This window comes from Trichomycterus rosablanca, chromosome 5 (genome assembly GCF_030014385.1).
Source record: "Trichomycterus rosablanca isolate fTriRos1 chromosome 5, fTriRos1.hap1, whole genome shotgun sequence".
In the NCBI taxonomy this organism is placed as follows: Eukaryota; Metazoa; Chordata; class Actinopteri; order Siluriformes; family Trichomycteridae; genus Trichomycterus; species Trichomycterus rosablanca.
This window is the reverse complement of record NC_085992.1, coordinates 10,101,141-10,157,178: the sequence shown is the minus strand read 5'-3', so window position 1 is coordinate 10,157,178 and position 56,038 is coordinate 10,101,141. Positions and strand designations below refer to the sequence as shown.

At 35.9% G+C, this 56,038-nt stretch overlaps 4 protein-coding genes across 4 annotated transcripts; 1 reads left to right on the top strand and 3 right to left on the bottom strand.

Annotated features, from left to right (window-relative positions):
* Positions 1-4,253: 4,253 nt before the first annotated feature.
* spef1 (sperm flagellar 1) lies at positions 4,254-11,798 on the bottom strand. The gene is made up of 7 exons (XM_062994857.1): positions 11,573-11,798; positions 10,538-10,649; positions 9,614-9,764; positions 9,477-9,519; positions 6,490-6,559; positions 6,277-6,373; positions 4,254-4,771 (listed from the first exon to the last, which is right to left on the bottom strand). The coding sequence occupies exons 1-7, from the start codon at positions 11,682-11,684 to the stop codon at positions 4,658-4,660; spliced, it is 699 nt and encodes a 232-aa protein (XP_062850927.1). The 5' UTR covers positions 11,685-11,798; the 3' UTR covers positions 4,254-4,657.
* A 2,691-nt stretch (positions 11,799-14,489) lies between these two features.
* On the bottom strand, positions 14,490-24,623 carry adam8a (ADAM metallopeptidase domain 8a). Its single transcript, XM_062995408.1, has 24 exons — positions 24,572-24,623; positions 23,779-23,885; positions 22,615-22,688; positions 22,440-22,518; positions 22,272-22,348; positions 21,411-21,594; positions 21,255-21,311; positions 21,105-21,173; positions 20,845-21,014; positions 20,381-20,462; positions 19,729-19,874; positions 19,453-19,630; positions 18,393-18,482; positions 17,931-18,126; positions 17,725-17,806; positions 17,467-17,635; positions 17,282-17,359; positions 16,524-16,608; positions 16,276-16,390; positions 15,982-16,165; positions 15,737-15,772; positions 15,127-15,198; positions 14,826-14,900; positions 14,490-14,737 (listed from the first exon to the last, which is right to left on the bottom strand). Exons 1-24 carry the CDS (start codon positions 24,621-24,623, stop codon positions 14,687-14,689), a joined length of 2,508 nt encoding a protein of 835 aa, XP_062851478.1. The 3' UTR covers positions 14,490-14,686.
* Positions 24,624-27,155: 2,532 nt separating this feature from the next.
* Positions 27,156-32,281, top strand: znf511 (zinc finger protein 511). The gene is made up of 6 exons (XM_062994856.1): positions 27,156-27,380; positions 28,707-28,780; positions 30,110-30,311; positions 31,376-31,500; positions 31,649-31,816; positions 31,911-32,281. Exons 1-6 carry the CDS (start codon positions 27,177-27,179, stop codon positions 31,978-31,980), a joined length of 843 nt encoding a protein of 280 aa, XP_062850926.1. The 5' UTR covers positions 27,156-27,176; the 3' UTR covers positions 31,981-32,281.
* A 1,091-nt stretch (positions 32,282-33,372) lies between these two features.
* On the bottom strand, positions 33,373-36,621 carry msx3 (muscle segment homeobox 3). Its single transcript, XM_062995648.1, has 2 exons — positions 36,173-36,621; positions 33,373-35,040 (listed from the first exon to the last, which is right to left on the bottom strand). The coding sequence occupies exons 1-2, from the start codon at positions 36,534-36,536 to the stop codon at positions 34,625-34,627; spliced, it is 780 nt and encodes a 259-aa protein (XP_062851718.1). The 5' UTR covers positions 36,537-36,621; the 3' UTR covers positions 33,373-34,624.
* Between the last annotated feature and the right edge of the window lie 19,417 nt (positions 36,622-56,038).

Here is a 56,038-nt window from a genome sequence, read left to right as displayed (position 1 = left end):
TCAGTTTTAAGTTTATTATTTCAGCATAATGAAGCATAATGAATCTCAATAATTTTATTAGTAACCAAACATTTCAAGATTCAAACTACTAGGGATCTTCAAAAAGTGTCCGCACTTTTATATTTTGTTGGAGACAGTGAGGGTGGGGAGAGTAGTAATTGGTCGTGTCTGAGAGACACTTATAGTCCGGATTTAGCACCATCTGTTTTCCACCTTTTTGGACACTCAAAGAAGCTTTAAGGGGAAGAAGATTTCCATGTGATGATGAAGCAGCAGTGCATCAGTGGCTAAGAGCTCAACCAAAAAATTTTTTGCTAATGGCATTAAAAAGTTGGTACAGTGCAGGGGAAAATGCATCGGAAAGTGACTGTGTAAAAAAGTGATGTAATTACTTTTTGAAATTCTTAATAAATAGCGTTAAAAAAAGTGTGCAACCCTTTTCGGAGGATTTCCCCCCTTTATTTCCTGATCTACTCATGAAAATCTGACACATTTGGCATTCCATCTGACAATGGAAAGAAAACACAGATTATATAAAGGCATTAATTAGCACCACAGGTATACCCACTTACTAATTAACCCTCTCAGTCCTCCCCCAATTCTGTCATTTGCTACCGCTCACGCTGAAACCACACCCCAACCTGCTATAGTGACCTTTTGTACAAAAGACATGAAATGGTCAATTTCACAAATGTGCTTAGCTGCTTTTCACTAGTGCCAAATCATACAAAATTCTAAAACGATGGTGGTAGCCTAGTGGGTAGAGCTTTAGGCTACAAATTGAAAGGTTAAGAGTTTGAATCCCAGCTCTGCCATGAAGCCACTGGTGGGCCCTTGAGCAAGGCCCTTAACCCTCTCGGCTTCAGGGGCACTGTACAATGGCTGACTCTGCGCTCTAATACCTGTATATGTACATATGACAAATAAAGGCATTCTATACTATGTAAGCAGTTGTAGCTTAGCAGTTAAGGTACTGGACTAGTAATTAAAAGGTCACTGGTTCAAGCTCCACCAATTTCAGGTTGCCACTGTTGGGCCCTTAATTCTTAATTGCTTAGACAGTATACTGCACTGTAAGTCACAGTACTGTGGATCGCTTTGGATAAAAGCATCTACTAAGTGCCATAAATGTAAAAAATATATATAAATTTTTACATATTCAATTTAACACTCAAAGAGATATGCTAAGTATGTGATTTGTAATAAAAACATTCTATTATATTTGTGTAAGTACATGAGAGCATGTAATGTAAGTAATTATGTAGGTAAAAATTAATTAAGTAAGTGTAATAGACCATAAAGAATGTTACTTCCCACCTTTGGTGATGTGTTTATCTTACCTAAATAGTACAAAAAGTAAAGGTTTAATGTAGGCATTAGAATGCTGAAACCGGTCCAGGGGATTTTACTTTTGTCAATGGTTTGTTTATTGCTTGCCAGGGAACTTATGACCCAGTGTTTGACATGCCACATACACAATCACATACTCATGTCTAGACTGTTGTTTCACCCCCCTACTGTGAAGTGGTTCCCTGTCTTCTGTATTTCTGGGTCTCATTAAGAGATGCTGGAAACATGGTGGGAAAGCTCATACTTGCTTTTATGTGGGAACTCATTTCACTTTTTCAGTCCGCAAATGGTTTCTGTTATCTTTAGTACTCTGTAGTTATTAATCTCTCAGGGTTTACTCATCCAATGCACAACAACGTTTCACTCGGCGTAGTCATCCATGTCTCACAATCTCTTAAAGGGCTGAGAGAAAAGATCTGCAGGTGACTGGAGGGGGATCAAAGCTTTTGAGGACTCATGTGCATCTGATTTAAAATTCATGTTCATTATATCCCTGCTTACCAAAAAATGTTGCTGATTATAATTCCATTCTATTACTCATATAGCTACCTCGCCTGCTCACACAATGTTCCTCTGCATGTTTTGAGTTGGTTTTGACTGATTCTAACACAAAACTAAATGGTATGGCTAAAACGCCTGTCCATTTCAGCTTGCGGAACTGTGAACATTGTTTTATCTTGACTAATACTTGGTTTGTATTTAGTCTCAAATTAGTCATAAGGAAATGGTGCCAGTATCCTATCCGGAGTTTTTACTAGATCCTGTGACTCTTAAACCATGAGCTTATTTAACAATCCCCCTCACAAATACAGCTACACAGGCATGATATATTAGTGCCAATTAACATATAGGAAAAGGTTAATAGTCCCAAACCTTTTATCAACTGGCACAGCAGTGGTTGAATGGAAGTAAATAAATTGCATTAGTCTTAATGTACGATAATACGATAATAATGCACTTATTCTCTATAAGTATGGGTATGAGTAACATAAAGAACTACTTTAAATTTCAGTTTTAATTAGTATGGAACCCTGCTTATAATAGATGTGAACTTTTTTTTTCCTGCAGACATCCTGTTTCTGGGGTTTGCTCTGTTAGGACTAAGGACTAAAGCATGCTTTATGCTGTGAGTCATGGCTCTTTCCCATATTCCCTAGCTCTAACCACCAACGAAGCCTCCATTATCACATACCGAAGACCCAACCACCAGCAAAGTCTGTGTTCCCACATTCCCAGCCTCAAGCAAATGTAATTCTAGAGACTGTTTAGTCCCCAGCATAGGGTTAGTCTAAACTTTTGTCCTCTTCTGACCTGCATTTATTGACGTTATGTCAGGATTTGGTATGGTTGTAATTCTATTTATTTATTCATTTAAAAAAAACTGATTTTATCCTGAGGTCTGAGGACCAGAGCTTGTTCAGAAAGTAGCCCCCCCATCTTCTAGGACAGCACAGAACTTAACTGCTGGAACATGGATTTGCATTTATTTAGTGCCTGGCTCCTTGCAGTCTGCATGCCTATTCATCTGAAAGTTGTTTAGTTAGGTTCAGGTTAGTATGTGGTCACTCAGCCGTGGACACCTAACAAAGCTTCTGTATATGAGTTACTCTACTAACTACTTAATTACATCAAGAGGCAGTTCAAAACTAGTAGTCAGTATTCCATTTGAGGACAGATTATTTTCTGTGCTAATGAAGGCTCAGCACTATGCAGCCATGTTTTTCATCTTTCACCTACTGCTTTGTGGCTGAACTGCTGCTGATCATTTAAAAGTTGCACACTCATGTTGTCTTCATCTTATATTAAAATTAGTTGCCAAAAAACGTGCCAAATTAGCAAAAATACAAGAAATACTTTTTAAAGCACTGTTTATACCCTAATTAGGAGAAATGATGTGGTTACACTTCTTCTGTTTCACAGAAATACCCTGCAGGTTATATCAGGCTCTAAGTTCTGCTTGTGTTATTTTATGTCAGCAAACTATATAAAGAATTTTGATCAGCCTTTTCTGAATGAAATCATCCTTATTTAGTCATTATTTTCAACATATACATCCTGTTCCTCTGTCTAAAATAGTTCTGTAAAGTTCATCATAAGTAAGCCTCCTGTAACTGTACACATTACACACATTTATTTATTTAAACTCATGCATGTCATTCTTAATGTTTTGAGTCTTGGCTACCAACCAGATTGGAAGTGAGTCCCAAGAACTTGTGAGTCTGCTGCCTGAGACTAAGGCATTAAACCACAACTGATGTGCAGCAGAAGTAAGTATGGCCTCCCACAAACCAAAAACAACAATAGTTTCATGCGGTAAAATTTAACTGCGGTAAGATTGAAACCAAGAAGATCAATGAGTATAAAGCTGAGGTCTGGGTTCTGTGCAGGCTTTTTCATACACTGACTTTGACAAGTACGAAGTGCTTTTGTATACCGTACATTGTCACCATACATTAAGCATCAAGTTTATATCTCATTAGGCTAAGAAGTCTAATTCAGAAGAAGAAAACAGCCCAATACTTTATTGTGTTTCATCAAAACTCAGATACAACCTTCAGACTACCAGATGTATAGTGTAATTTTTTTACTTTGGAAAATGTGTTTCCATTACTCCAGTGTCCAATGGTGATATGTTTCTTTCAAATGGAGCCTATGTTAGGTATTGCATATGGTATTCATACGATTTGTGTGCAGCAGCTTGGCTGTTAAAACTAATTGAAGAATCTCTGATTGGAATACTGTTGCTGCTCCTGAATTTTTCCAGTTCACAATTACCAGCAGTAACTTACAAAAGTGGCTTATGAGGTTTTTCTATGAGGACAAAAACATATTAATATTTTAAAGTGATATGTGTATTATTTTTGTATCATATTTTGTTATATGTTCAAAAACCACACTAAACATATTTACTGAAATTTTATGGACAAAAAAATCTGTTTTTTAACCATCAATCACAAAAAAGCATACAGTGCACATATCTTGTGAGAATTAGCAGGGTTATTGCTTATATTTTTATTTCCACTGTTTTTTTAAATATATTAAAATATAAATGAAAACTTGAGAGACTTATGATCCCAATAAGCAAGTCAATGCAATTAGGGTAAAATGTAATAGATAACTATTTGCATTTTAATACATTTAAATCATATTACAATCGACTGTCACTGTTATACACCAAGTAACTAAACTACAGAAAAATAATATTTTCTTTTAAAGCAATTTAGATATTATAAATAATGGGTTAGAAAAACCACTGCAGTCAAGCTGCTGTGTAGACTGCTGTGTAGCTGAATATTCCTGAGGCAACTCATGACACGTTGGTACGTGCTTTATACCTCTCCAAGTGCTTTGTCAGGTCCTCAATGCGCAGGTCCTTCAGATGCACAAGATGCTCCAGTCTGTTTACTTTTATCTGTAAGATCTATAAGCAAAGCAGAATAAAAAATTACAGAAAATTGAACATAAACCCTTATAATCTAATCGTAACATTTCTGCTGATATTTTATTATTTAAGGTGTCATACAAACAACACTTTGACAGCTGATATTCAGTTACAGCCTTTATAAATCCAAACTAAGGTTTATTTAATGATCAGATTTTTCTTTCTACAACTGTGCAAGAGCGAAAACACTTCTCACACCAGGCTCTATTACAAAACGCAACATGTTGGGCACTAAGTAGTGTGTTAAATTATTACTTCTGACTAATTAGTATACGGGTTTGTGATTTGAGACACTGCCAGTTGGAAGACTCTAAGCTCCAAGCAGGATGGTATTTTGACCTATTATCCACAATTACATAAAAATCACTAAACATAAGATACTTAAAATTAACTGGGTTTTTATAACACATTGCAGATGTGCAGTATTGGAAGGACTTAACATGTAACAGTTAAAATTAATACACATTGCAGGAAGGACATTGGAAGGACATGCACCAGGTATAAACGATGCAGAAAGTTAATTACTGGTTGACTCATGTAGACTAAAAGCATGTATCCTCAGTAAACAGATTACAGTTTGCAGTAATCTGATTATTCTGTGCATGCACACAATTGCCCATTGCTTCTAAAAGAAATAATCAGGACAGATATTCTTGGCTGGCTTACAGCATCTGCATCTATCTTATACTACCTGGCCTTCAGACCACTGAAAGAATATTACACTAAAGGTTTGACATAATTAAACATGATTTAACATAATCAATTTGAAATTTATCTTAAATGTCCAAAGGCATTGACATCAACATCAACATTGACATCAACATCGATATCAATAACAAGCAGACATCCAAACACCACATCCATTTGTTGCTCATTCAAAACCCATGGGAATTTGTTTGTATTGAACTCCCTTTGCTGCTGTAACAGCATTTTACCTAAAAAGCTTTCTACTGGATTGTTGAACAAGACTGATCTGCTTTCTTTCGGCATTTGTGGTGTCAGGCACTTGATGGATGACGTCAGGCTAACAGTTACAGTTGCAACAGCAAGAGGAAGTTTCTCAGAGCAAATAACACTGTGTTTCAGATTCCTGGTAACTTGCAAGTTCTTGTGCAACAGAAACATTTAACATCACTTAGTATTTCTTATTAAGTTTCAAAGCTAGTTAATAAGAATTGTATAAGAATTTCTTTTATATGCATATTTATTATGTGATTGTCTATACATGTTGAATGTGTACTAGCAGGACCTCACACACACATAGGTGCAGAAAACTGAAAGCAATCACACTAACTAAATACAAATCATAAATCGATTACAGAGCAGACATCCAGGCTCCAGATTCAGATTACTGATCAGAATATTGATCTGCCCTAATCAGATTATTTTAATGGACATTTCAGTAACCAGATTAATGTTCGAACTTGTGTTTATTAGTGTGCATGCTGTAATGTTGCAATGTTGTTATTTTATTAGCTTCTCACCTCCACAGTCTCTTGTAAAGACAGCAGAGCTTGCTCCTTCTCCTCCAATAGCAAACGGAAAGCTGGGTCTACATTCTCACCTGGTTTTATCAGAGGGCTGTGAACATTTTAAACAAAGGATTGTCACAAATGACAAAACCTTAACAGTCTATAATTATTTAAGAATATACTGTAAATATATTAGAAAAAACGACAAAATGCTGAAGGTCATACTTGGATTTCTGGATCTTTTTCATGGGCGCTGTTGGCTTGTGTGAGTTCTCACCAGTATTTTGATAATTTTCTGTAAAATACATGAAACTTTTTATTATACTGACTGGCATCCAGGTTTTTTTTTTAATTCTCTGCTATCTTAAAATTCCACATGCATTACCAGTGTAATGTGTGTGAATACAACAGGAGCATTTATATGCAGTAAGTCAGTAGAAAGGGAGGGATTTTAAGAAAAGAATGTTGATGTAAAGAAAAGGTTTATAAGTGCAGGTTCACCAGTAACAAAAACAGTACACTTATTCAATATTTAAAAGGCTAAAACTGACAGCATAGTTTGTCAAATGGACTTATCAAAGAAAATGAGTGATTACAAGTCAAAGAAGGAACACCTGGAATGGTGTGGTGTTGGGGCACAAACTCCCTGGCAGCACCATCTGAGTTTTGGTACAGTGTGTTACTGTTTGTGTATTATGTTCACCATTGTTAATAAATATCTCAATAAATGTCTCTGCAGTAATGTAAAAGATTCACAGCAAGTGATCTCAAACATCTGATTGCAGTTGTCAGCGCTAAGGATGGCACAACCATTTATTTAGGAGGGCAGTTATTTTTTCACATGGACAACACATTGTGAAAAAAGCTTCATTATATGTTTACTCATGTGGTCTTTATAATTTATTTAAATTAGTTGGAAACATAAACCTGAAACATTGAAATGCGACATTAGAAAAAAAAAACCAGAATAAAAAAGGAAGGGGGTGAACACTTTTTCACAGTAATGTACATAAATATCAAATTGCCTTTTATTGTCTCTCAGCTAAGTTTGGAACTAAATAATAGCCTTACTAAGCACTTCCTTTCTCTAGCCAGTTGGTTTATTTGCTGTTGGGAATTGCTATGCAGGCAAAGCTAATTTAATTAGCCTATTTGAACCCAATAACACAATGAGGTCAAACATACAAGCGGAAGGCAACAGAGAGCACAATACTGTAGTGCTACAGAGCCGCAGACTTTTATTTGGCACTCAGATGAGCTTTGTCATCAGTGGTGTTCAACCTTTACAAAGACCCACAGAAGAGGGACAATAACAAACTAATATAGTGCAACAGCTAGTAGCTGCCTTAGCATGATCATACTTATTATGATCTGATTATAATTATGTATTTGTTTCTAGCTAGAATGGGCATTAAGCCAGGTGCTGAGCCTGCATATAGTGATAAGGCCCATCTGGTGAAAGGAAGTGATATGAAAAGCTTTTTTCTACATAAAAGTAGGGAGTTGGCCTAATCTGACCTCACCAAGGAGGCCCCAGCTAAAAGCAGATAATGATAAGGTGGGGGAAACAGACAGCACAGATTGCTAGGTCTATTCCATGAAATGAAAAAAGTGAAACACCTATTTTGTGACAGTGATCACTACAACAAGACAATTGTCCAACCACTATTGTTTTATTTTATATAAACATCCATGTTAGTACAATGGGTTTGATAATACACAAGCCGAAAGTTCAGGGCACCACAAATCATCCTCAGACAGGAACACCACACACCTGTCCTCATAGGCTAATAATAAGGAAGGTAGAAAACATGCCAGCAGTAACTTAAAATAGTTGCAGGGGGACGTGATAACAGCAAAAACTACATTTACACAAAGAATAATAAGCATTTAGCAGCACCACAAAGTTGCATGTAGGATCTCAAGACACCCTCAGGAAAGTGAAGTATGAAGGTGGCAGAATCATAATATGGGTCTGTTTCTCTGAAAAACAAGCTTGAGTGTGACGGAAAAATTTGGATGTTATACTGAACATTCATGCTGAAGTACAGCATGCACCCCATAATACACTACATTACTCTTGATTTTATAAGTACTGCCTTCCTGAGAGTTTTATTTCCATCTCTTACTGGCTGTTTGGCTTATATCAAAGGCCTAATGCCAGATTGGAAACAGGACATACAGGTGTCAGACACAAGTCAAGTCTACAATCCCTTCAAAAACTATTGGCACTCAATTCATTACTGCATTCAATATCCAGTAAAACCTCCCTTTGTCAAAAATCTTTTCCTATAACATCTTATACAGGTAGAGATTACAGAGAGATTATCCAGAGTCTGAGGTAGATTAGCAAACTCTAGGTGCTTACGTTTGTGGTTAGATGACAGGAAAGACTTTCCTAGCAATCCTTGCAAATAATCTCTTGGCATGGTGGTGTTACCTGTTGGTAATTCAGGAGACTTGGAGATCCCAATATGCTATTTTTGTAACTCTCAACAGTGATCCTTGGGGATTTTGTTGATTAAAACTATTATTGCCATAAATATTGCCCTAAATGTAGATTTTCAGGTGAGCCACTATTTGTTTATTGCCATTTCATGACATGAAGGTCAGCACACTTTTTTCTTATTTAAATTGTGTTTTTTCTCTTGTCTTTTCCATGTTGAAGAATGTCCAAGACAATTGACATCTGACATCAAGTATTTACCCAAGTGAAACAGGAAGTCATGGATTACTCCTTGAAGTTGGATCCTACACACTGATCAATTTAAAATGCACATGGATAAATGCTTATATTCACACTAAACTTATCAGAAATGTACTTCCCTGTGAATTTCTGATAAAATTTAGTTCAAATGTGCATGTCTGTAACGGTTTTGATAAAAGACAGAACTAAACAAGCTAAAGATGCAAAAAAAAAAACATACTTCCACCTTTTGGCAACTATTTTTGCAGCTGTCTGGGTAAAAGGTATCAAAGCAACATGACCATGAAATCATTTTTCTAAGCAATCATCAGCATGTTGCTCTCGTCAAACGGTTCTGTGGAACAAAGGCAATGAGCAGGAAGAGAAACAGCAAGATCAGAATGTTTAGAGGAGTGGGATGACGGCCATTGTGAAACCACGTAACAGCTCAGCTCAGCTGATGTCAGACAGAAATAAGAATAGATTTTTATTAAAGTAGACGTCAGTAATTTTGAGAACAACCTACCTGTTTGTGTTTTTTCATTTGAAGTGATGTAGTATTCTAAATCCTGAAGTAAATGAAGGAAAAAAGATCATTATTATTTGTTCACTAATAATAATATAATTGAAGATGCAGATACAGACAAAGAGTCAGTAACTAACCTGAGTTTTGTCCAAATGTTTTCCTGCTTTTCTGTCCTCCAACATCTCCCTGAGGGTCCAAAGAACTGGTTCAATGCTGCCTTGAGTGCTTAGAGTAATCTTCTTTACTGTGTCCATTGGTACATTGACATTTAGCTTGGATAAAACCTTTCTAATAGTAGAACAAAGCCCTTAGTGACACATACATTTCACATTAGTAAAGTTCTAGTTTGCATGTGTGGTTAGTAGTTAGTGGGTATGTGTTGAGTGAATTGCTAAGAATAATTGTGCAAATAATAACACCCCAGCAAATAAAATATAAGATTGGTGTGTGTTTGCTAAATGTTCTCATTAACTATAGTCCAGTTAATTATGAAATAGACTTGTATCAGGACAAAATGGAGAAATCCAGCAAAAATGTTGGACAGATATTAAAGAGATATAAGGTAAAAATATAAGGTAATTAAAAATTGATTGTTGTCATCCTCTCCCATTCCCCCTTCTGTCCTAAGGTCATTGTTTCAAAGGATAATTGGGTAGACTTTAGTGTTTACAAGTTAAACTGCAAAGACATTGTCAAGTTGTTGACCCTGCATTGCTTGCAGTGTAGCAACAGATTCCACCATGTTTGCATTTACGGAATGCAGGGCTCCACTGACCAGGCATTATTTTGGAATGGAAACAGGATTACTGAACTAATGAAAATAGTTTTATTCTGTTCCATAGAAATCATATCTTTAAAATAAATAATCTTATTTCAGGAAATGAACTCCATCAACACAAACATTCAGGTCAAGCCCTTTCATTTTATTACTACTGCTAAAATCAAAGATGCAGCCAAGTCACATTCCTCACTCATTCCCTAGAGAATGTGCAAAACAGCACTAGAGTCATATAAGCAAAACATTGTTTTCATTTATGGCTACAAAGAAGACATTTTCTTGCCTGTTTAGTGTGTTCCAGTTACTCAATTTTTGTTGAGTGGAGTGTGCAGGTGTGTAGTTGTGGAGCTCCACCAGCTTGGGGAAGTAGTTTTTTACCAGCTCAGCAGCCATAACTGCAGACATGAAAACCAGGCATGAAGAATGGTACAGAATTTGCTTAACTAACAAAGATGATTTTTCAGCAGTCTGTACTACCAAGGCTATCTGTACGTTGCTAGAGGTATAAGGCTAAACAGTAAAGAACATTATGTTTTCCAGTCCTGTCAATGTTTGTGAATGAGACTCTCTGGTTCCCATATATTATATTTCCATTCTACTGTATGATATTTACAGCAAGTGTAATTGATTAATATGTATTGATGTAGTTAGATGTGGTGCTATTTTGCATTTTTTAGGATGTCTGCATTTGATCTAAACCACAAAACAAAAAAAATCTGTAAAAACTACACTAGACACCTTTTTACATGTATAGAACACTAATCAGTCATTTCAGTCCAGGCTAAAAAAGTCATGTGACTGTAAATCCTTTATTTTTCGTTAATAAGGTAAGAAATATATATAACAAGACACTAATAACAATGGCAATGAAGCAGTATTTATATTTTTAACATTATGCATTAAATTATAAATAAAATAACTGAACTGAAATTTATTAAACTGATTTTATTTTATTTTTTTTCAACAAAGTAATATGTGTTTCAATTATTTTGTAATTTAAGACAAATAATTCAAGACACAAAAACACATGCTCTCTTGAGGGTAAGTCACCATAACTATAGATGGAATGGAAAATAAATAAATAAAGTAAAATAATTAATGCATTTTAAAAAATATGAATAAAAATAATGAAAAAAACGTGTAAAAAACAGCTTCTGTGCATATTTTTCATAAAAAATTAATTGCATTTTGACAGTCATGGAATATATTAAACTACTCAACTGTATTAATGTCACACTTATTTAATATAAAACTCATTAGTAAACACTAGGCTGTACGGAACACTGTGAACTGTGAGCCTCGACCCTGGTTCATTTACCTGCGTCACTGAAGTCTCGCGCTATATTTCTTTTAGGTCTAGAAAGTTTTATTTTGTCAATCCACGCGTACAAATCCTGCAGCTCCTCTTCTGTTAATTCTTTATTCATCATGTCATTTATTTGACATACAAATATTCAACATGAGTTTAATTAAAACTACAAGCTTCAACACTGGAACTCGCTGATTGTTTGGCTTGTTTCTAGGCAACGAAAATACGGCACACGACAATGGCCGAAAAGCCTGACCGAAAAGCGATTCGACATAGAGATTGTAATAGAGATTATAATCTGTAAATAATACCAATAAAACACCGAACTAAACATTACTTAAAATATCAGTACCTGAAATCAGACCAGTTCTTTTGTTATAGCACTTATTTTATGCTTCAGTTTTTGGTTAAAAGTTATTTTATGTTTTCTTTTTGTTATTGTGTTTAAATTGGCTTTTTAGTTTTCTTGACTAATTGCAGTTTTGGAATGAATTGGATTATCAACTGAGGCTTTTTTAACCAACACCAGTGCCCAGCCATACAAAAGCTCTTTTGACTGAATGGGCACAAATTCCCACATACTTCAAAGTCTTGTGAGAAGCCTTCTCAGAAGAGTGGTTGTTATTATAGCTGAAAAGATCTAATAGTGGTGACCTTATTTTTATATTATTTGTTTTTTTAAATGGGATGTCCAACAAGCTACTAGCCTTATACAAAGTGTATATATAAGTGATTTACAACTGTGAGCTACTAAAAGTATATATTGAGTATGACGTTTACTGACCTGTATACATGACCTCATGTATTTCCAAAAAAATGGATAGGGAAGTCAGGTGCCAACTATCCACAGCTGGCTTGTACAGATGGCCAAGATATCCAAGCACAAGTAAATAACTAATGAAAGGCAAATCTTATACTGTTGTACCATTTGAGGAATGTTTTAGTTTGTGTTGGGCAGTAAGCCTAAAATTTCAGTTTCAAACCAATTGACACTAAAAGAACAACACTTTAAAAATAATTTATTTGTTTGATCCTAAAAAAATGTAATTATTTATTACAAAGTTGTTTAGTTCCAGAAAAAAAGTCTTCAGACCAGCTGAAAATTGACAGCAACATGTACAGTGTATCACAAAAGTGAGTACACCCCTCACATTTCTGCAAATATTTCATTATATCTTTTCATGGGACAACACTATAGACATGAAACTTGGATATAACTTAGAGTAGTCAGTGTACAGCTTGTATAGCAGTGTAGATTTACTGTCTTCTGAAAATAACTCAACACACAGCCATTAATGTCTAAATAGCTGGCAACATAAGTGAGTACACCCCACAGTGAACATGTCTAAATTGTGCCCAAATGTGTCGTTGTCCCTCCCTGGTGTCATGTGTCAAGGTCCCAGGTGTAAATGGGGAGCAGGGCTGTTAAATTTGGTGTTTTGGGTACAATTCTCTCATACTGGCCACTGGATATTCAACATGGCACCTCATGGCAAAGAACTCTCTGAGGATGTGAGAAATAGAATTGTTGCTCTCCACAAAGATGGCCTGGGCTATAAGAAGATTGCTAACACCCTGAAACTGAGCTACAGCATGGTGGCCAAGGTCATACAGCGGTTTTCCAGGACAGGTTCCACTCGGAACAGGCTTCGCCAGGGTCGACCAAAGAAGTTGAGTCCACGTGTTCGGCGTCATATCCAGAGGTTGGCTTTAAAAAATAGACACATGAGTGCTGCCAGCATTGCTGCAGAGGTTGAAGACGTGGGAGGTCAGCCTGTCAGTGCTCAGACCATACGCCGCACACTGCATCAACTCGGTCTGCATGGTCGTCATCCCAGAAGGAAGCTGACGCACAAGAAAGCCCGCAAACAGTTTGCTGAAGACAAGCAGTCCAAGAACATGGATTACTGGAATGCCCTGTGGTCTGACGAGACCAAGATAAACTTGTTTGGCTCAGATGGTGTCCAGCATGTGTGGCGGCGCCCTGGTGAGAAGTACCAAGACAACTGTATCTTGCCTACAGTCAAGCATGGTGGTGGTAGCATCATGGTCTTGGGCTGCATGAGTGTTGCTGGCACTGGGGAGCTGCAGTTCATTGAGGGAAACATGAATTCCAACATGTACTGTGACATTCTGAAACAGAGCATGATCCCCTCCCTTCGAAAACTGGGCCTCATGGCAGTTTTCCAACAGGATAACGACCCCAAACACAACCTCCAAGATGACAACTGCCTTGCTGAGGAAGCTGAAGGTAAAGGTGATGGACTAAACCCAATTGAGCACCTGTGGCGCATCCTCAAGTGGAAGGTGGAGGAGTTCAAGGTGTCTAACATCCACCAGCTCCGTGATGTCATCATGGAGGAGTGGAAGAGGATTCCAGTAGCAACCTGTGCAGCTCTGGTGAATTCCATGCCCAGGAGGGTTAAGGCAGTGCTGGATAATAATGGTGGTCACACAAAATATTGACACTTTGGTCACAATTTGGACATGTTCACTGTGGGGTGTACTCTCTTATGTTGCCAGCCATTTAGACATTAATGGCTGTGTGTTGAGTTATTTTCAGAAGACAGTAAATCTACACTGCTATACAAGCTGTACACTGACTACTCTAAGTTATATCCAAGTTTTATTTCTATAGTGTTGTCCCATGAAAAGATATAATAAAATATTTGCAGAAATGTGAGGGGTGTACTCACTTTTGTGATACACTGTATATATCCACGACAAGCATTTAAAATAAACAAAATAGATAAAATAAAGCCAACAGTATCTTGCTTTTGTTCAAGTAAAAAATGAGAAAGAACAACTTAATCAAGACATTCATACATTCATACATAGTAAAGTAAAAATAAAAAATTTTCAGCACATTCAGTACATTCATAACAAAACGTACTTATAATTGTACCTAAACATCAGTCCAGCACCAGCAAAAAAGGAAATCCCTTAATACATTACATCTAGTCCCAATTCTATTCCCTTTTTCTTTAAAACCATTTTGTTTCTCACTGTCTAAGTGAAAAGAAAGATATGAATCATCTTCACAGCTGCAATCCCTGCAGAGGCTTTAAAATTGCTCAAAAACTTCTCCTGAAGCTTGCAGTCATTCAGACACTCTGCTTTACATCATCTGTACTTTGGAGGGGGTTTCAGAGGAACCCTTGGTGCTGCAGAAACCTAAAAGGTGCACAAAAGGTTAATAAATGCTTAAAGACTCTAAGTCAAGTCTTAGTAATCCATGAAATCTTTCTTTTTAAAAACTGACCCGAGGTGGATTCCGTTCATTGTTTATTCCTGATGGTTTTACAGGAGGTACTGGAGGTGGTGCTGGTTTATTTATCTATAAGCCAACAAAACAAAGATATTAAACTATAGCCTGTTTACCTTACAAAAAACAGATGAACAGGGCTGGCATGGTGGCACAGTGGGTAGCCTTGTTGCTTTCCAGGAAGAGTAAAAGCTTTGTAAACAGCAACAAGGGGGACCAATTTCTTATCACACATAAAAATTTAACCACATAGTACAACACAGGAATGTTAAAAAAATGATTAAATGTAAAGACTTACTTGTTTGTTTATAAGTGGAGGTAAAGGTTTTGATGGAGGCAGTGGCTTGGAGGTTGTAATTAAAAGTTTTGCCTAAATTAAAAGCAAAATATTAATACTCTGCATTTTATAAACTCACAAGTGAAGGTGAAAATATCATGTTTAGAAGACAAAAGTCAAGATTTGTTCCTTTAATAATTAGATTAAGCCAGCAGGTAAAATTACCTTGGTTGTAAAACAGCGTGAGATTACTATTACTTTTGAAACTTCTTCTCAGTACATTGATAAAAACTATATGACTATATAAGTCTTTACAATATAAAATAACTTAAAGTATAAGATGAATGTGACTATAAAAAGAAAACAGCACACACTATAAAAAGAAACAGTCCAGAAAATAAAACATACATTTTTTCCTGCTTAACCCAAACATACATGACAAGTAAAGGCATGAGTGCTGTCTGATGTTGTTCTGTATGAGACTTAAGTTATACACGTCTAACTCACTAAAAATTTTTCTGTTAATATGCTTACAGATTTATCTCAGAGTCGTTACTATTTACAGATGTAAAACTAGATTTTCGTCTTTTAACCATTTATTTAAAAAATAAACATAACTACTGAGAATTACCTTCTCCTTCCAGGGCTGTTCTGCTCCTTTTGGAGGCTGTGTGTAAAAAGTGGGAAGTAATTAGTATACTAGAGATTAACTGTATGTTAAATATTTACGAGAGTGTAGCTAGTAATGTTTGTTGTAGAAATGTCCTGAGACAAAAGTTCCTCTGGGCACCCCATCCCTTTTCAGACAAACTACAGGCATTAAAATATTAAACCTGTATAAATACATGCTGTTTATCAACTGATAATTGATCTAACCTGTGGTACTGGTCTACTGGGCGTGATGGGGGAATGTAAAGGTCTGCAGGCTTGTGTTGTTGATGACTCCAGAAAAGTAGGCTGGCTAATACGAGGAGGTCCACATCTGGGGCTGTTCTTTGCACTGCTTGGCTGAAATCCAGGGTTGCACTGACCTGGGTAGGCGTTAATATCCTTAAAGAATCTATTAAATCAACCAAACATACAGTATGTTAAGACAATTTTGGCACATTTGCAGGGAGTCACAAAACAACAGATTTGAAACCACAGAAGAAAACGAATTCATTATTTAACCTTTTCTTTGTGTATGACTTTTGTTTCCTGTAACACACTGTGGCTCCAATTACCAGAGTAATGAGCAGCGAGATGGCTATGGTGGTGGCCACACCTATGATCAATGCATTTCTTCCTGTCAATAGAGCAGATATTTAAGAATAATCACATAATAATGTACACCATTAAACAGAGATAAACTGTTTAAATAATGTTATAAACAACAATAAAATACTATCTAAAGTGATTTTTAGGTTGCTGTTGCTTACGGGTTGGTAGATCAGAAAGTTTTACATCACAGTAGGGAGGTGCCCAGCCTGGATCACAGTGGCACTGCTTCTCATGGTTACACACCTACGATTAATATAGCACAGTCACTAATAATGGAAACCATCGTAGCCTTAGAGCAACACGTACTTAATATTGCAAACAATTAAAAAGTATTAGAGGATCTAGTTCAGTTCTCTAAACCCCAATATATTCAGTATATACTGTATGTTAGTTTATTTATTTGGACCCAATTTTTTCTAATTAAGTGACCATAATTCTACCCCATCACAAGCCAGTCATTGTTTCTTTTTGAGCAGTCTTACTGACAGTGTAGAGTCACTGTGCAGATCAACGGCAGAAATTTGCTGCTCTTTCCCAACACGTGAGCCCCCCCAACCCCCTGACTCATTTTTAAATACAGTTTTAAAATCTGTTCCATCTCTTTATTAGAATCATCTAACATGTTAGCCTCTATTTTACATGTACAGTTAGTGCCTAAGGCTGTTAATTTTTAATTATATTAACCTTCCTCTAGTCTTTCGACAGTAAACACCTTCTGATTACAGTACACTGCATATCTTATATTTTTAGTTAGAATACCATTCTCCTCTTAGAGTTAGGTGTTTTACCCAACACACACTAAAATGTCATTACCATGTTTGTGTCATTGCAGTGCTGGGAATGTTTAAAAAAAATGTCTGTTTCAAAAATTTTCAAGCCTTATTTATCTGAAAGAAATAACAAAAGTCTCACATACCCCACGATTATTGCATTTAGCAGAGCAGTTCTTATTGCCATAGATGCTGTTATCCTGGCAAAGGCTCTTGTAACACACCTGGTGACAAACAGAAAATGTATCAGTCACTCAAAATTAGAAAAGTCGTACATAAAATGTGATTGCATCACTTTAAAACTTTATATTTATAAATTTTATTTACGTACCTTGTTTGTCCCACATTTGGTCCCTGTTGGTACTAACCCTATGTCCTGTGTGCCAGAGTTATCCACAGCAAATTTGCACTCTTTATTACCATAGGTTATTGTACCATATTCTTTAGTGATTGGAAATTGAGCTCCACCTGTACAGTATATCTTTCCACATTTCATGTCCCTATAGGCAACAAAATATCAGTTCATCAAAAACTATTTAATCAACTCTTTGTGCTGTATAAATACAGCAACACTGGAAGAGGAACTTACTGTTGAAAACACTTGTAAAATCCTGGTCTTTTGCAACTTCTGTCATTGCTGTTAAAGCAAATGTCAATATCGACATAAGCACCTAGAAAGTGAACAAATATCATGTTTTAACAAATGGACAAATCAGTGACCTTCTAATGTAGGTTATATTAGTTACAATGGCTACTTGGGCCACTACAGCAATAGGTTATCTAAAGCAACAGTACCTGGTCCCCACAGCCAATTGCAGTGCTCCTTGTGTGTTGGACACTGGCCATTATAGCAGTAGCCCTGGTTGTAGTTACATGGAAGCCCATTCATCTTGTAGTCGTCTTTTGGACATTGTGCTGACATTCCAGTACAGTATTCTTCCAGATCACAGTCATGAGCACTGGCTCTACACAGACTTCCTGCTTGCTGCACCTGGAAACATATTTAAGTATAAAGAGGTTAAAAACAACTAAGCAGCCTTCATTGTATTCAGAGCTTTAACTATTCCTAAGGAGCGGCACAGTGGTGGAGTGCGTAGCTCTGTCACCCCACTGCAAGAAGGGCTTGGGTTTGATTTTCTGGCTGGCTACCAGGGTCCTTTCTGTGTGTAGTTTGCATGTTCTTTCTGTGTGCTCATGGATATCCTACACAATTCCAAGGACATGCTTTAGATTTGATTAATTGATTACTGTTATTACCTTGCAGTTGTGACAGCATTCCCCATGTGCACACTGTGAGCCTTCCGTCAGCTGGCATGTGGTGGAATTACAGCATGGGTTGTTACATTCCTACATTTATTCCACATGAAAAGACACAAGCATCAATACATTTTTATATACTATATTAAGAAGCAAAATCATACACTACACAGCCAAAAGAATGTGGACGTTACATCTTATTAGTGCACTTCAGTATTTCAGCCACACCTATTGCTAACATGTAAAATCAACATTTTAATTTGCCTCTGGATGCAGTGTCACCACAGGAGCTGTCTGTGCAAGCCCATGGTCACAATGGCTATCAAAAGCATGCAGCCATTAGACTCACAGTGGTATTATAAAACGGATAGTTCCGGTCCTAAAATCTGATTGGCTGAGCCGCGTTCTAAGCCGTTGTAAAATCCCCGATAAACGCAGACCTATGACCACCTCACATCATTCCATATTAATACGCCACTGAAAAGAAAAAGTGAATGTTATGTTCGCCCTCATGTTGCCTAGCAACACTGTTAACGAACTACCTGGGGTCGCGGAAGAATGCTTTTTGTAAGTGTTTTTGTAAATAAAAACATTTATAAATTGAACATTGTTGTATTTTATTATATTTTATGTTGACCGCTGTTTTATAAAAGCAATAAGCCACTCGAGACCGTGCGTTACTGCTATGATTTTATCACAGGGAAAGACTCCGCTTCGCGTCGTGCCAAAACAACCTTCCCCGTGATAAAATCGCAGTAACGCACGGTCTCTCATGGCTTATTGCTTTAATAAATCACACCACACCAGTTGCTATTATGATACTAGGTTTGGCTGATATATCCATAGTTTCAACTGTGTTTGGTAGAATTAGTCTTATTTTGGTTTTAAAACCATATTAACTGCTATGGATTGTTCAACAATTAAATATATGATACACATCATTTTGGCCATGCAATTTACATAGGAAGACTGAATAATAGTAAGTATAAACTTTGATAATTTTTGGACTTGTATGAAGAATTCAAGTATGAAAGTGAATCAAGCTGCTACCGTGTTTTACCTGCAGCGTTCCACAGTCACACTCCTCGCCTTTTTCCACAAAGCCGTTGCCACATACTGGTCCCCCATACATCTCATTTTCGTTTGGAACATCTAGCAGGCATCTGGTGTCATAGCTTTGCAAAAATGCCTCTAAAGCAGCTTTACTACAACTGCTAAATGATTCAGGAAATACATGTCTACGGGAAGATAATAAAACAAAGATATTTTTAATGTATTATTATTCTGATCTGTCTCATGCTGTGGTACTGTGGCTGTTACAAATCAGTGTTCTCACCCAATGCTATCTTCCATGATGCAGCTCTGGTCAGATGACTTTGGACAGACACAGTATAAGGATGGATCATCATGTGACATGCCCAGGTTATGGCCCATTTCATGTGCAATAGTGGAAGCCACTCCGACAGGACTGCTGGTATGGTCCTGAGCAAAGAACAATGCTTTAATTCATTTCCTGTTTTCCCTACAGCAGTGGTTCTTAACATTTGGGTAAGTCACAACAGTAACCAATCATAGGTCTAAAATGAGCCAAAATAAGCCCCCTAATGTGTCAATCAGCCATTACTATATTGCAAAAACACTATTATAGTATATCAGTGTTAGTGTAAGTATCATGCGAAGTAATGAAATACTGTACTCTAATTATTTTTTCCTGTAAAAAGTAAGGTAACAGACCACATTTTACATTTTCATAATTAGTTACTAACTGACAATTTAGTTACTTCATTTACTCTTATGCTTCTAAACAAACAGCAGTCTATTTATGCATAAGTGTAAGTGTATAAGTGTAAATACAGTACAAAACATTCCTATTTCATAGGATAAATGCTGCACTTGATTGTATCACATTAGTTAAGAACCACTGCACTAAGGTTAGGTTAAGTGTTATAAGGATAAGTGTTTTTCCATCATTAAAAATATATACAGACCTCATTCACTGCACCAGAGGAAGAAGAGCACATTGAATTCATGGGAGCCAAGCCCACAGTCGATCCCTCAAAATTCACTCCACTATACCAATTACAAGAGAAAAAAAACTTCATTTTAGAAGTTCAGTCCAGAATTTGACAGCATAACACAACCACACATACTGTTTTTTTGGTTTTGGTTTGCACCTAAAGTTAGCCAGCTAAGCTAATTTAGCAAGCAACAAATCTATAACTTAACAGCTGTTTAACTGGTTGTTACACGTTTTCTTTTGTTGTAATCATTTATACTGCAAAAGTGACTATCATTTAAGTCTAAAAACAAAACCACCTTTTTTGATCTTATAAACTATGGGTGAATCTGGGTGAAATGTTTGGCTAAAGGGTACCAGATATGCTAGTGCTGACCCAGTTCTCTAGGACTGCTAAATCTTTTAAATAAACCAGAATTAAATGTAAGCACTTACGTAACAAACTGAGCATTGTCATGCTTCTTTCTAGGCAAGAGGTTAGTCTTACGCCACTTTAAAAATTTATCCAAAGTGAGATTGGGCTGGTGGCTAACAACAATCTGGTCTCTGTAATTCCAGACCTCTAGTCCCACCAACATGACACGGATGTTTAGAGAACGATAGAGCTGCAAGAAATTGTTATGCATTTGTGTCATATGTTATACACTGCAGTTTTAAACAACACATAACAAAACAAAGGATTTAAGCTCAAATACCTTGTCTACATGATTAGCAACTTCCAGCATTCTCTTTTCTACAATCTTCAAGCTTCCATATTTTTGAAACTAAAACAGATTAGATTAGCTTTTATAAGGCAAAACAGAAATACATAACAATGTAACTGATAAACATAAATCAGAACATACCTCTTTATTATCAACCACCAACACCATCTCCACATATCTCTGCACTCTCAAAGGTGCCTTGATTTACATAAGACATATAAAATTGCATTAATTTTGTAAAAGAAAATGAAATGAAATTAAATAGTAATTACAATATACAATTATTATATTCAGTACCATGTTTCTACTTTTATGCAGTCCAGCAAGTCTTGGCCCAAGATCATACACAGTGTCATTGATGTATCTAACAGCTGTCCTCTTAGTCCTCAAGTGCTCCTGTTTATAAATTGCATGGTCTCCCTTTAAAGATTTTGTCAGTGGCTCAATCAAATAGACCTGATTTTCTGTCCTCACAAAACCTCTGCAAAATTTCAACAGTACATGTAATTTATGAGACAATTAAGTAACAATTAAGCATTGATGGAAATGCACTTGGGATAAAATCATTCTTATATCTTATAGCATGTTATCTTTGGTAGTTTAAGACAAGAGCCTAAATAAAAAAAGGAATATTATAATATATAATATTATATACACAAAAACACTGCACAAATTGAAATAACAGAAGACATACAATTTTATGGACAAAAGTATTGGGTTACCGCTGTTTAAATGCATGTGTTTCAGTCATAACAATAGGTAAGATGTGTAATAAATCAATAATATTAAGGAAATGACATGCTTCCTGTTCCTGGCCTGTGTGCTTGTGCATAAAGCAAGGTCTATCAAGACATAAAGAAAAGCTTGGTTTAAAGAAACTCCAGTGCCCTCGCAGAACCATGACCTCAGCCCTACTAGATAACTGTTGAATGAATTGGACCGAATTCCCACACACATACTTCAAAGTCTTGTGAGAAGCTTTTTTAAAAGAGTGGCTGTTGTTAGAGCTGAAACAATCACATAGAGGTCACACTACTTTAATACCATTTGTTTATGAAATGAGACATCCAACCAGTTCATACATTTGGCCATTTAGTGTTTATGTATAATCAAATATAACTGTCCTAAAGTTTGCTCATGGCTCTCAACTTTTCTTACCTCATTCCAGAGCACAGGCCCACACTGACTGAGGAGTCGTTTACATTTCGAATATGCCCCTGATAGTAACAGTGGTCCTACAGGAAACACAATTAATACCTCAGTACATTTACATTTTACAGGTTTTAAACAAAACAAGTTTTTTTTATTTAACCTAAAATGTTTTACCATTTTGGCTGCATGATTAGTCTCTTTATTTCCATCTTCTGTATAATACGTAAGAGTATAATTCTTTCCTAAAAGCTCCCTGTAGTTAAAACAGAGCAAAAACATGCAAACTGAAATAAATTTTTCTTTCCTCTCACTTATAAACTTTATAAATGTTCAATACAGACTGACTTACCTGTTCTTTTCTAAATATATTGTGTGGTTTCTTCCATTAATGGATAAGCCATATTCAGCAGTGTCAGGATATTTCTACAGCATAAAAGAAATTCTTTATGTCATGTGTATAATATCTAATCTTCTGCTCATTTAAATGTGTCATTCATAAGTAATCAGCTTTTAAATAATCAAAAGCTATTTAATTATTTAGTAAACAACATGTCAAATACCTGACTTATTTTGTTCCTATTTCAGATATCACATTATTGAATAACATATATTTATGTCAACACATTTTAATGCATTAGAATTAAGTTGTGAAGAGGTTTTTGCATGTTCTCCTTGTGTCTGCATGGGTTTGCTTTGGGTACTTTGGTGGTTCGGATTGGAGCCACAGTGCATTGGCTGCACTGAAACTGCCATGTTGCACAAAATGTGTTTTGTCCTACAATGCATTAATTTCCTGTTCATGGTGTGTTTGTAATATGCATCCAGTGTTTTTGTGGTGGTGCTGAACCCACTGTGACTCTGACTAAGATAATGATTAGTAAATAATTATTAACTAATTTATAATAATAAAGTAAGTTGTTAGGAGTAATCACAAAGTATTCCAAAATAAAATATTGGCACTTGTTTCAACACTTTGACTCATGACAGCTTAAAAAAGTTCTAATGATTGCAAAACTTTTAACTGTAATTTCCTACTTACCATAATCAGAAATTCCCATTTGTTGCACAATTCACAAAATTAAACTTGTAGTTTTGTATGGTTGTCAGAATTTCTTTTATGTTTGTATAATTTTAATGGCATTAAAATTGAGGCTGATTTAGTCTATTTTGATCTCATTAGGTTAAAAAAGTTAAAAGCTTGGCCATAAAATGTTACATAATCATCTTTACAATGTCTTAGGCAACGCGGACGCTAAATATTTTAAATTTTGTATGAATTAATAAGTGGTAAACACCTGCTAAAATTCTGTATTCATGTGTGGTTAAACAAGGCAGTGTGCATGTTTTCCCTGTGTCTGTGTGAGTTTCCTCCAGGTGCTCCGGTTTCCTCCCACAAGCCCAAGACAACTGGAGCTACTAAAAAAGTGTCACTGTGTTTGTGTAAATGTGACCAATTTATTTTTGGTCTGTGGCCTATTCACAAAGAAGATAAAATCAGAATGTAGAAACACACCTGGTGGGGAGAGTCGCTTCTTTTAATTCTTCCCTTTACTGTCTGCAGACGAACAACATCGTAGTGTAGCACATGTGGGAGATGGGCATGCACAGCACCCCAAAAGCCTGTACAATCAATGGTTAATTACTTAATAGTTAGCTACATTAGCTTACATTAAAACACAGCCAATAATCCCTTTAATCAATATTACTTGTGAGACAACAGCTATGTAGGTTTGAAGATAAAGATGCCAAAAAAGCTTCTTTAGAGTAAACAAAAAAAATATATAAGTTTTTGTGTGAAATTAAAAATGATGAAATGAACAAACACTATAGCATGGCCTAAATCTAAAGGTAAGACTTTTATTCAGTAAAATTTCTAATACCAAATATAAATATAAGTATGTGTTTTGTTCTTAGATGGAAGGTAATTAACTGACTGCATTACATGTAAAATTGCTTTTAATCATACATAAATATATAATACTTAAGATTGTGAATTTGAATAAGCAGTGTAAAAAGCTTTAAATAAATAAGTTTCCTTTAACATTCAGCAAACAACAGATAGCTGCTTTGTTTGAATCTCGAATAGCATTGTTCAAAAACTGATGTAAAAATGATTTCTTAAAGTAATTTAATAGATGCCTCTTAATCCATTTCAATTCATATCATCAAGACTTAACAATTTATTGATATAGTTTAGGCCCCAAATCTTTAGGAAACATCAGTGAAACATGTTAGTACTTCAAACCTATTCTGGCACATTAAGTCAACAAACTAAATACATTGTCTTTATTTATTTCTGTACTCACCCCAAACAGAAACATAAGAACATAGTGCTAAAAATAATCCAGTAAATCGCATAGTAGTTCTGTGCTGCTTCTTTGTTTAATAAAATATCAGATCTGACTTTCTCTTCTCCTCAGTTGAAGCAGCTCCACCTCAGACTGACTGCTGAGAATGACACCAGTTACCACAGGAAGAGCCACACCGACCTCTTACTCATCCATCCTCACAGAGCTCAGTCAGCAATCAGCACTGTTCCTCAGAACAAAAAAACCCCCACACACGCCGCCATCTACAGGACTACTGACGTCTATCTACAGGACTTCTGACATCTACAGGACTACTGACATCTACAGGACTTCTGCATGTCCACTATTCATCTGACCGGCGTACCCAAACCTTTAGTCAGGACCGGTGCTGGTCATAATAAGAGAACGTCGAAAAAACTAACAATGGCCAGTTACTCTTTGCCACGTTCAGTTACATTAAACAAAATAACTTTTTAAATGATTAACATAGCTATCAAAATCAAATCCTTAAAGAATGAGTTTTTTTTTTATTATTAAAGTGTATACAGTAATGCAACATTTTGGATAAAATATCCAAAAATTCACTGTATTACACTGCACACACAGCAGAGAGGACACTGCTTTAGCAAGTTTTGTCTCAATCCACACACAATACCCTATATTGTGTGCTGAAAATAGTTGTATTTCCATTGACTGAAATCTAATTTATTACACCTAGAATGATATTCTATTTTATTGGATTTATATTTTTCTTCTCATTCACATTTTTGGCATTTAGCAGACGCTTTTTATTCAAAGTGACTTACAGTACTGTGACAGCATATTGTTTAAGCAATTGAGGGTTGAGGGCCTTGCTTAAGGGCCCAACCGTGGCAACCTGGCAGTGATGGGACTTGAACCAGTGACCTTTTGATTAGTAGTCCAGTCCCCCAACCACTAGGCTACAACTGCCCTTCTCACTCTCTCCACTCAAGTTTTAAACAGGGCTACAGCCCCACAATTCCCTTGCTTATAGTCAGCATGCTGAAAATTCTCCAGGAACTTAGAACTTAGCAACAGCTAATTCAGGAAGTCACAAAAGATCCCATAAAACATTTACAATACTACAGTCTTAATCACTGACATTTAAGGTCAGTGTTGATTCTGCAGTTTACAAAAGACAAAAATGTGATTCATGCGTGGGTAGCAAAAAACCACTGCTAAGCAGAAGAGGAAATAATGCAAAGTAATTGTCTAGCAAAAAGCACCACACTAGCCCAAAACAATAGAATTCTTTTAAAACTTTTTTTTTTCAAAACCATGAGTCTCACTGTGTGGCAAAAAATGCAGAGTTTCAGTAGAAATACAATATCAACACTCAGACATGACAGTGGTGGTGTTATGGTGTGGGGTTCTCTGTTAATATCAATTTTTAAAATGGTTTAGTTTAAGTCATTGTTTTTTTTTAAACCGACACATTAGCCCTTTGGTACATATTTTGCACTGCTCGTAAACACAATGAAGGAATACACCCTGGACAAAACAATACATCGAAAAGCAACAATCATATTCACTAACTCATACCTAGGGGCAAGGACATAGGAAAGGTGAATGGATGAATGAATAAATAAGTGAATTAATTAATTAATTAATTCATTCATTCATTCATTATCTAAGCATATCTAAGGAGCAGTTGTAGCCTAGAGGTTAAGGTACTGGACTAGTAAGCAGAAGGTTGCTGGTTGTTGGACCCTTGAGCAAGGCCCTTAACCTTAAATTGCTTGGACTGTATAACGTAAATCGCTGTGGATAGCGTCTGCTAAATGCTGTGAATGTAAGCATGTGGACTTTGCTGACCCCTCGTGGCCATAGTTTAGAGGTACACAACGGAGTACAGGTTTTTTTTTTTTTTCACCAAATCAGTCTTAATGCAAAAATATTTTAGTTTTTACAACTTTGACTTGAGAATTTATAAAAGTGCTTTAGGGAAGCAATTGTGTTTTAAAACCTTGTTAAACTGTCATTAACTGATTCAAAAGCTGCTTGACCCATATGTGCAGTCAACTATCGCAAAGGGATAACAGAGTAGTGAGTGACATTTAAAAAATATTAGGGCCACTGTGGTGCTGGGAATACTCAAACCTTCAGATATTGTTTATATCCTTGCCCTTACACATATCTTGCCAAAATTTGATTGTGGAGATCCACAGATATTATGGCTTGTTTTTGTCCTCACCATTCAGTCAGAATTATGGGCTCTTATAGACCCAGATTTTATTCCTTTCCATACTGAGTTTAAATTGCAACAGGTGGCATCCAATGGGGTTCTAGACACATCTCAAGAATAAATAAAACAAACAGCATCTGACGATAATTTGGAGAGCCACAGCGAAGGGTCTGAATACTTCTGTCTACTTTTGTCAACAAGAGATCCGAGTTTCTAATTTTGATACAACTCAAAAACGATCCACTTTACTTCCACTGTCTTTGCTTTGGCGGAATTTAGGACCTGTGAGACTCCTCCGACCGCCTGCTGCAATGACGTTTCAGTGAGGGTTCAGGAAGTCAGTGCGCATGTGCGTGTTGTACATGCAGTGTTTGTACATACAGCAGCAGTTCAGTTATGTTACAGTGTCCTTTAATCCAGCTGTTGGTGGGGTGTAATAAACAGAAGATTGATGTTCATACAGTTCCTGTAGTGGAAAACTGTAATGAACAGAAGTGTGAGCAGATAGTGAGTGCAGGACATGGACCAGAGGAAAACATCTCACCGTTCACATTTACAGCACAGAGAATCCGGATAGATAAAGATGATGAAATGTTTGAGGTATAATGTTTATGATTGTACTATAGAAGTGTGTTTGATACCATAACCAACCGACCACCAGTTTATGTTAAAGTTTTAGGTTCAGGTTCAACATAACATCACCTGTCTGTATACAGGAATAACATCAGGATGGTCTTTTTCTTCCTGAATGTTGTTAACATCTGGTTTATGCTGTGCTTGGTACAGTCTTAACATGCAATGTGTATGCAGCAATGAATTGTGTAAATTGACAATTGTTTGTCGAAGTATTTTAAAACCCATGTGGTAAAATTTATCACAAACGTATGCAGGTTATTACTGCCCAACCGTCTGATGTATTTAGTGTCACAAAAGGTCATTACATTTGACTTAAAAACTGCATTACACACTAAAACACACTATATCAGCTGCTAAACATGGTGTTTATAGCGTTAATCTTTGCCCATGCCCTTTACACACATAGGTTTCTTTTTCATTACCTCATTATTTTAATTATAATCTGTGCTTCAACTGGTAAAATACCTAACAGTACATTAATTGTTTCTTAAAGAATATATTTCTTAATTTTTGGATTTTATTCATTGGCACATTTTGACACAGTGGTAAACCTTGACCCATCCTTGCTGTTGAAGGATTAGACTTTTCATGGATGCCTCTGATATACCAAACATGAACGTATTGTCTGTTTGTGGTGATTTTTTTGTTTCTTTGTTTGTATTTTGTTTGTGACCATTTTGCTAACTTAATCCTTTCTCAACTGTTTGGAGCATGCTGTAAGCATTAATTGTAAACATCAGTTTGTCTTAAATACAGGTCAACATTGATTTACACATTACTGCTTTCTGTTTTTATTAGAATTCTACGTACTGTTGCTACCTTTTAAGAAGGGATTTTTGTACAAGATTAGTGAATAAGTTTACTGAGTAAAATATTTAACTTGTTATTAACTTGTATTAATTCATGCTTAAAGGTCATTAAATCTTTTTACCAACCATGTATTACTTTCTCTTTTTATTACTGTCTTTTTTTATCACAATCATCAAAATATCCATAATATATTATTTCCTTAGTGAGTTTTTATAGCCCTAAAGTGAATTATTGAGACACACATACAGTATATCAGGAAAATGTTTCACCTACCATGAGCTACAAACTACTTGTGTTAGGAAGTAGCATAATATTAGTGCTGAGTTCAAAAATACAGTTAAAACAACAACTTGGATATCTGTACAGTATCAACACTGCTGCCCAACAGCAAAATGCCCAAAGTGGTTAAGTATGATGTGGTGTGTAAGCCACAATTGGTTACTAATTTAATAGAAACTCATTGTGCCTTTTCTACAACAGGATGGTGATGTGCATCGACATTTGTACCTGCAGGATCTTGCTACAACTCCTACAGATGACAGCTCGGCAGCAATGTAAGTATTAGTAACAATAAAAAAGTAAGGAAAATGGCAGCAGCTTATCACAGTGACATAAACCAGTACCCAACCTCAATGATTAAACCATTGAGACTTAATAATGACAACAACAAGAACAAGAGCTGTGATGTGTTATATAAACACCACCCAGAGATCCAGGTGTGCTGCAACCATAATGAAAACTAACAAGCTGTTTTAAAAAGGAGATCATTTTATTGCACCAAGAGGGCACTGGGTCTAGGAAGATTTCTAAGACCCCAAACATTCCTCGAGACCCCCTGGGAGTTTTGTGCAGAAGTTCCAAATTTGTGGTGCAGCAGCAAACCTCCTTGGCTGTGGGAGAAAACCCAAAATTTTGTCCAGAGGCTTTAAGAATCTCATCGGGACAACAAAGCAAAACCTCTGTGTTACTGCAAATGACTTTTATCCCCACAGTCAAGCACAGGGTAGGTCAATGATGATGTGAGGATGTTTATATGCTGCAGAAACTAGCAATCTTGTTTGTGTAACTGGCGTCATAGTTTCATATAAATACCAATGCGTTTTGAGAAGGAATGCTATGCCGTCTGTGGTAAAATTAAATCTTGGTGATAATTGGACCTTGCAGCAAAACAATGATCCCAAGCACACTTTCCACTCAACTAAATCTTGGTTACAGAATCAGTCTTGGAGTGGTCACTTACTGAATTTCATGGTTATCAAAGCAACTGTTAATTTGATAAGAGAAATAGATGTTTTTCATCTAAACTTAAATTTATGTCAACTTATCAATATTGCTTCAATAATCCAACATCTTACTAAGAAATTTTTTTGTCAATTTGTCAACTGTCACTTGCTATGATTGGTCCATTTTTAATTAAGTTTTCCAAAATTTTCTTCAAATTTTGTCGTATCCAATTACCTGATTGCATTTTGCTTCCTTTACTGCTGCTGACCTCCACTACTGACCAAGGAAAGCTGTGATTAACACATGCCCCTTCTGACATGTGGCAAGTAGCTGACTGCTTTTATTTACTTAAACAAGATTGTATAATTCAAGGAGAGTCAGGCCACAATTTCCATTATGCCCTGTTTCTGTGCAGGTGCCATCAGGAAGCCAGCAGAGGTCGTAATTACAGCAGTCATGAGGAATCCATGCATGGCCAAGCCAATCATAGTCTGTATAGGCATCCAGCCTGCCTGTAGCAGAGCTGAAATTCAAACTCACAAGTTTAGGATGTCAGCTATGATGTGCTATTGTGCTCTACTGCTGCTCCAATTTAGCCTTGTTGCCCCCATTTTTAAATGCTTCACCAACAACCCTCTTTCCTTGTAACTTCATTTCAGCATTTCAGAGTTCCAGTGTCACATTGCCGGCTGCAAGCAATTATTCGACACTCTTGAGGGATATGAGCACCACTACAATTTACTTCACCGTCATGTATGCTCCAGCTGCAAACGCTCTTTTCCATCCAACCAGTTGCTGGACATACACATACTGGAGTGGCATGACACATTATTTCAGGTCATGGCAGAGAAACAGTGCATGGTAAGGTTTTCATGATTATAATGGGGCATGACTGATGTAGTTACTTAGCCTAGTTTCAAAACTTTTCCAATTAAGGACAACATGATTTCTGTGGAGTGTTATACTTCACAGAACTACATGTCCAGCTACATGTCCAAAGAACACCTGTGTAAAGATATGAACCTAACCGCAGGATACTTAAAAGTTTAAGAATCATCGTTCACTACTGCCTTTTTGCTACTCTTTCATGAGTCAGTTTCAGTTCATTCATTTTGTGATTTCATGAGTCTGCTTAGATAAATGTGTTTATAAACACTGGCTTTGGCTTAGGCTCAAGACATCTGCACTTTTAGATTCGCTATGGTTTAATGCTTTTTTAAAAATTATTTCTCATGGTGGTTCTGTGCAGTCTTAGAGACTCCATATTTATGCATTTATGCATATCATTTTAAAATATGTGTACAACAATATGTGTATGCCAGGCTACAACTAGTTCATGGCCATGTTTCTATGTACTTTAAACTGTATTTTCCCTGTATTGTGCTGAAATAATTGGGCATTGAGGTTAACTATGGTCACTGAGTGGATTTGTCATCTTAACTTTGTTTAACTTTGCTGTGGTAACACCCTGTCTTAAAACTCTTGACACAGATGTTAGAATGAAAGTTTTATAAGAAAGCACTAACACATAACCACATACATTAACAATGGTATCTCAAAAACATAAAACAGCTGCAAAGCCAATAGATCATTCTACCCATAATAAACAGTCCAAGTATCAATTTGTGGTCTGATTTGTATTGCTTATGCTGCCATTTTTTGACTGTTCTCTGTGAATGTGTCGTTTTTTTCAGGAGTGGAAAAACATTTGAAACTCTGCTTCCCGCTTTGTTTTGTTGGCTCTTTTGAAGCATGCTCTGAAGAAAAGATTTTTTGATGGTGTTGTTGCCTTGTATTGGTTTTAACATCTTGATTGTTAGGGTTTTTTAAATGGCCTGATCTTGCCCAGATACAAAATGAAAACAGCCCTGTGCTCAAATTAAAACAAATCAGTCATTAAGCTGTCTAATTTAATGACTTTTCAGTATCAGTGCTTGGTTGAGGGCTGTGGACTGAAATTCCGAACTGCTAAAGAAAGGAAGGATCATCTAATAATGACTCACAGCTATCCGTCAGACTTCAGATTTGACAAATCAAACAAGATCAAAAGGTAAAATAGTTATCACGCCAATATACATTTGCTAAGCATCTAGATGGGCATGGATGGGCATATTAAATTGTACATTAAATATTGCTAGTGTAATAGTGTAATGAACTATGTTGCCAGGCTACAGTAAGCCTTTTTATTCACCTTTCAGAGAAACTAAAGGGAAAAAGACTGCTCAACAGAAGAAAATTTGTATGACAGTTCTTGGCAATGTAGATAGTCCACATAGCGAAGCAGAAAATTGTGAGTCTATGGATTTTTCTCCAACCCAAGGGCCTGAAAGCCAGCCTGTCCAACAAAAGCCACAGTATTCATACAAGTAAGTATTACTCAATGGTACTATTTAAATTCCTCGGCTGTATGATTGACAGTGTGTTATTACTTTTAAATGTTAATTTGTTATTTTTTTCCAGGGTACCACAATCTATTTGCTTTGGCCAAGGCTCAGTCAGAGGCTTCAGAGGTGGAAGAAGAAAGAAATAGGCCAAAACCTACATAGTAAATCTGTTATATGATTTTCTTACATACAGTATATACTTAGTGTGATTTTAAGAGCTGTATTTTTATAATAAAAATAAAACAAGAGTGTATATTACTTTCTTATTTAATATTTGTTCATCATAGACTGCAAAACATGTATTATCTAGTTAAAGCTGCAATTATTGCAATTATTGCCATTGCCGATCAGTGCCATTATTAAAGATGGTAGGAAAAATACTATAAAAATAAATAAGATGTTTTGTTGTGAGTAGTCACACTAAAAAGCCAGGATGAGTTTTAACTCATATGAAAGAATTATTAATCGATGACAGAAACTTTATTGTTTTTTATTGACTTTTTGCCGTTTTGCCGCTATTAAATTAATTGGTAAAAAAAAAAAAGAGGTCTGCTGCACATTACTGTTACAATTTTACAGTTTTTACAAAAATAATGAGCAAAAGTTTTATTTATTATAGCTGTAACTGAAAATAGCCACATGAAACAGCTATGGATGTACTATTTCAAAAACTCAAAATTAAGACCAGATGAAATCATACAGCACACCAAAAAGGGTTACACTAAATTTACTTGAATTCATGATTCAAATGATTTAATATATATACTCAGTGGACAAATAAATTATCATTTCTATGTGCGTACAATTGCATTAATACATAATAGACCACTGACTGCGGCGACCAGTGTACAGAAAAGTAATAACACAGGGTCGCCGAAGCATGTTGGTGCTCTTTGTGATCAGGCAATCTAACATCCTTATTGGGAACTTTATATCGGTACTTATAGTTCCAGTGTTTTAAGATGCTTAACCAGCCACTTAACCATCTTTGCCACAAAACAGCTCTAACGTGTAGTCACATTCCGTTCTACTTTTTCGGTATACTGGAAGTCATTTTCATACAAAAGAAAAATGTTTTGCACTGAGGCCATAAGGTACCAGTTGCACCACTGTAATAGACTATAATAACATTATGTTTGATTAATTTAAGAACAATCCTGTTGTGTTTGTATCCGTTAAAGCTAATTATGGCACAAGCAACAAGTTAATGGAATCAACAGTACATTCGCAACAAGTAGCAGACTTACAATTATAAATGAAAACAGTTTGAGCGATAAGGGCCTTGCTCGGGGGCCCAGCAGTGGCAACTTGGTGGTGGTGGGGCTTTAACTTATTAGTTCATTAACCACTAAGCTACCACTGCCCTATATAGTACTCACATTTTCTTATATCTTTCGGATTTAATGTATTATTATTTTGTAGTGTTGAATTTTGCTGCAAACTGCATTGACCATATTTTAAAATGACCGAACTACAGCAGGTTCCTGCTTTCTGTGTAATTAAATAAAAATGTCAGTTTAAAGCGAGACACACTCATCTTGTTTAAAATGTATTTTTAATACAAAAGATTATTCTTCTATGATTATGTACAGATATATACAATAATTTACAAGGGGTAAATGTAAACACAGTATATAAATATATACCAGCATTTCTATTTGTAATTTTAGATGGTTGAAAATATCTGTATGCTTATAGGCTTATTTACAATTATAAGAAAAATCTACAGATTAATTTTACAATCTATTTTACTTTAGGAAAAGAAATTGTATTGTAAGGGGATCATGGCTAAACCAATAAAAAGCTCACTCATTGTTGGTTGGATGCACGTCAGTGAAGCGTTATAGCACATCTGTTAAACCAGCCGCTCTGAGAAAGCTGGGTTACAAACAGCGCAAAGTGCAGATAGTGAGACTCACTGCAAACATACACGATTATAACACATTTTGGGCTTTTTCACAGTTTTGTTACTTCATTAAATTTTAAATGTTTATTGTTTTTCTTAATATACAATGATACCAAATGTGGGTGCCCAATGTGGATTCTAAAAGTTTGCACAGATTTTGGGGCCTTTATGAATTACACTTTTTATAATGTAGTTTCTTAACTGAATTTTTAAATAACACCCATATTTTAAATAATGAATTATGCACAATCGTTACAGTACTAAAAGTTTTCAACTATTTTTACTGTTCACAGTAAAAAATTGCGCACATTTTGAGGAGGACTTGTGTGTGAAGCTTAGTTGTATAAATGCTGATTTATTTTATATTTTAACAAACAAAGCACTTAAATTAATGCCTAAAAATATATCATGTATTATTTATTTGTGAACAGACCTAATTAAGAGCTCTGGTACCATGTCAAACAAAGTAAAATTATTAAGTGTCTGTTTCCAAATTAAGGGCCCATTTTTATCGCCAAAGAGGAATTTAAGTGTAACTTAAATGTTACAAGTACACTGAGAAATGTGCAACGTTTAAATGAGGGAAATTCAAAGTCATTGTTTTCCAGTGTTCTCCATTAACGTGTACCATCATTTGGGTAGAAATCAATCCAGGAATGATTTCGGTTTGTTTGCTGTTTTAATCAGCTTTAAACAGCAACAAGTTGTTTGTTATGAGAAAACATTGCACTACATTATAATTAGGGTATGTGGCCCATGGAATAAATTGTGAGGAGCCTCACGCCAATTTACATTTAAAAGAGAGTAAGTCGGGTAATTAGTCCTACTTGTCTTGGCAAAAACCAAAAGTCTTTATGTGTTTAAATACAATGAACACAACCGGTTTAAGAGAGATAGTACATCCCGTAGGTGACAGGTCCACCGAACAGTCCAGGCACGGGCAGTGAGGGCCGCGGGAAGGAACCAGAGGCCCCGTACAGACCAGCCGAACCTATGTGCGCTCCAAGCGGAAAAGGAAAAGCGAAGGTTGGTAACAGAGGCTTTGAGGCCAGTTTCAGTTTCTCTAACTCCGCTTCTTGCAGTCTCTTTGCTTTTGCTCTTCTGTTTTGGAACCATATCTTCACCTGAGTCTCTGTCAGATTGAGTGAATTGGAGAACTCGGCTCTCTCTGCGATGGAGAGGTACTGCTTCTGCCGGAACTTTCTCTCCAGCGCCAGCAGCTGAGATGTGGTGAACGGGGTCCTCGGTTTGCGGTTGTTCTTGTGTTTGCGAAGGGCACACGTAGACGGACTTGAGTGTCCTGTAAACACAAAATCAAATTAATCTATGTAAATGTGGATGTTGAAACAAATGTTTAATCTCGAGGTTTTTACAGATTTCATTAGTGATTACATTTTATTTCTTATTAAAAAAATTTCCTTCTTTTTGAGAAAAAAGTAGGAGAAAGTTTGTAGTAATACAAAGGAATTGAGCTTTGAGATGAGACTTAGGGCAGAGAGACACAAGGTAATGTAATTGTTATGGTCTTACATATATGAAGTTTATAATTTAGTTTTATATTGGCTAATTATAGTGAGTAAACATTTTACTTCAAAAAAACAAATAAGGAGAAATTCTGTGGTGGTGTTTTTGTTGACGTTTTATTAATTAATATGAAACGATGATACAATACAAATTTTAAAACAATTCTAGTCGGTACTATAACTTCACAAATAACGCATTGGAAGAATGAAGCATATTTTTTTCTTTGGGTTACAGACAACCCGCATTTCCCCTAATTAAACTATAAAATTGAGCACGTATTAGTTCAAATAAATGGCCGTCAAATACATGGCCTAATAAACCACATCATGGCAAATAGTAATAAATCATAGTATTTTGGTTTCAGGGAGTATGTACTAGATGTGGAACTAGTGTTATTGTTTAGTTTTCGTCTTCACATACAACAGGCTGTTTTGGGTCAACGATTTGCCATAGTTGAAAAGTAATTTCACAACAACACAACGGCTGTCCCATTTGCCATAAATGAAATATGCTGTGTGTCAAACAATAAAGACATCCAGTTTTTACTGAATGTTTTTATGCACTGTCCAGTTAACTTAGTGGAGAAACATAGCCAGAGAAGTACAAGGTTTGGAGAGACGTTTTTATTTACATGAAATATATATTTTTAAATTATATAAAACTCGATAATAAAGGTCAGAGGTGGAAAATTACAGCCTTGATATCATGATCGACATATTTGCTATTGCTGTTAAATTTAAGTTGCTGTTATATAGGTCTACTGAAAGTTCCGTACATGGACAAGGCTGAGTTAGGCCAAACATTTCTTGAAGGGGAAAAGTCACACATGCATTTATATGGTTTATCTGTTCCTAAACGCAAAAACTAAAAGAATTTTGTGGAGTCTATTTTTGAAATGTGTAACTTACTTGGTGGAGAGGTGTAGGTTGGTGTCTGAAACCATCCAGTCTGTCCTTTCTCACTGTGTTCCTCTGCATCTCTTTTTAAGTTTTCCAGTGGCAGTTTTTTGTCTGTATAGAGAGACACTGGTGAGAGCTGAGAGCGCTCGTCTGAAGGAGATATGGATGCAGAATAAGCCGTCCTGGAAGTCACTCTGTCCGATATTAGAGACTCCACGCTGAACGGAAGACTGAACGCTTTGCTTTTACATCCTTTCCTTTCTCTGTCGGTGCTCTCCGGCTCCTCTGTGTCCGATTTTTGGCGGTTCTGTCCCTCTCCTTCTTGGGAAAGCGGTCCTTGAACAGAGCTCATGTTGGAGGGTAAAGGGGCCATACAACTTCTAAATGTCAGACCCACTTAGTTTCACTTATCCTCGCTTTGTTGTCAGTCACCCGGTCAGTCCCCGCGTCTCTGAGACGCTCACTTCTTTCTTGTATTGCCCAAAGCTCTCTCAGCTATAAAACTCCCCAAAGTTCACTTTCATCCTCACCGCCCTCCAATCAGCGCTTCGCTTTGTCCACATGACTTTTGTTGTGCGAGGTCTGATTGGCCAGAAAGAGTTCTTAAGGACGGACGTCAAAGTGATTTTGAAAGAAATGTGCGTGGTCAATCATGGATGTCTTGGCGCGCTGCTTTATTGATGGCTCCGGGGCTCCAGTGTTTGAGCTATTTGAGAACTTTTGTTGCAATTAACCGGAGGGGCCGTCTGTACAGAGAGCCTCCACAACTCATTAGCTTAAGCCTTATTGAAACCATACAACAAGACAGCCAGCTATTGCCATAAGTTTTTCTTTCAGTTTGTTGGAAATTGTGCTTTATATAAGAACATTTTTAAACACACAACTTATTACCTGCATAGGTCACCACACAACATAGACTTTACACTGAATAAAAGTTTATAACGTTCAGTTTTGGACATCCGTTATATAGGAACAAATTACGTTATATGATATATTAGTTTATTGTGTAAATCATGCTTAGGATTTAGTTTTAAAAGTGTAGGTAGTTGTTCGAAGTTCTATTTGATAATTTAATTCTATTTAAATAAACAACATAAAGAACCAGGGATCAGAAACATACTGGTAAAACAGATAGACCTACAATAACTTAATATTTACATGAATTAAATGCATTTCATTATTACAAGTGTACCAAAAAAACTGGGGATAAAACTGATTTTCATAGACGATCAAGGTATTAGTATTTTTAGTGTGGTACACGATGCTCCCACACTTGTAAACAAATTACGTTTACCCATTGTGAAAATCCCTTTCAGTAAAGTGAAAGACATATTTATAAAAAAAAAAATACTCGACCCTTAGTAAAGTATGTTCGCTTTAACCAGTTCCGTGCATAAAATAAAGAATTGCACGTTCAAATTTTATAGTAAAGTTGCTAAACTGTCCCAAGTAGACCATGTTTAGCTTAATAACATTCAGGGACAATTGATAAACGATGGGAATGAACGAATGACTATTGTGTCACGCTTAATTAGAGCATTTTAAAGCTTGTCTTGGTCCTTTAAGTTTGCAAAAAAAGCCTCTATTGAAGCACAACTGGCAAGCCTTCACCGTAAGTCAAAGCATTTCATAAGGCAGACAAGTCGTGCTTTGGAAGGCGCCAGTCTCGGCGAGATCAAAAAGGACGCTACCTCGGGGAGAGAGAGAGACAGAAAGAGAGAGAGACAGAGAGAGACAGAGAGAGAGAGAGAGCGAGAGAGAGAGAGAGAGAGAGAGCGAGAGAGAATATGAAAGACAGAGAGAGAATATGAGAGAGAGAGGCAGCGGGTAGCACCACTTAACCAATTCTCCCCTGCAACATTTTAACAGCAGTAAAATAATCACAGTGCGCCGGTTCCCACAGACACTGACAGAGCTGCACCAACCGGTTCCCTGCCCTGCTACACTCAATTTTAATACAACCTGATGAATGTTTTATTTTATCCATATAAAGGTTTGAGCTCATAGTTTTTATCCCCATCAATGATTAACATCGACAAATCTTTGTTTACTTACGTAAACGTGTATGCATGTATTTATGTATATTTATGTGAGTTTAGTTATAGACAAAAGGAACCGTGTAGAAGTTCGTTTATAAACTTTTTACTTCATATAGGCTTAGTACTTACAGTGAATTATGTTTTACATTTGTTTATAGATAATATTTTAAAATACAAGTTTCAATATTTAGGTGTAAATAAAAATCTAATGATGTTATAATAATGATAGCATTTAGTTTAACGGCCACTTAAAATGCATTTAATAACAACGCAGTTTTTGGTTTGGCTTTATTGTAATATGTTTTTTTTTTGGTGTGAAATTTGGTTAATATTATGTTAAACTGACGAGCAATAACACATTGTATGTTTAATTATTGTCTAATCATATTTCAAAATGTTTTGTTTACCTGTTGCTTTTACTTGTGAAGTAACGAAGTTCGGGTTGATTAGTAAAAAATAAAATAAATTATTATATATAAAATACATCTAAGTCTGTATAAGCTCTTTTGTTTGTGTAGGCCTGTTTGTGAAACTGAAACTTCACTTGGGATATTAATATTAATATTAAAAGCAAACCAAACAAGTTAATGTTATTTTTTGATAAGTAGCTGTAGTGTAAACACTGTTTAAATGACCTTTATGAGATGCATTTTGATATTCCTTAGTTGTTTTCTTACAAAATCCTATAACTTTAGTATTTTTATTGATAACCAGTGTGGAATGCATGAATGAGATATATGTATTTAAGTCAGGTCAATAGTTAATTTGTTAAATCTCAAAGACAAAACTTACTTGTACCTGTAACAATTTGCATTACTAATGTTTGATACATGTATTATACATGTACTGTAAAAAAAACCGAAAGCATCTTCATAAATCTTCATTAATACATGCAAACTTCAGTTTGTCTGCTTTATGAGGTATATGGTGCTTTTAAATAGAAAGAACACAGTAAAACACACTCTGTGGCTAAATTATAATGTTGATTATGATGATGATGGTGATGATAATAATAATAATAAAAATAATAATAAAAGTAGGTTTAGCCGAACCCATATCAAGGTTAAGTTTAAATGTGGTGATGGTGATGGTATCTTTAAATGATTGTTAAACTAGTGTGTGTTCAGTATAGCCATTTTCCTAATAACGCATTTTGCTGATCTGCTCTGTTTTTATGGTTTAAGCTGTACAATAAACAGAACTCCAACCCCAAAATAAAACTCCAGGAGCCGCCTGAATAGTTTGTTCAGTCGTTATGTTTATGAAAGTGTTGAAAATCCCGTTTTCTTTTTCTGTCAGCTTTAAAAGCCAGGGGAGATTGTGTGTAAAGAAAACTGCTGTTGGTAAGGTGGTGTGTCAGTGTAAAGCTCTGCCCCTGTATCCTTCCCTAATGAGAGCACTTGTAAATGTTCTTCAAACCAAGTACACATGTTGAAGAGTTTACTTCTAGAGGGAAGTGGTCTTGATTTATTACAGAGCAGAATACTGTAAACAAAGTGCTTCTTTTGACTCCAAATGACAGATAATGACAGAAGCCTTACTTATTAAAATGCATTACATCTACACTGCACCTGTATTTTGTTAATTATATAAATGCATTTGTAACAATTTATATCGTTTTTCTTGTGCTTTGCAGTGCTGTGTTGTAAGCTGACATCTGTTTATAGATGTTTATGCAGCCTGTCTATACAGGACATTCTGTTAATGGATTTCCATTTAGTTTGCATAAGTTTGCATCTGTCTAATTTGTTTGTGTCTAATAGGTTTCATCAAAAAATTACACGCTTTTCAGGGCTATAGCAAATACATTTCATGATAAAATAAAATAAAGCGTTTATTAATATCAGTGCTGTAAAAATGTATTAAAATGACTTCCACAAATGGTATTCCACTTTTATTTTGCAAGTACATTTCTAGTGTATATATCAATATATACCATAATATATTGTAATGTCTGTACACATGAATAAAATAAAACAAAATGTATAGGGTTATTTTAATATGAAGTAATTTATACATGAAATAAGACAGGGAGTTGAGGTTTGTGAAGGTAAAACACGGTTTAAAATTGGAATTTGACCTGTATCAATAAATAATTCATTAATTTATGTTAAATGTAATTTAAGATTGTATTTAAACATAAACAGTTATATTTAATACTTTATTAGGGTGGTTAAAAAAATTTAATTACTAAAAGAAGAACTAATATTTAAAGAGAAATGCTGTCAGCATATTCAAAACGTATATGTGTAATTATTACATAAGTTCTAGATATTAATGCTGAAAAACAGTTTATACATATATAAAACAGTTTATCTTTATAAAAAATGTTATAAATGATGTTGCCATGGGTTACCAAGATTTCTAGGCAACAAATAGTATGACAGTAGCATGGTAAAGGATGTAGGAACATGCTTAAGTTCTCAGCAACAACATTTTTAAAGAATAAGAGAACCAAACTTAAGGAATTAAATACAATATGATAATATAAATGCTGCAAAAAAACAATTATTTGATGTCGTAAAGCCTTAGAATTAAATAATGACATTAATGTGTATTAGTTGAATATTTTTCTCTATCAGAGAGAAATAGATCTTTAAATATGCCCATAAATACCTACTTTTCTGTTTGTTTTTGAACCACACATTTAATGTCAAATTAAATTTAAAGTAGATATATGTACTGAAAGTACAGTATATTCAATAACAAAAGCAAATGTGGTTAATTCACTTCCTAGTCTGTTTACAATGTGCAGTATACATACTTATGCTTTATAAAAATTCATTTTATTCCAACATGTATTTGAGTTCATTTGTATATGTACTAATGTAGACCATAAATTGAAAGTCTATTGAGAGACGTTGTGCTTTTTTAGCTTGGAAAGTTGCAGAGGTCAGGCCTCAGTAGATAAAGTTCTACAGTACATTATGTTTTCCTTCTTCAGTGTCACTGTTACTCCTCATTTCATTACAGCTATTAAGTAATGTCTTTTGCAGTCATCTGGGGCGTTATTTTACCTCTTGGGAATTTAGTGTCATTTTGGAAATTTTTTCCCACTATCCATCTCAGGCACTTTTATTGAATAGTTAATTTTTCCTGTTGCTGTTCTTGGGCTTAGTATAATTGCCTAAAAAGTCAACACAAAATGTTTTACTTTGGGAATCCCTCATGATTCAGCTATGGACTTGCCAGTAGAGCTTTTACTTTGGTGCACTGCAGTAATGTTTATGTTAGATCTTTGTGTGTGAGTTCAAAGTTTTGCAAAGATCTGATTTTGGATGGAATGTTTGTCTGTGTCCAAGGGGGGTTACATAGATTTCTCATGCATCCTCCGCCTTAATTCTCAAGGTTCATACAAGAAAAAAAGAAAAAATTAACTGTTTATGGATCCTACTGAGTCAATTTTACAGAGCACATTTAATCATTCTCTATATAACCTAGACGTGGTTTAAACACTGCTGTGAATGCTGTAGGAATGACGTCTGCAGCAGAGTTTACAAGAAACGTTAATATACATTTTTATTATTTAAACTTGTACTTTTGGGTGGCACATTGGTCTATGGTGCTTGCCCACCACCGCTAGGATCTGGGTTTCAATCTCAGCTGTGCTATCGACTGGCTAGGCATCTATACAGTCATCATTAGGTATGTCTGAAGAGAGAGGATGGCCAAAGACTTGCAATGGATTGGTCCCCCGCCCAGGGTATACTTGTCTTGCACTCAGTGTTTCCTGGTAAAACCAGAGTTGGTGCGACCCTGACCAGAATAAAGTGGTTGATGAAAATAAAATAAAATCAAAAGCATTATATCTCTGTATTTAAACTGCACACTTTGATCTGTATGCACATGTCCTGATTCACTGAAAAGTGTTTATATTACTTTTATTTTGTCTTTGGACAAAGGTGTGTAGCACTAATGTTTTTGTGCTAACTCTGATATCTCACCCCTCCTATGAAAACTTCATTTAAAAACTTGCTCTTGAAGTGTAATCTCACTGTTTTGCTTCAGGCTTCCCTTAGTGGTGCTTTGTTTCAGATATTTCCTCCTCTGACTCCAGCAGACATTTCTGTCACAGCGTGGAGGCAAGTAAACCATGTCAGAAGTCATTACAGAGCATGAAAGCAGATCTGTCCTTCAAGGTCACCCTTGAGTGGTATGGCCAGTTTCAAAGAGTGGATGAGGGCCAGTTCATCTAGTGCACTAATCCCAAATTTTAGGTGTGGTGAGAGTCAACATAAAATTATATTTACATGCCTTAAACCCTTTATTTATAAGTAGCGTTGGATAACATATCTGTCTAGTAAATAAATGTAAGGAAAATAGATGTAAAACTGTACATCAAATACATACTTTAGACTCTTTATGTAAAGGAACGGAATATGTTAAAAACTAGATTAATTAAATAAATTGACTAAAATGATTATATCTGTCCCCTAAAAGAAAGATGCTTATGTCTACCTTAAATCTTTGGCCTTTTTAAGTAAACATCTTTTTAGTTTTAGTCTGGATTAGTTTTAGCAGCTACACTACATGACCAAAATTATGTGGCCACATGAACATGAGCTTGTTGGAGATCCTATTCTAAAACCATGAGCATTATGATATGCAGTTGCTCCCCTTTTGCAACTGTAGCAACCTCCAATCTTCTGGAGACCTTTTCACTAGTTCAGTTTAAAAAAATGACAAATTAATAAGATAAACACAGCAGTCCATAATGAGACTGGACAAAACTGTGTTTAAATGTTACTAACACTAAACTGTATTTTTATTTAACACATCATTTTTGAGAATAAGCAACAAGAAAGAAGTCTTGAAATCTAGGTTTGAGCTTTGTCTCTGGTCATCTAAGAGAAGTTTGGCATGCTTTCCCATGTCATCTTGCATTTTATTAGGATACTTAATTTTTTTCCACCTTTTAAAATGTGTGGACTTGCTACTCTAATTTGCCTCTTGGTGTGAGTGAGAGAATGAGCAGCATATATGTTCTCCAAAGCAACTTACAACCAAATACAATTCGATTAATTAAGGGTTAAAAGCATTGTTTAGGGACCCAACAATGGCAACTTGGTGGTGGTGGGGCTTGAACTGGCAACCTTCTGATTGCTAGTCTAGTACCTCAACCGCTGAGCCACCACTGGCCAAATCATATTTACAATTATGACATTCAGCAGACACTTTTATCCAGAGCAACACAGTGGTGATTGAAATACCTTGCTCAGAGGCAGCGTTACTGGTATGCACAGTGTTTCTGTTAAGGAGCCGGACCCAAAGCAACACTGGCGAGGATAAATTGGTTGCACATATACATTTTTGAGTGTATTTTATAGTAAATTGAATGGATAAATATCAGGTTGTATTGTATTCTTGAATGTATTTAAGTCTTTAGGCCTCTTTAATGTTAAAGCTTAGAGTAAACCACATTTTACAGCTTTTCACTCTATAACATTTAACTGCCTTTAATAATGAGTTTTGCTGAACTGAAGGTCTTATTTAGAGACCAAGTCACTGGGTTAGTTTCTGTTACAGTATTTCCTCACTCCATCAGCTTTACCTTAAAGCAGAACTCACTGGACTGTTAAAAGTGAAACCAGCAGAGGTCAGGCCTCATAAATACTTAACTCTTTTTAAAAAAGGGAAACTGTTTTGGCATGATTTTCAGTCCATGCAAGGCTTTCTTTGGATTTTTTTTCTCAGCCCTAAGGGGGCACTTAAAGTAGAGGCCTCGGGTGACACGGGTAAGTAGAAAGTATGTTGACCTTTTATTTGACTTAACAAGAGCTTGACCTGGCCTAATCATTTTACGCTAACGTAGCTCAACATGGCCCCAGACGTGAAGTCGCTTGACTTTTGCTCACAGAAAAAGACATCGCCTGCTTTAGCTCAATTGCCTTGCTCTTGTTTTTGAAGAATTATAAGGGTAAGCCGCTCATGAAGTGCCAAGCTGCCCTGCTGGGAAATGTAACCACCACAAAGCTTTTATTCTCTATCTTATGAAGCAAATGATTCTGCATCAGTTTATATACTCAACACAAACACAATTAAATACACCAGGTTTTTTCTTTACCAACAATTAATTTATGTATCTAATTTATATATAATTTATGTGAATTTTTGTTCTCTGTTTAGAATACACTACACATATAGTATTGAGGAGAAGTCTATTCTTATCAACTATTTTTTATTCATCTTTATTAACTGCTTCTTGCTAATCAGGGTTGCAGTGGGTCTGGTGTAATCTGAAAACATTGGATGCAAAGAAAAGTCTTTGGACACCTACAGTGCATTAAAAAGTATTTGCATATTTGTCAAACTGATATGTTTCAGATCATGAAACTATGTTTAATATTAGAGAAAGAAAACGAAACTAAACACAAAAATTATTAAAATATTAATTACATTTATTGAAAAAGGAATGAATCAGTTAACCAAATTCAAATACAAAGCTATAGCTTAGGGTCTGGGACTCCAGTGAACCACAGTGAGAGCTATTATCCACAAATGGAGAAAACTTGGAACAGTAGTGAATCTTCCCTGGCCTGACAAGAACGCAACGACTTATCCAGGAGGTCACAAAAGAACCTAGATTAACATCTAAAGAACTGCAGGCTTTACTTTCCTCATTTAAGGTCAATGTACATGATTTCACAATAAAAAAGACACTGGGCAGGAACAGCATGTACGGGAGAGCTGCAAGGTACAAACCACTGCTGACCAAAAAGAACACACAGTCCTGTCCCATATTTGCCAACAAACATCTAGATGAACCCAAAGATTTTTAAAATAATATTCTGTGGACTTTTTAAAAGTTCCACCATAACATTGTCATGTCATGTCATTACATTGTTATTGTTTTGCAATAGCTGGCTGCACAAATGGGTCAGCTTTTTCCAATCCCCTCTGTCTTGTGTTGCTTGTAGCAGATAAGCCCCTGATAATTCAATCCACGTTGCAAAGTTGTCAGTCCATCTTATTCCTCATCTTTCTTCCATAAGTCATGTCATAACGCTGACTTGTGCAGGCTGCTAGTTATGGCCTGCTGGCTGTTACCAACATATGATAATTATAAAACACATTAAAATGTTTGGCTTTTATTAAATAATTTACTATAAATAACTGTGTGCTGTGTAAAAACAAACTATACTAGTTAGTGTTCTACATAGATAACATTTATGTAAGATGCGTTATCCAAAGCAACTAACTATTGTGACCAATTACAGTTTGAGCAATTGAAGGTCAAGGGCCTTGCTCATGAGCTCAACTGTGTCAGTGGTGCAGCTTGAACCAGCAACCTTTTGATTACTATTCCAGAAGGTTAACCATTGAACCACCACTTTCAATTGAAAGGTTTGATCATTTCTAGTTTTTAGGCACTTTCAGACCTTTTCTTTGTCTCAAAAGTAACAGAAACACATTGACCACCACACTGATTTAATTACACATAAACACAGAAAAATAATGTCAGGTAATAAAACTGCTTTCTTTCTGATTTTAAAAACTAGATAAAGAACAATTTCTTGCTTTAAATACCTCCATCGGGCCACAGGTTGTCAACCCTGGTTGTAAGTGCCCCTGCCTCATATATTAAGAGCTGATCCAGGTAATCAGATGATTAAAAGGCCCCTCCTGAGTTAACGTGTATATTACAGCAGGGAAAACCCTAAAATGTGCAGGGCAAAAGTTCTCCAGGTCCACTGTTGGAAACCACTGAATTATGCAAGCTAAAATTGAACAACATTTTTTTATTAGCTACATAAAAGTTCATTTTTGGCTGCCAAGTTTCTTAAACAACAGAGGCACAGTGGAGCTACGTAGATGACAGGTACTTGCGTGATTTAAAGGTTCTCCTGTGATTACAACTGAGACAGGACCTGAACAAATAAGTCAGCCTGATTGTCCTGAGATTACAATTTCCAAGTCCTCCCATGAAACGGAGAACAAAGAGAAGGGAGGAGAATGAAGAGGCCCACTGAATAAACAAGCCTTAAATTCTCACTGAATCTGAAGCAATTTGGGTTATGAACACTTCAAATTAGGGCCCTTTCATCCTTGCATAATTTGTCGACAAATTCCTGTCCTGCTGGTGACCAAAAAGCTTGTAACATGAAAAGTAAAAAATGTTTATTTTACACATTGCGGAGGCTTGTGTTTTCATGATGCTTCTTTTGAAATGCAGACTGTGGGTTTGGAGGGCTGGAATGGGAGGGGGGGAGCGGGAGGATGAAAGCTTTGTTGTGCTTGGGTTTAATGAGCTGGAAAATACAATTGCACTTTTCTGACTGTGAAAATTGCTTTGAGGGCATCATAAATTAGCTGCTGGGAGATGGTTGAATTGACTAGGCTTTGTGTGATCTCTGCGCATTGCTCTCAGTGTGTCAGGCGGCGCCTTCTGAGAGACACGGCCAAAAAGGCGCAGTGGAATTCAGGCTCCCAGTGTCCGGATAGTCAAGTGTTTTTTATCCTTTCTGGGCTGTTTGTGAAGGCTTTTAGGAAAGGGAATCAGTATTCTATAGCACATAGCTGATAGATCAGTTTTGCCATTACAAAGTGCTGTGTAATCCTGTTGATTTTATTTATAGTGCCCCTGACCTTGTAACTGTAAACTAATGAAACAAGAATGTAATAAAAATAATTACTACAAATAGTTTTTTTTTTCAGAAAAAAAAAACACACAGTCAAACTGATTGTCCTGAATTACTCAAAAACTGCTATGTTGCCAATAGCTCTCTCTTGTGGAGAAACATCTACCTGCTAAATGTGCGTGAGTATGTGAGTATGTGAATTAAATCAGGCCCATATGGGATATTACATTCAACAAGTTTCAGGAAAAAAATTGTCTTTAAAAATGTTCATTAATATACGAGGGTTCTTCGAAAAGTTTCAGCACTCTTTAAACTCTATTTATTAAGAATTTTAAAAACAAGTTACATCCCAAATTACATTAGTTACCTTCCTTTGCGATGCATTTTGCCATTGTCGTACAATTTTTTTATTTTACTGAAAAAATGATTTCAGTATATTTGCAAAAATGTTTTTGGTTGAGCACATGTGAAAGCAGCTGTTGCACCGCTGCTTTCACATCATCATCACATGAAAATCTTCTTCCCTTAAAGCTCTTTTGAGTGTCCAAAAAGATTAGATAGCTCTAAATCCAGACGATAAGCTCTCTCTCAATCTCTCTGACACGACCCATTACTACTCCTCCCTCCCTCACCATTTCCAACGGAAATATAAAAGTGCGGAAACTTTTTGAAGATTTATTATATATATATATATATATATATATATATATATATATATATATATATATATATAAATATATATATTGGAAAACCCATGTGCTTCTGTCATACCATTAAAGCAAGACAGTCACATTGCTCAAAAGATGCAACATTTACCATTTTGACTGTGACCCAAACCACATTCAACACTAAATGTCAGCATGCTGCAAACAGACTGGCAGCTAGTAGCTAATTAGCCTACCAGGAATTAGCCCTGGGTCAAAATATGACAAAAATTCCCAAAATTAATGATCATATCTATTATTATATTATTATACTCAGTGATTGATTGACTTTAAGCCAAACTTGTATGAAACAATATTGTGTTGGTGACATTAGTGCACAGTCAGCAGGGCAGTAAATCAGACTTTACTTTATTTTAGTTCTGACTTACATGTTAGTTATAAATAATACCAAATTAGATTACACTACAGGTGACCCCTTCTTGATTTTGTGGTTAAATCTACTGTTTTACTGTTTTAAAAGAAGAAATGTGATAATTTAATACAGGGAGAATTGAAAGCTCTTCTTCCAGATCATGGTTAGTGAATGATTGGTGCCTGTTCAGTTTTAAGATCTATATTCATCCTTGAGGAATCTAAAAAATGTTTTAATAATATTCCACAATATAAAATTCCTTTAATTAAATTCTGTTAATGGCATTATATCCAGCACCAATAAATTTACAAATATGTTTACTCATTTTACTCAGAATTTAGCTCTATATGTTTATACAATTGTACAAACCGTACCTTTTCATTCAGAGAAGAAAAAACTGGATGTTTTGAGGTCAAATTTTTTTACTTGTGGTTCACGCTAAACACAGACATTTTCTGGGCTTCTGTTTACTCGGCCACAGCTCAGCCAGGCCTTCCATTGCCTGCAGGCCTGCATATCTCTGCATTCTAATGCATAAGTCCTGCTGGGTTTTTAACTTTTACTCTATGTAATTGATGGCTTCCACACTCCGGCGGAGTTCCTCAGCCCTTTCCCTGGCAATTGTTGGTATATTTCTGCGGTTAAGGTTCCTTAGGTCTGCTATTGTCCTAAGTGCAAGAGGGGGCTGAGGAAAGGGGACTTGGAAAGAGAGGAGAAAAAGTGGCCCCTGATATTTAGTCAACTCCGAAGGGCACTTTTCATTCTGGCTTTGCAAGCTTGGCACATGCCTTCTGTTACTAAGTGGCTTTGTATTGAAAGACTCTGCAGCCTCCATTCTCTGGCCCACTAGGTGCCCAGACTTACAGCTCTGGCAGCTGCTGGGCCCTCAAAAAGAGGCTATAGACTTCTCTCTGCAGGTGAGCTCTCCTGCCAAAGCAATTTTCAATCAAAGGCTCTTTTCAACACACTCAATGGGAATCTGACTTCGTATGTGCCACTGCCTGAGAGAAGCATTCACAATGAGTGCCTTCTATAAACAGTGTTGCTCATATAGAGCGCAGCCATTCCCGCCCCCTTTTTCTATTCATTTTTTTTGTCATGATTTGGTTGGAATAAATTCTTTTTGGAACATACATAGGCAGCCTTTTTCCTGCCAGTAATTATCATACGAGTAGTTACGCATTACTCATTAGGTGTGGCTATCCCCTCCTCTATGTCTCTCAAAGGCCTCTTCTGTTTTGCTCAATAAATTGCTGGCAAGCTGATACATCTATTCATTTGGCTACTTGAGTGTAATTGCCCTGCTCTTTGAAGCCTGTGAGAAGCGAGTGATTTTGCCTCTGCCCTCGAGCAATACTGGTGACATCTCCAGCGACCTTTCTGAGCCCCTGCCATTGGAAGAACACCTCCGCCGGGGCAGCCACCATACAGAGCAAGGATAATGCAGCCCTGGCTGCTCAATTTCTCCTCCTTTTCATCCCTCTCTTTGAAACTTTTATTAGCAACAGCTTTCACGCTCACATCAAGCTCACGGTGGACAAGGGAGGAGGGCTCCCTGACGCCAATGGTCGAAAGTCACCGGAGTGCTTCCTCCACATCAATGGAGTTTGGAGCAGAGGCCATATTGAGAAAACACTGCCTGTTGAATTCACACCAGTAGGTCTATTGGCATTTTCGTTTTATGTTTCATATCTTATTGGCAGCAATGGAAAAAATATCCTTCAAATTGTATCAAGGCATGCAGTAAATCTTGATCAGAGTCACTTACTTTTCTGTTAACCATATCTCATGGGCATTGCATTGATGTTCTTTCATGTAAAAAGTGGAGCTAATCTATTTAAAAGAACTTTAATTCCTTAAAAGAATTTCAAATTGTATCCACCACATTTCCTGCATTTCTTAATTTTTTTCTTTACATGCATCATTTTTTATGTGCTATATGATTAAGTGCCACAGACACTTAACTAAACCAAGGAAGCCATACCACACAAAAACCTGAGTGCCTGAACTAATTAAGTTTGGTCAGTAGATGTTATCAGTCCAGTTTAATTTCACTAAACGATGTAGGAGGCTTTCCTTGAATCAATTCCCCTTTTTGTTTTTGCCTGCCCAGGGCTGTTTACTTTACTCTTAATTGCATTCGCAATTTGATAAGGTGAATTACTGGTTTATGTGGTGGTTAGCCTGACATTTTACACATTGTTTGTGGCAGTGAAGATCTAATTACTCTCACCTTAAATCTCACTGTCAGCACTAAACCAGAGCGCTCTGTGCTCTGTCCTTTATTTTTTATTTTTTTTTACTGATAAGCCAAACTGTGTTGTAAAGGCGAAGGGTATTAAAAATGAGAAAAGAAAAAGCAGTCTTACCATTTTAATAATTATGTTTGCTAACTAGTTTAACTTAATTTCTATGTTATTATTTAAGTCTTTGAATACCAATGTTTTTATAGGAATTTATACATTAAGTATTTAGAATAGTGTTTTCTGTTGCAGGACAAAACAGCAGAAACAGTACATAAAAGAGATTTGAAGTGATGCATCATAACTGCTGAGATACCTATTTGGGTGTGTCGCAACAGGTCAAATACCCATTAGCTGCAATCTAAAAAAGACCTGTCAGTCAGCCAGTTAGCTCTGAAAAACTGCAGTTTACAGAAACCTGTATTCAAGACCATTGACGTTTAACGTGGTGAAAAGACACATAACTTAAAACCATTAAACAAACATCACATTTGTGTTATTTGTTATAACATATTAGAAAATAATCTGGTGTTATGTATTTCATATCTTATAAAGTATTAAGTCTTCAGAGGAGTCAAGTTTTTTCTCTTCAACATATAAATATCATATATACTCACATCTTTATAATATTTTTAAGGAAGTTGTGATATTTACTGTAAAATGATGAGGACATGTTCGTGTGAATGTATATAAGTGGACATATTGGTCACTTATTTCTCTTTTTTCAAATATTCATAATAATTAATATAATAACTAGTCAAAATTACATTGTCGATACCTAAATTTCCCATTTATTTACACATTTATTTCCTCTAAACATTTGTGCTGAACCTTTACTAGTAAGGTTTTAATTAAATCAATAGCAAGATATAAAATGTTAAATTATAACAGGGAAATGTAGGTCAAGACTTCCAAATCCTACATTTTCTCACAATTCAACATTTTTTGGTATGTTAGGTTGTTTTTCTTTTAATTATCTTTCTGTTTTATCTCTTATTATATAAAAAGTATTTGTAATCAAATTAGTTGTAAGTCTTACTTAATAATTGCTTAAATTACTTTTATAACTGGTACAACATTAAGGACTGTATTTACTCATGTTGATGTTTCGTGTGAATATAAAGTATTTAAGCTGTGGTTATATCTTAGAAGCCATTATAGAATTTCCCACAAACAGCTCTTGTCTCCTTTGATGAAGAAGATGGAAACCAGGTAGACTGCAGACAGACAGACGCTATCCCCTGGTTCTTTCAAATTCCTCAACCTTCATGATGTCACCACTTTAACATACATGTTTTACTCAGGCCCAGTGAGAACAGAAAGCAAGAAACCTCTCCCATAATCCAGAGCCATTGAATTTAGTCTAATTGTTAAAGTCTATTAAACAAATGGATTTTGATAGGCTTCCTAATTCACCCTTGAGCATGGTTCAAAAACTAAATGTAATCATTTTCTGTGCATTTCTGTGATTGTAAATGACTTTGTAAAATGATATTCAATCTTTAAGCCTTGCTGGCATTAAGCAGTTTAAAATGCAACCTGAATACACTGTGTGCTGTCCTCTCAGTATACAGGCTTATTATGGGTTTGATCTGATCTCACTCTGATGTTTGTCTCCAGAGGGTTAGAAGGTCAGGAGATGCTTTCATAGTAGTACGGAGAAAACTTAAGCCTCAAGAGATGACAGACCGATGAGATTGAATGATATCACAGACTTTTGTAAGACATTATACAATAACATATGTAATGAAATACAGACAGGTCAGATTTACATGTCGCTGTTGGATAAATGGCAATTAAACAAAAAAAGGTTTATGAAAATTGCATGCTACTTGTATTTTTACTTTGAGGTTTTAAAGAGAGAGAAGCATTTCCTGTAGCCATGCCAGCTGGTAACAATTTCAAGACATATTAAAGCAAATCTTTGCCAAAGAGCTTTCCTCTGGGAGATTATGTAAACCAATAATATAATTATGATCCAGTTTAGCAGGAATCCCTAAATTCTGCATTATTTATATAAGAAACATTTATGAGGAGACTGGGCTTTTTTGTTGATTTTTACTAGACTGAGTTATTTTCAAACTTCAGTTGGATTTTTTTCCCCTTTTGGGCGGAATTGGTGGACTGCACCCCATTTGACAGATGCTGCACACTATATGCTACATAATCTCACAACCTCACTCGCATTCTAATATACAATACTGGTATCCATTCATTCATTTATTGTCTGTTTTACCACCGCTTGATCCGATTCAGGGTCGCTGTGGGTATGATTCACTGGGTGAAAGGTAGGAGACACCCGGGACAGGTTGCCAATTCATCAGAGGGCAAACACACAAACACACACACACACAGACACAGACATACACACCTAAGGGCAATTTTAGTAGCTTTAGTTAACCGGACTGCATGTCTTTGGACTTTGGAAGGAAGCAAGCCGTAGCCTAGTGGTTAAGGCACAGGACAAGTAATCCACCACTGCTAGGTAGCTGCTGTTGGGCCCTTGAGCAAGGCCCTTAACCCTCAGTTGCTCAGACTGTATACTGTAACTGTACTGTAAGTCGCTTTGGATAAAAGCGTCTGCTAAATGCCGAAAATGTAAATGTAAATGTAAAGTCGGAGCACCCAGAAGAAACCCACACAGACACAGAGAGATCATGCAAACTCCACACAGAAAGGACCCAGACTGTTATACCTGGGAATCGAACCCAGGACTATCTTGCTATACAGGCTTGTCAACATCAAAACATATTGGTCTGAAGGTTACTATTAAAATGTAAGATCTATACATTAGTGTTGCTACTGAAATTGCATTGTGGTAAACAATGTACCACAAGCTTACAGTTTTTGTGAACAACTTGTGCTTCTAGAGATTGTCAAGGGAATAAATCTTCCTATTTAAAGTGTTAAAGAAACATTAAAATGTACATAGACATCAGTTTACTTAGCTCAATGGTTATGCTTCAATACAATTTACAAATTTTTTTTTAAGTAAAAGCTATACAAGTGTTAAATGTTAGTTGTTTTTTATTTTCACTATCAATCGGTCATGGCATACAGATGAAGTTAAAACTTTACTAAGTCATTATGATTAAATTAATCTGGTGCCCATAAAACAGGGCTAGTTTAACTGAGACTAAGCCACAAGCATTGCAGTAGGATACTTAATGAAGCGCTAGATCACAGAATGACACTAATAGATTTTTGTTAGTCAGTAAAGTCAATTGAAGCCAGATTGTCTGTAATTACATCGTACATGTAATGATGATCTATTTGTCAGGGTAGGAAGGAAAAACAGAAAGGACTGGATTTGCCTGGATGTTACTCATTTAAACCCGACAACACTGTTTCTACAGTTAAGCATGATCAGGGTTGTGGTTGTATTAAGCTCTTCGTGCATTGCAGAAAGTGGACAAACTTGAAAAACATATAGACAAATAGTTTTCTTGTGTAGATTTAAATAAGTGTCACTACAGTTAATTCAGGAACTCGAGGAAGATTGCGAGACTAAACTAAATCTCAATTGCACTAGCTCTGCCAAACTGTCAACAATAAAAATATATAATTTCTATGAAATATCATTAGTTATTATTTGAAGAAACCTTAAAAAATGTGAAGAACCAATTTTAATATTAGTTTGATTTTTTTTTTTTTACCTCTCTTTGACATAAACAGTAGAATACATCAATAACAACATTATAGGTACAAAATATATATTTTTTAGAATAGTAAAAAAAACACGTTTCGTAGCATGTGTAGAAACACAGTCACAGTCTCTTCCTGTTTGTTTTTCTGTTAGTGCACAGAGGAGTGCAAGTAACGTTTCAGTTTTTACTACACACTAAAGTATAATACATTGTTTAAAATAGAAGTAGGAATATGTTTACAAAAATATAGAAGTAAAAGTAGGCATTTGGTGTTTCAAATGTTTTAAAACCAATTGTTTTGCCTTCTGTACTGTGTAACTTTGGTATTTCCAAAAATACCTCAGTATACAAACAAGGTAATTCACTTACTGTACATCACTTAAAGTCACATCAATTTCATACAGATTTAAATGATTCTATTCTGCCATGTTTTTATGTGAATTACCCTGTGAGAACAGTGGACTAGTGTCCTCATGGGGACCTCGTGTACCTTAACGAGCACCACATTTGACCCTGGTTGTATGTTTTCCTTTATGTGTCATGTCTTATTACAGAGTAAAAGACTCTAATTGTCTACTGGTAAAGCATGAGGGATGAATACAGAGGCAGCAATCTAGAGGTCCTGATTCTTTGTAACTTTGATACCCGTTTCTGCACCCCAGTTGGATTATGTGAAATTGAAATATAAAAACCCCTCAATATGACTGTTTATTGATGCATAATTATGAGTTTGTGTTCATTCTCCCAGGTCCAAAATCATGTTTATTAAATGGCTTGGTTTTAAGGTAAAAATATTCATATTTTGTCAATATTGTCATACTATTTACTAAAAAAAAGCTAGGTAAAGTGTAAAATCACTTTTATTCTCCACAATTTAGAACCAGTTACATCCTAAAAATACACGTTTCATATTATATTATCTTTTTTTTTTAGGCCATGTCTTACAAATAGTAAGTGGACACTTAACCATGAGCTTGTTGGACTTCCAATTCCAGAACCACAGGCATTATTATGGATTTAGACTTGTAGAAAAATATAAGATGGTGTTTTTCCTCAAAAATGAATCCTCTGTAAAATACAGCATGATATTTTCTGTGTACTTGAATGGTGCTTTAAGATTTGAAATATGACCCAGGCTGTATTTTTACCCTGTCTGCTCCATTTAAATGCCAGGACACATAGTTGGCATTGTGTGTTTCATTGTTTACTTTTTTACAACAGTAAATAAACATTTGGTATGCTTATATTCATAAAATACACTAAGAGGTGCAAAATAAACACAAGTCTGAACGGAGAGTTTCGAGTGATAAGTTGCCTTGTTACTCTGGGATTGTATGTGGGTTTTGCAGACATGTAATTGTGGTTTCTGAGGTCTGGAGCCAGACGATCCACAGGACAATAGCTCTGAGCAACATACAGGCCTGATTGAACCCCCTTCCATACCCTTTAACCATCTCATGAACGCATGCAACGTGGTGAATAAAAACATAAATGATCTTTAGTTAGAGGAGGGTTAGTTGTGTTCAATTGCTTGTTTTGACCTCAGCCTGTTTAACCTGGCACAAATAAATTACATTATAGAAAGCCCCAAAGTAATACTGACTGAACTGACGGCTGTTTATATAAGACTTTATTGTTATCTCACTCTGCACTATATACTGTAAATACACTGACACAGTTGGCATTTTCTTAGGGTTTGAAAAATGAGCCTAGAAAGAGCACAAAAAAGAACTGGTACAAATCCAAGGTAGAGGAAATTTAAACAGAGACCGTCTAGAAGTAAGGATAGGTCACTGGTTATACGATGCAAAAGATAAATAAAATCACACTATGATTGTTAACCTGTTAACAAAGCAAGTCCACAAAGCAGGTCTTTTCTTTTACATTGATGCCGGACCTTAAGATGCTCCAGAATCTGGTGGAAAGCCTTTGCAGAAGAGTGGAGGAAGTTAAAGTTACAGAAAGGGGACATAATACTATAAAATGGTATTAGAGGCATTAGTCTTAGGTTAGTTTGGTTAATTATGGTTAGTTATGATTTGTCAGAATTCTTTCTAGCTGGGATCATTTGGGCAGCCTTGAAGTAAGCGAGGTGTCAACTGGCAGATTTCTCATTTGACATGCTTTCATTGTCATTAGTATTTTGAGTAACTGTGGTCCTACTCTTTGTTAAAAACTTGAACAGAGATTCAAACTGATGCTCAGTACAGAAGATGTACATTGTTAAGAACTTGAAGAAACTGCAGACTAACAGTTGCCAACAGCTTGGTGGACTGAGCTCACCTAATGC

Bases quoted from the DNA above. Each gene is read 5' to 3' on its own strand.
- msx3 (XM_062995648.1), bottom strand. From the start codon at position 36,536: ATGGCCCCTTTACCCTCCAACATGAGCTCTGTTCAAGGACCGCTTTCC. The intron at 35,041-36,172 runs GTAAGTTACACA...TTGTGTTTACAG, and splicing joins AACCTACACCTCTCCACCAA to GACACTCAAGTCCGTCTACG.
- znf511 (XM_062994856.1), top strand. From the start codon at position 27,177: ATGTTACAGTGTCCTTTAATCCAGCTGTTGGTGGGGTGTAATAAACAG. The intron at 27,381-28,706 runs GTATAATGTTTA...TTTCTACAACAG, and splicing joins AAGATGATGAAATGTTTGAG to GATGGTGATGTGCATCGACA. The intron at 31,817-31,910 runs GTAAGTATTACT...ATTTTTTTCCAG, and splicing joins AAGCCACAGTATTCATACAA to GGTACCACAATCTATTTGCT.
- adam8a (XM_062995408.1), bottom strand. From the start codon at position 24,623: ATGCGATTTACTGGATTATTTTTAGCACTATGTTCTTATGTTTCTGTT. The intron at 22,519-22,614 runs GTAAGTCAGTCT...TTTTAACTACAG, and splicing joins ATATATTTAGAAAAGAACAG to GGAGCTTTTAGGAAAGAATT. The intron at 18,483-19,452 runs GTAAAACACGGT...GAATAAATGTAG, and splicing joins GTGACTGTGGAACGCTGCAG to GAATGTAACAACCCATGCTG.
- spef1 (XM_062994857.1), bottom strand. From the start codon at position 11,684: ATGATGAATAAAGAATTAACAGAAGAGGAGCTGCAGGATTTGTACGCG. The intron at 6,560-9,476 runs GTAGGTTGTTCT...TGTATTTTACAG, and splicing joins AAATGAAAAAACACAAACAG to AAAATTATCAAAATACTGGT. The intron at 4,772-6,276 runs GTGAGAAGCTAA...CTTTGCTTATAG, and splicing joins CTTTACAAGAGACTGTGGAG to ATCTTACAGATAAAAGTAAA.